Source organism: Colletotrichum gloeosporioides, assembly GCF_011800055.1.
Source record: "Colletotrichum gloeosporioides strain Lc1 chromosome Unknown consensus_1, whole genome shotgun sequence".
NCBI lineage: Eukaryota > Fungi > Ascomycota > Sordariomycetes > Glomerellales > Glomerellaceae > Colletotrichum > Colletotrichum gloeosporioides.
The window spans coordinates 288,807-344,396 of NW_025544646.1; the positions used below are offsets into that span (position 1 = coordinate 288,807).

The 55,590-nt window shown below is 51.3% G+C and overlaps 16 protein-coding genes across 16 annotated transcripts; 10 read left to right on the forward strand and 6 right to left on the reverse strand.

Moving 5' to 3' along the window:
• Nucleotides 1-4,753: 4,753 nt before the first annotated feature.
• On the forward strand, nt 4,754-5,988 carry GCG54_00009866 (putative peptidoglycan-N-acetylglucosamine deacetylase; the record flags this gene model as incomplete). The annotated part of the gene is made up of 2 exons (XM_045409803.1): nt 4,754-5,296; nt 5,347-5,988. The coding sequence occupies 2 exons, from the start codon at nt 4,754-4,756 to the stop codon at nt 5,986-5,988; spliced, it is 1,185 nt and encodes a 394-aa protein (XP_045271340.1).
• Nucleotides 5,989-11,833: 5,845 nt separating this feature from the next.
• Nucleotides 11,834-12,275, forward strand: GCG54_00009867 (uncharacterized protein; the record flags this gene model as incomplete). Its single annotated transcript, XM_045409804.1, has 2 exons — nt 11,834-11,968; nt 12,024-12,275. The coding sequence occupies 2 exons, from the start codon at nt 11,834-11,836 to the stop codon at nt 12,273-12,275; spliced, it is 387 nt and encodes a 128-aa protein (XP_045271341.1).
• Nucleotides 12,276-12,329: 54 nt separating this feature from the next.
• GCG54_00009868 (Heat shock 70 kDa protein cognate 2) lies at nt 12,330-13,802 on the forward strand (the record flags this gene model as incomplete). The annotated part of the gene is made up of 1 exon (XM_045409805.1): nt 12,330-13,802. One exon carries the CDS (start codon nt 12,330-12,332, stop codon nt 13,800-13,802), a length of 1,473 nt encoding a protein of 490 aa, XP_045271342.1.
• A 161-nt stretch (nt 13,803-13,963) lies between these two features.
• Nucleotides 13,964-15,915, reverse strand: GCG54_00009869 (putative quinate permease; the record flags this gene model as incomplete). The annotated part of the gene is made up of 5 exons (XM_045409806.1): nt 13,964-14,115; nt 14,181-14,397; nt 14,448-15,500; nt 15,545-15,750; nt 15,810-15,915. 5 exons carry the CDS (start codon nt 15,913-15,915, stop codon nt 13,964-13,966), a joined length of 1,734 nt encoding a protein of 577 aa, XP_045271343.1.
• A 749-nt stretch (nt 15,916-16,664) lies between these two features.
• Nucleotides 16,665-18,702, reverse strand: GCG54_00009870 (Pyrimidine pathway regulatory protein 1; the record flags this gene model as incomplete). The annotated part of the gene is made up of 2 exons (XM_045409807.1): nt 16,665-18,470; nt 18,535-18,702. The coding sequence occupies 2 exons, from the start codon at nt 18,700-18,702 to the stop codon at nt 16,665-16,667; spliced, it is 1,974 nt and encodes a 657-aa protein (XP_045271344.1).
• Nucleotides 18,703-19,093: 391 nt separating this feature from the next.
• GCG54_00009871 (uncharacterized protein) lies at nt 19,094-20,096 on the forward strand (the record flags this gene model as incomplete). Its single annotated transcript, XM_045409808.1, has 2 exons — nt 19,094-19,098; nt 19,145-20,096. 2 exons carry the CDS (start codon nt 19,094-19,096, stop codon nt 20,094-20,096), a joined length of 957 nt encoding a protein of 318 aa, XP_045271345.1.
• Nucleotides 20,097-20,426: 330 nt separating this feature from the next.
• Nucleotides 20,427-21,626, forward strand: GCG54_00009872 (3-methylitaconate isomerase; the record flags this gene model as incomplete). The annotated part of the gene is made up of 1 exon (XM_045409809.1): nt 20,427-21,626. The coding sequence occupies one exon, from the start codon at nt 20,427-20,429 to the stop codon at nt 21,624-21,626; it is 1,200 nt and encodes a 399-aa protein (XP_045271346.1).
• A 299-nt stretch (nt 21,627-21,925) lies between these two features.
• GCG54_00009873 (uncharacterized protein) lies at nt 21,926-25,119 on the forward strand (the record flags this gene model as incomplete). The annotated part of the gene is made up of 2 exons (XM_045409810.1): nt 21,926-22,456; nt 22,480-25,119. The coding sequence occupies 2 exons, from the start codon at nt 21,926-21,928 to the stop codon at nt 25,117-25,119; spliced, it is 3,171 nt and encodes a 1,056-aa protein (XP_045271347.1).
• Nucleotides 25,120-25,443: 324 nt separating this feature from the next.
• GCG54_00009874 (Aconitate hydratase) lies at nt 25,444-29,384 on the reverse strand (the record flags this gene model as incomplete). The annotated part of the gene is made up of 7 exons (XM_045409811.1): nt 25,444-26,418; nt 26,474-27,123; nt 27,178-27,740; nt 27,790-27,889; nt 28,350-28,809; nt 28,872-29,327; nt 29,382-29,384. 7 exons carry the CDS (start codon nt 29,382-29,384, stop codon nt 25,444-25,446), a joined length of 3,207 nt encoding a protein of 1,068 aa, XP_045271348.1.
• A 2,158-nt stretch (nt 29,385-31,542) lies between these two features.
• Nucleotides 31,543-36,249, forward strand: GCG54_00009875 (ZEB2-regulated ABC transporter 1; the record flags this gene model as incomplete). The annotated part of the gene is made up of 5 exons (XM_045409812.1): nt 31,543-32,586; nt 32,655-34,196; nt 34,256-35,206; nt 35,274-35,737; nt 35,796-36,249. 5 exons carry the CDS (start codon nt 31,543-31,545, stop codon nt 36,247-36,249), a joined length of 4,455 nt encoding a protein of 1,484 aa, XP_045271349.1.
• Nucleotides 36,250-36,694: 445 nt separating this feature from the next.
• Nucleotides 36,695-37,929, forward strand: GCG54_00009876 (Citrate/oxoglutarate carrier protein; the record flags this gene model as incomplete). The annotated part of the gene is made up of 6 exons (XM_045409813.1): nt 36,695-36,803; nt 36,877-36,917; nt 36,988-37,083; nt 37,144-37,294; nt 37,348-37,664; nt 37,717-37,929. 6 exons carry the CDS (start codon nt 36,695-36,697, stop codon nt 37,927-37,929), a joined length of 927 nt encoding a protein of 308 aa, XP_045271350.1.
• Nucleotides 37,930-38,123: 194 nt separating this feature from the next.
• Nucleotides 38,124-38,810, reverse strand: GCG54_00009877 (uncharacterized protein; the record flags this gene model as incomplete). The annotated part of the gene is made up of 1 exon (XM_045409814.1): nt 38,124-38,810. The coding sequence occupies one exon, from the start codon at nt 38,808-38,810 to the stop codon at nt 38,124-38,126; it is 687 nt and encodes a 228-aa protein (XP_045271351.1).
• A 3,950-nt stretch (nt 38,811-42,760) lies between these two features.
• GCG54_00009878 (putative aryl-alcohol dehydrogenase AAD14) lies at nt 42,761-43,921 on the forward strand (the record flags this gene model as incomplete). Its single annotated transcript, XM_045409815.1, has 1 exon — nt 42,761-43,921. The coding sequence occupies one exon, from the start codon at nt 42,761-42,763 to the stop codon at nt 43,919-43,921; it is 1,161 nt and encodes a 386-aa protein (XP_045271352.1).
• Nucleotides 43,922-44,134: 213 nt separating this feature from the next.
• On the reverse strand, nt 44,135-45,585 carry GCG54_00009879 (uncharacterized protein; the record flags this gene model as incomplete). Its single annotated transcript, XM_045409816.1, has 5 exons — nt 44,135-44,490; nt 44,545-44,615; nt 44,670-44,814; nt 44,874-45,240; nt 45,292-45,585. 5 exons carry the CDS (start codon nt 45,583-45,585, stop codon nt 44,135-44,137), a joined length of 1,233 nt encoding a protein of 410 aa, XP_045271353.1.
• A 3,951-nt stretch (nt 45,586-49,536) lies between these two features.
• On the forward strand, nt 49,537-49,899 carry GCG54_00009880 (uncharacterized protein; the record flags this gene model as incomplete). The annotated part of the gene is made up of 1 exon (XM_045409817.1): nt 49,537-49,899. The coding sequence occupies one exon, from the start codon at nt 49,537-49,539 to the stop codon at nt 49,897-49,899; it is 363 nt and encodes a 120-aa protein (XP_045271354.1).
• Nucleotides 49,900-51,144: 1,245 nt separating this feature from the next.
• On the reverse strand, nt 51,145-53,051 carry GCG54_00009881 (Cytochrome P450; the record flags this gene model as incomplete). Its single annotated transcript, XM_045409818.1, has 4 exons — nt 51,145-51,219; nt 51,285-51,730; nt 51,788-52,717; nt 52,805-53,051. The coding sequence occupies 4 exons, from the start codon at nt 53,049-53,051 to the stop codon at nt 51,145-51,147; spliced, it is 1,698 nt and encodes a 565-aa protein (XP_045271355.1).
• Nucleotides 53,052-55,590: the final 2,539 nt, after the last annotated feature.

Consider the following 55,590-nt stretch of genomic DNA (forward strand, 5'->3'; position numbering starts at 1 on the left):
GGGAATGATACAGAGCGGGGGGAAGTTGTCGCCAAGCACAGGTTTAGTTCGAGTCGCCAGCGTTCGGAGCTGAGAGCATGCGCCAGGGCTTTGCACGGCTCTTCCCCACGATGGGTACCGGCGAATATCCACGACTGTGACTTTTCTGCAACATCACTGCCAGAGACTTGGCCTGCGAGCGTGTCTCTGCAATGATCTATTCAGTTGGGCGGCGGTCCTAAAGGATCTAGACAAACATCGAGACCGAAAGGCATTATTGCCAAGCTACAGTATCGGACATTGATCAAAGAATAGAACGATTGATATCAAAACGGATTGGTCCACATGATATTGAGGAGAAGATGGAATTGAGCGAAGGATCGCAAGGTAGGATTTCTCGGGACTGCCAAGATCGGGCCGTTGTTCCAGCGACCGTGACACAGCACCGGGCCAGACAATCCAGTCGGTGCGTAATTAAGAGCGCATAGCGACCTCTTCTCAGTCGCTTCGTAGTGACTCTTGGCAGCTGCAAGCCGTCAGAAATACCTCCAGCAATAATCCGGAGGATCGTGCAAGTTGACTGGAAACCTTACGATAGCAGGGCGTCGGGCCTATGGGGTTATGCCGGCAGAAGAAATATCTTGGTCCGGCCCCCAGCTGAAAACCGTGCCTTGCTTGGCTCTTTTCAGGGCATGATGCAGTGCGAGGTTCGGAACCGTAGTGTGGTAATATGTTGCGCAGCTGCGAGGAGAAGAAAAGCACAGCTGCCTGTGATAATATTGCATGATGAGTCGGCAAGTGGTACAAGACGGAGGCGTAGGCTCTTGACTGAGATTGAACTATCAAACGGCCCGGGGGCGGTCCGGAGGCCGCCGCCTCGTCCGGACAAGATGCGCCGATGGGCTTGTTGAGGCCCGCCTCCGACCGACATGTGAGACCGTGGCGACAAACCCAACGGAATGAAAACAGAGGGATACTGACGATCAAAAGCCCTTGCCGCAAGCACTCTATCGCCGGCGAACAGTCTTAGAGTGTCTCTGGATGATGGGCAGAGCAGACAGGTTGGCGCGTGGGAGGTTAGTCACTGTCAGTCAAGCTTTGATGGAACGCGCAGGTACCCGTTAGTGGTTCAGTTGCGCAAGCGTGTGGTTGCTTCTTCTAGAGTCGATAATACAATTCGAGATGTCTAACCGGCGGCAGTGGAAAATGGCAGGTGAGACTCTGACTTTGCCGCCAACACGTCTGGATCATGACGCGATAGCCGGCAGTCGTGAGTCTCGCTCTCTCTGGCCGGTACTCGGTGATGCAGGTACAATGCGGGCGAGCAGCACCAACGGACGGTCGATTATGATCGGCAATGGGATGCAGGGCTTGAGCCTTGTGAACCTGGACAAGGTGAGCGCGAGCGAATGGTCCGACGCGCGAGGCAGGCCGGTCTTGGCATTGACCGGGGCTTGTCAAATCGTAAAAGTTGTCCGTTCATCAGGTAGGCGATCCTTGGGGACCCCGGAGGAGCTGGCGAGTGCAGGTGCGGGCACGTCAGAGAACGCCAAAACGTCAGTAATTGACTTCTTGGACGGGGAGAGTGTGAAGCAGCCTGAATGGCAAATGAGATGATCGGCGAGGGACAGTATTGACAGACGCGACTGGGTGGAAGGCGCAAAGGTGAGACTGAGAACAGACATCTCAAACGGCACGAGAAGCCGTATCCGTGCCGGTGCCTGATTCTTGATCAGATTGGCGTGCCGTGGCTGGCGGCCGTCGAAAGAAGGCGCCGCACTGGATTCGTAGGTCGATCGGGCGGAAGCCAAAAATAAGACTTGAAATCAGACAGGAATAAGAAACGGCGTGCTTGGCTGCCTGGTTGGGATGGTGTTGGGATGGTGTCGGGATGAGTTGGACAATATCCCCATGTTCCTGAATGGCTTCATCTGGTGTTCAAACAATGGGTGACAGCCAGCTGGAGCCTTCAGCCCGAAACCATGCTTGTGTGCCTGCATGCCAAGTGTCTTGGTCATTTAGCAGTGGGTGCTAAGACGGTGTAAGGCTCGCAAACCATCTTGGCGAGGCCAAAGGGCGGTAAATTCAGCAACGTGTTTGCTTGGCCTTTCAGGTTGTGGTTTATTTTGTGAAGACTGTGTCGCTGGGTTAAGTGGCAGTATTGGTGGCCAGTGAACACGGCAGAAGAAGCATAAAATAAGTATCCCGACCTTGCCAGAAACGGAAACACTCAGATCGCCCACGTGCCTGCCTTTGCGTCGACGGTTCCCCCAGGAAAGAGGCTGGTCAGGAAGGAGCAAAAGAGTACCTGGGCAGGAACAGAAAGCATCGAGGGGAAGGACCACCTGTCCCTGCCCTGCCCCCGTAAGCAGCCAGCCAGTCAGCAATCAAGCTGTGAGGTGGCAGGCGCGACACCGAATTGGCGGCAGTTGCAGCCAGCAATGAAAGAGGAAACTGCGACGGCAGCGCGCTTTCCGCGGGCTGCACAAAGTTGGAAAGCACAACGGATGAACGACGTTGTTTCCTTTCCATCACAATAATAATCGTAAGGCTGATGAAACCAATCACACCCACGGCAATGCAACCCTCCCAACCAAAAATCTAGTCAGGCAGTGACCACCTACCTACAGCAAGGTAAGGTACCTTCGGCGTCGGAAGAAGGTACGGCTACTGCTCCCATTGTAGGTCGTCCATCCATCGCGATGCCCTGAGCTGCACTGCGAAAACTTCAATTGGATATCCAATGCAACATCCACCTCTCCCCGCTGGTCGCATTCGCGGGGCCCCAAATACGAGCGCAATCCACGAATTCATACTTTTTGCAATCAATCTGACGTAGGACAAGACTCGACAAGAAGTCTGTCAGCCCGAAGCGGAGCACAACATCCCTAAACCTGGAAGCCAACTCATCCACTCCTTCTCCCCACACACGAGACACTGATGGACATGGACAAAAACGAAGCGACCGGGGCTTTCTCGCGGGCGGTGGCACAGCAATCAGTCACTCAATCAGTACTTGCGACTCACGATTCGCGACGCAGCCTGCAGTGGCATACACCTCGCCGCTCAACTGTGCCAGTGCTGCTGCCTGCCCTTTTTCTGCCTTGCAGGAATCTCAGACCCTCGGAGATGATCAAAATGCGACACATCGGCCTGGACAATCAAGGGCTTGCGCAAGTCGGACGACAGCCGGTGGCATCAACACCAACAGAAGCGAGCGAGAAAGACGGCCTACCATGACAAAAACAATCCACGAAAAGAAGCAATGGAAGACGCTAATCCATCGTTCGTCTCAAACACTTCCCCAAGCTAAGATGAACGGCGCATCGACACCACGGACAATACCAGCCACGCCATCGCCGCACCGTGCTCACTGCCCACTCCTGCGCTTTCGCCCCCAGTCATCTCACGCTGCAGGTACTGACTGCAGTCTTCTCTCAAGGGCCTCAAGGACGCGACCACACCAGACCATCTCCCTTCTTTTCCCCGAATAGCGCCAAATCCCCTGCACGCTCGGGAAACACACCGCTGCCACGGGATCAGCTTTCCAATCCTCACAGGCACACTCGCATTCAATTGCAGATGCAAATGGGTTGGTCCCCATCTCACCATGTGCGACAGCGAGGATGCTTGATGCTGACACCCAATCACAGCAACCGCGTCCCTTGCGTCAGTCCCTTTTCATACGACTCTCATGCGCCAAGTCCTGCACCGTCACACACCCTTCTTTCCCACGAGGTTGCCGGATGACATCGCCCAGCTGGGGGGACCCTAATACGACGCCCGAAGGAAAAGTACCGCACCTCGTCAAAGCCTCCAAGCCTCAACAACATCCAACCAACTCCCTCTGCTGCTGGCCCGGCGCCGCTCCCGCCGCCTTCCCTTCCGCACAAAGCCGTTGCCGATGATCTCTTTGTCATTGTCCCCTTTATGTTGCTCTGCCTGGCTGCCTATCGCGTTGCTCGCCATCTTCCCTAAACGGTACAAGCTCATGAGTAAAAAAAGTATCCCGGGTCTCTAGCGCCAAGTACTTCGGGCGCACACCGTCGGGACTGCAATTTTGACGTCCAGTCACTTGGGTTGCCAATGCTCGTATTGTCTCCTCAACTTACTACTCCAGTCAGGGGCAGCACGCGAGCTCGTCGGCATCTCAGCACCGCAGGCTCTCCAACAAAGACCGACACGGTCTTCTTGGCCCTCATTTCTTCTTCGTCCAAGTCTCTGAAGACGATCCCACCAGAGTCCCCGCAGAGGGGCCTGCCCGGTGGAGGTTCCACGATGGCGCCGGCGCTGGCGCATCGACACTTTGGCCTTGTTTTCTTCCGCCCGTCTCTCGCACGACATCAAGCCATAGCAAAGCCCATAGCTCCCTCACGGATAGCAGTGCCTGCAAGTTGCAACACACCTTATTCGTACGGACATCCCCCTTGCGTGCGATCCTCCGCTTCTGGGGTAGTCAAGACGAGAGCCATGTACCCTGTCGCCCCATCTCGCCCGAGGACTCGGCCGCCGTTGGGCGTTGCCCACGGACTCGACGGTTACCTTCTACCCAGCCTTCTCTTCTCTACGCCAACCGGCAGGTTTGTCTAGCACTTCATTTCCCATTATCCCCGGGGCTTGTCATGCATTCATAAGGCGTGGGTGGGCACATCCCTTGGCGTGGAAGGTTTAGATATAAGCGTATCTCGTTCCCCCCTAGAAGGCGAGGCTGCTTCTGCGATACCTTGTCCATCATCACCTCAGTCATTCGCTTTTACCGCCTTAAACCGCAACGATGCTTGTTAGAGTACACTCACTTTCGCTCCTGGCGGCCATTGTCGCCTCAGGAGATTTGGCCACGGCCATTCCCTTCGAGTCATCGTCTGCTCTCTCCACCAGAGACATCCCGCGTCCCCGTTTTGGAAGTGTCCCATATGGAGTCGATCTTACCCAGTGCACCGTGAAGGGCAAGGTCGCCCTCTCCTTCGATGATGGCCCAGGAGAATATACCGAGCAGGTTCTCGACACCCTGGAGAAGAACGGAAACATCAAGGCTACCTTTTTCTTGGTCGGCACAAACGGCAACAACGGCATCTCCAACGCTGCCTACACCCCGGTTCTGAAGCGCATGTTCAATGCTGGCCACCAGCTCGGAAGTCACTCATGGAGCCACAAGGACTTCGACACCATCTCTCATGATGAGAAGGTTGAGGAGCTTGTCAAGAACGAAGAGGTTTTCTCCAAGACTCTTGGTGTCATCCCCACCTACTTCCGTCCTCCATACACCCACTGCGGCAGCGCTTGCATTTCCACGCTGAATGACCTTTCTTACCACGTGGTGGGTAACAAACTTTACCATTTCGATTTAATGTTACTAACCGCAATCAGATGGACTACAACTTGGATACCAAGGATTGGGTCGACAACGGCGTCAACTCCAAGCAGGCCTACTCCGGCGCCGTCAACGCTGGAAACCCCGCGAGCGATTCCTTCATTTCCCTGGCCCACGACATCCACACCTTCACCGTCAACGGCTTCGTCCAGTACATGATCGACGTCGCAAAGGCCAAGGGCTTCGAGTTCACCACCATTGGCGAATGTCTCGGTGACCCGGCCTCCAACTGGTACCGTGACCCCAAGACTGGCGAGCCTTGGGGTGGCGTCAAGGAGGAGCCCAAGCCCAGCACAACATCTAAGCCTGCTGCTCCTAGCACGACCTCTGCTGCCGAGACCAAGACCTCCGCGGTCGAGTCTGCTACTGCCAAGGCCACCCCCACCAAGAGCGCCTCCGACGACGACCGCGAGACCGATGGCCCCAGTGGCGCCACCACCGTCAAGCCCCCAGGTGCCTCCGCTACCATCAACGGTGGTGCTAATGTCGGTCTCGGTCCCATCAGCCCGACCGGAACCGCCGGCGCCGCCGCACCCACCAACACGCCGACTCACGTGGAGGTGAACGCCGCCGGTCGTGCTGTCTTCTCCATCGGTGGCGCTCTCGCTGGTGTCTTGGCGTGGGCCTTGATGATCTAGTTTGCGTATATGCCTGCCTCACCATCCGGCGGGAGAAAACATATATTCGTGTAATATTTTGGATAATCCTTAATCAGGCCGTCGCTAGGTCGATGCGCCCTGGGGTCTGGCTTTACCGATGGAGATGATGTATGATACCATGCCTTTGTATGCAATGCGTACCGGATATAGATGTGAAAAGTAGCAGTCATTTGATTTGAATCCTGATTCTTGATATGAATTCTCGCCTGGTCGTGGAATTGATGTCTGATGATGTGTCCGCAAGTGGAGAAAGAACCTGCCTTTTGGGAAGTTGTGACTGAGAGACACTATCACAACAGATATTCATAAACGAACAGCATATTCTCTCCATCATAGTCATCGAGAACCCTCTACAAGGTGCTCTCTCTATCTTCTAGTAGCATAAATAGCTGCGAGCGGCCATGATGACTTATCGTGTGGCCAATCCTGGGCAGCCACGTTCTGCCAACTCCTCAGACGCAGACATTTGTCGTCGTCGCGGTAATTGTGGTGTTACAGTGCCGGTATGGTCGGAGGTGAACGGGAGAAGTATCGGCATGCCCCCTTCGCCTCCATACAGCATGACGCCTCCATGCAGCATGAATAGATGTTGAATACCCGGCAAGCCCTAGGGACGGAAGGTGGTGATGGCGTGGCATATGAACGACCTTATGGTATTCGCGAAGGTATTGATGTGTTTTGGACACTTCGCGGCCTTCTTACGATGAGATCAAGTAACAAACATCGGCACCGCTTCTATTGCTTGCAGGAGAAATCGGTCAACGGAATAGCTTCAGGGCCTTTAAGTAGTCCGCAGTCTGTCGAGGTGGTGAGCTTTGAGACACTACGTGAGGTTGAGGACGGGGGGAGCAGCTTCTTGAGTAGGGGTATTCACTACCTTTAGGGTCGGAAAACGCCTGGAATGCTGCAGGTGGACAAGGGATAGGGTGTGTGGGAACAGTAGGGGTTGAGCCTGAGAAGGCGGCGACGGAAATGTGGTGCTATGGCTTCATTCAAGCTATCCTGCTTGGACGGGAGTTCTACCTTTGTCATTAACCGTCAAGCCCAAGCCAAGATTGGTTTGTGGCATGAGACTAAGGGTTCCCCAAGGACGTTAAATATCTCTCGCTCGAGGCCTTCGGGAGAGGGTTCGACTGCGTGTGGATACTTGTATGCCTTGCCTTCGGAAGATGCTTGGCGTTCGGCGAGTGATGCCTTCGTCCTGAGATTGGGAGCGCATATTTGTGCCTTCTACTTTTATATATGTGTGTTTCTTGTCATCGCCTACCATTCTCCATAGACACCAATGAAGTCGTTGTGATATGGCGTGGCGCTGGTGACGGCTCGGTTCCAAGCCCCTACGATTCGAATGTCGGAATCCAGACACTGGTTCCATTGGTAACCACGTGTTGCGAACGTGGTGTTCTATAGTCGGTTCTCTCTCCGAGAGTTTTCCACGCAAGGAGTACATGATACACCAGCCTTGCACACACAATGACTGTAGACTGCGAGGTCAGGCTCCCTTCTGAGATATGCACCGGTCTTGACAGCCGCAGGACTACGTGCCAGCATGAAAAACAACAGTCACAAGTGTTTGCAGCGGCCCATTTGTTCACCTGCTGAAGTAGAATGCAGCTGAGTTCATTAATATCTGGGAAGTAATCCATTTATTCTCACGCCATGGTTGTGACACGATCAGACGCGATGTCATATTTGTCGTATAAATGATCTCTGGCGTTGAAGTCAGTTGTGGTCACAATGATGAGTTTGCATGCGTGATCACATTGGGCTTTTCTTTCCGGCCTTTCGTAAACATGTTGAGTTACATGCTGGTCCAAGTAGATATTTATCAACCAGAACGCGGAACATTTATCTTTATTGTGCCAATAATCGTTGAGAGACGAACAGAGACGATAGTCATGCAAGTGTTGCGATTTTGTAGGCTAGAATGCGAGGGCAGCTAACACTCTATGAACACTTAGTGGCATCAAAAGCTACTGCCGGCTCAGTGAAGTTTCAAGGAAGCAGATCACATTGCTGTGTAAAGGGAAGCCAATAGGCATGGGCTCTAATATACCGCACCTTCCAGTACTTAGTATTCTGCAATGTAGGAAAAGGAAAGCAAAAGGGGTCCTACTCTTAACACCCTTTTTATGTATAAGCTGTTACCGGTAGCAATCGCAGGTGTTGGTCGGCAAACAATAGACGAAGGCAGCGAATGGCGTGAAATCGATCTGCAATCTTCGAGAGGGCGGCCTTCAAGCTCGACGGCCCGTGAAGAGACCCCTCAAGTCTGTGGATGAGATGGAATTATTTCTCTGCTTCGTCTCTGGACTGAACCCTAGCAATAGTCTATTGTGAATAGTTTCAAAGTGCCACCGGATGGAGATGACGCGTAGAGATAGTCATGGTTGGAACAGCTCAAGGCCTTTGATCCACTCTGCTGCGCGTCATGGGGATGGAGACTTCTAAGAAGGAGAGGTACTAGCACGCAGTGTCTTTATGTCTACATCCCAACAGAGCTAAGCGCTAATGGGTTGGCTTAGATGGAAAGGGGCACTTGATCTGGCAAGATATAATTCTTTATCCGATTGGCGTCATGGATAGGAGGTCTTATTGTTGTGTAGATTTAATGTGAATAAACAAATATTTGATACAAAGGTAGGCCGTCGTGAAGGGACATATCATCGGCAATCCGGAATTTGGATGCACGACCTCTTCCTTGCTAGAACATACCCCACAATCGTGAGAATGGAGCCCGTTCCATCAGCGAGTCTTTAGTTAAGAACAGGCACCTACTATAGCACTAGACTGTCACCTGCAGCCTATTGGTTTCTGCGTATACAAGCTGGTACACTTGAAGAACTTCCACGAAGGACAGCGACACGGGAGGCTTGTAGACGTTCGTAATCGGGGAGCATGCATCTGGAAGAAAGAGGCACTTCCAGAGTGTGAAGAATATTGCTACATCACTACCCCCACTCCTATGTTTGTTCATCTTGTTGTGTCTGAAACGCTGGTGAGTCAAGTTTGTTGTTTATAAACCACCCACTGGGATCGCGTGGAAGAACCTCCGGAAATCTATCATGAGCCGGGAGTGAATTCCTCATGGTGACAAATCTTTGATAAAGTATAAATCATGACTTTAAAGCAGCTACGAAGCCCAAAAGATCGTCCGGTCCTGCTCGGTATCCATCGAATCGAGAGTTTTCTGTCGTTGGGAGACTCCAAAATGCAAGACGCGACTTTGCGATGACGAAAAATGACAATGAATCTAGAGACCCTAGTGACGGACTTACTGTTGCAACTATTGTGTATTCTGGAGAGAATAATTGCAGGAAGATGAAAGAAAATGTATTAGACTCGACGGCTGTGGAAATCACTGGGATACAGCGGCTTCTAGAGAACAGTCGAGGTGTGGGAAAAGAGATGCTAGGGTGTCTTACATTGTAAACCAGACGATAAATTCAAGATTCCACCAAGACGAACGAATGTTCCGGTTTGGAGCTATTGGCCCTCGCGGAAAAGCCACTCCTTATAACACAAGCACGTATCGTCGAGGACATGAAAGGCGTTCCTAAGAAAGGCAGTGAAAATTACCGTTGACGACACAGTATATATGTCCCAAACGGGGACGAGCAGTAAATCCGCGAAAAGAAATAAATCCGACAATCTTGGCGCGGGGAGGCAATGCTTTGGTTGGTTTATCTGTGTGCATCCAAGGGGTCACCACCAACAATGAGTTGGGCTGCGATCTGTCTAGGTGGGTGTGGACGTTTTGCCTTTCTAACATAGCGGTGCCGTAGAACGGAACAACCGAAGACACTGAAGAGGGTGAAGAGCAACAGAGAAGTCTCATATCATTCGGGGGAACGATCGGTCATAAATGGCCAACATTTCACTTTCAGGGCTTATCTAGTTTCGCCGGCGGCTGGAGGCCGTTGGGACAGGGTGATCACAAGCCCCATACGATCTCATAATCGCATAATACTATAGATGCCCTTGAGACGAAAATCGAAGATGCAATGGCACTGGCATTGAGCATATCTCTTAACCCATATTACAAAATGACAATGTTGAATTTTCCAAAGGGCGTGCTTTTGACTGCTACCGCCGCAGATGTCGCCATATTTTGTAATGCCCAAAGGCGCATCATCCTTTGACAGCTCAAGTACCGTCGTTGTGCTGCCACAGCCGGCGTAATGGCACCTCGATTTACCACAGCAAAACAGCGTGAAGTAGGACAGCCATGCGTCCAGTGTTCTTCGAAGTCATGGACCAGAAGTTCGGTGTTTGATATTTCATTTGCTGGTTTAACGTCTGGGTTCATCGTCTTTCATGGCTCTCTGCAAGCATGAAAGATCCCTCGAGTTACAAAGCAGCAAGTGAGAAAATGACTGGCTGGGCCGCCAAGATCGTCGCCCACTTGTGGCACCGGAGGAGCCCAGGTTTGCCAAGTCAACAAAGCACTTGACGGTACGATGTCCCCCTTGCTTAAGACATCATGATCTTCTGATGGGTTGTGGCACAGTCACGAGCAAATGTTCGGCCTTTCTGATTCTTTCCAATGACATAATTGACACTGCCTGAAGAGTTTCCTGAAAGATAAAACCTGTAAATCCTCATTCGTCTCGGTCCAGCCAGACAAGCTCCCTTCGCAATTTTCCAGCACACTGTTCAAAATTTCCCTCTCATTCTAGCACCGATGATGTTGCCAAGATACTTCTTCATAACCTTGCTCTTCACGTACGGAGCCTTCGGCAAATGCCTCCGAGACGCGTACCTACCAGGCTCGTATAGCTGGCGGAATAGAAACGTCAACATAGATTCTGTGTGCGCAGAATTTGCAGGCAATTTCTCCCCGGACCAATCCAAGTCGAAGTGCGTTGAGGACAAAAGCGGCAGGAGATGGGACTTTGAATTGAAGGTTCGCTCACACCCGATGTGTCTATGTACTTTTGACTTAGCATCCATTGCCATCTATCGCGATGCAATGACACCATTGATGCCTTGATTATTTCCACCAAGAAGACCCGTTGCTGACCTTATCCCTCATCACAGTTCATTGGCACCGGTCAAAAAAGTCGTCACATCGGCGAAAAAGAGTGCATGGGCGGCATGGAGTCCGAAGCCATAAAGTGCCGCAACGGTGGACACACGAAATACACTAATTGGGAATACAAGTGAGTTTCAAGCTGAACATATTCGTGAGCAAAAGAAAGGCTTCTGACGGCATTTGGTAGGGTTGTGCCGGGGCAACGTTGGCCGGAGAAGGAGGTTGGCTGCAAGGGGTAACTGAGGTGGCAGCGCCCTGAGCTCTGTTTGGCTCAAGCAGAAGTCTGAAGAAAGATTTAACGGCCTGTACGCTGAATCAAATCATTTTATCCCATGTAACATCTGAAAGATTATTCCTTGATTCTTAGGAAAATGACACGCGGCATTCACTGAGGTTGGTGGCTATCAGTGCACTTCAAGCGGAGTTGGTTCGGGCTGCAGCAAGTGGGATCATTCCTGCAGCGCCTCGTGTTCGTTCCGCTGCTGCCTGAACGTCCCAGCTCACAAGAGACAGAAAAAGCATCGCTCAACGCCTTCGCACGGGCCATTTCTTAAGCGATGAGTGAGCGCCCTTGCCCGAAATAGTACCTACTTCGAAAAGGAGGACAAGTCTGTTGCACATGAGAAATCTGGCTTCACCACGACTGCCTGATAGATGTTGACACCGTAAGCACATGGAGTCTTCATATATGCTTGACTCCAGGTCCATTCGCAGATAAATACTTGTAGCCAGCAACGTTACTGCCAGATTTTAAACACCACCCACCTTTATTTTCAATTAGCGGTCATTATGAAGCCCAACCGCCACTCTGGTCGTGGTCTCGGCGTACTTGCGACGCTAATCGTTCTTTTTTCAACCATACACTCTGCCACCGCGGTAGAATGTTGGGGTGGCCTGTCAGAGTATCCTAACGTGTTTGTCATTGTGAGTCACTTTCAATGTTGAAGTTGGGAGATTTTGGCTCAACCTGAATCAACAGAATATCGGCCGCTCGCATTCGACTGTTGGAGCTGCGTGGCCTGGTCTCAGAAGGATACCGGACGGAAACACAAGTTTGTGTCATGCGATGGAGAACTCGGGAATGCAAGCGCTAATTCATTACCAGAGTGGACGTCCTTCCCAGACGACACAACTTTACCTGATTTCTTTCTATCTGGACAGGAACCAAGTTTACGGAGTGCTCTATTTGATTCAAGGTACTGTTTGTCCCGAGAAGCGGTTCAGATATTGAAGGCTTATCATAAATAGCCACATGATTTGCCATAAAGAAGAGCCGGAATTCTTCATGGCCAGAACGTTTGAAAACCCACTGCCGGATGCGAAGAACTTTGGCGAGAATTTGTTGTCAAACGAAACCCTCCTGGCTGTCCTACAGAAATCCAAAACGACAGCAGAAAGCTGGCTTGGAGAATCGTCAAAAACGACTGTTATTGCCGTCCCAGAGGCTTTGATATCTGATCCAATACGTGCACTTCTGAAGCAACTCGGCGAAGAGGTTGGACTTGACGTACTTCGAGTTTCTAGCGCTCTGACATCTGCAGCCAGAGGCCACAAGTTGGATGTCGGACTCTACGACGAAGAACCCTTCCTGATTTTCAATATGGGTAGAGATAACTTTGAAGTCTCGGTTATCAACATTGACCAGGGAGTCGTCGAAGTTTTTTCCTCGTCGATGAACAACCACTTGAGCCAAGCCTTCGGACCCTTTGCGTATGAGCTCGATGGTCAAGCCAGAGAAACTTCTGCCAAAGAAGTCGCCAATCTCGTTGAGCATGTAATTGAGAAGGCTGATCTCAACAAGAAGGACGTTCCACGGGTCATCATGACTGGTGAATTTACACAACATCCGGCCATCCGTGCTATGCTGGAGGAGTTCTTCAACTACAACTCTTCAGTCGAGTACTTCGTCCACAGCGAGTGGCCCGAGGCAGTCACTCTGGGAACTGCCATGATTTCCAGGATCCTCACGGGAAGGGAATGCGCAGAGGTTCAATACATGTCTATGGTTCTTCCCCGCTCCATCGGAGTCGGGATTGCCGGCGGTGTTACCAGCCAGATGGTTCAACGAAACACGCCCATCCCAACAGCGAAGATACTTAACTTCACAACCACTCTCGACAACCAGACAGTCGTCATAATCCCAATCGTACTAGGTGGTTTTGTCGCCACTGCGAAGAACCAGAGGATCGCCACCCTGAGACTGGAAGGCATTCCTCCTGCTCCCCGAGGCGAGCCGGTCATCAATGTCCGCATTGCCATCTCAGAGGACGAAACCCAAGACGCAGCTGTACTCTTGTCGGCAAATGCAACTTTGATTGACTCTCAAGGGGATATCTCGATCAATCACCATATGATTCTAGACGACTGGATTAGCTGGAATGATGACGAACTATACCACCTCATCCTGAAAGAGGAGGCAGAGAATGGTTATCACGACGATATATGCCGAAGAGGTCCTTACCTCGACTTCGATGAAAGCACCCAAGTTTCGACTAAAGACTTTGATAATCTAGATGACTGGTGGGTGACGGATAGACTGAGAGCGAAGGCAGATGTGCAGAATGGACACGCTGCTCGTGCACTTTGCTTCTATGAGAAAGCATTGCCTTACTTTCCTATCGGACATTCAGAGCTTCATAAAGAGATCAAGGCTCTATGGAAACAAGTACCAGAGCGGATGGACCACAGTGCATTTAACGGGGCAGAAAATGCATTCCGGAGTCGGTTGATAAGCGATTGCTACGGTCAGTATCCATGAAAGCAGGTTCGCCCTCTTAGTTGTGGAGATGATTTGTCTTCCGTATTTAGTTGTAACTCAAGATAACAGAAACTGCTGGACAATCTGATAGCAACACTCCGACCTCACACCAGGCTTCACTCATCCCACTGAGCCCACGTGCATACACTAGATAAGTCAAATCACCTTTTCTCAATTTCCTCAACCTCGAGGTCTTTAACATCTGCCTCGGGCTCCACTCTCTCCGTATGAAAGGGTTTCCGCCGCAGTTGAGCCCAAACAATTTTGTGAGTAGGCTTCATGAATAAAGCGTCCATGTCCTCAAGCGAAATTCCTGGAAATTGGAACGATTAGCGAATAATTTCCTCAGATGTGTGCGATGTCTGAAAGAGGCTATACCTTTAGTTTCAGGGACGAACGCAAATGCCCAGATACCCATGCCGACCAGGATAGCACTAAAGAAGAAGTACGCTCCATAGCCCAGGTCAGAAATCATGTACGGTGTTGTTCGTGCAATTATGAACGATCCGACCCATGTGTCTGCTGTAGTGAGAGCTACGCACAGCATGCGGATGTCCAAGGGAAATATCTCGGAGCAGACCGTCCAAGTAATTCCCTATGGCTCAATTAGTGAGTAGCCTTCCTTAAGTTAGGTGCTTTACATACCTGCCATGTCGCTGTGATGATGAATCCATGAATGTAAACGCACGTGATGGCGAGGTATGCCCAGCCGTCTTTAGCAACGGGTCTTCCAGCGGCCGCTGCTTCGATGGGGTTGGCTTTCATGACGTATGATCCAATGTAAAACATCGGGATACATCCCAAGGCCGAACCCCATATCATACCTTTTCGTCGCCCAACCTTCTCAATTACGAGGATCGTGAAGGTGATCATACCGAGAGTCTTTGCAACTCCATAAAACCCGGTGGAGAAGAGCTTAGTGGAGGTCCCTGTAACGCCGAGTGTTTCGAAAATCCGAGGAGAATCTAGTAAAAGCGTAAACCCGTTAGCGTGATACCATGACACACCAAGGACGAGACGAGTACTTCCACCGCCTCCAGGGGAGCTCCAATGAAGAATCGACTCACAATACATAAGAATGTTGACCCCAGTGAAGCTTTGTAGGAACATCAAGGCCAGCCCGATTCCCAGACGGTTTCGGACACCTTTCTGGAATAGTTTCTTCGCCTTGGCGGTCTTGCTCATTTTCGTCGTGCTTCGTTGCTCAATCTGAGTGCGTATCTCGCCCATCTCGTGTCTGATGTATGAATGATCATTTGAAAGTCCTCGGATCATAGTCAACACGCCTTCCGCTGACTCGTAGTTATCTCCTTTAGCCAGCCATCGGGGGCTTTCTGGGCAGAACATCATGCCGACGAACAAGAGAACCCCAGGGACCAATTGGAAAGCTAGAGGAACTATCCACTGTGTCTTGGCGTCGTTGGCGACAATCTGATCGGTTGCGTAGTTGATCCAGAAACCGAGCATCCCCCCTCCTTGGGAAGCAATTTCGAATATCCCGATCAGACGGCCCCGGATGGATGGTGGAGCTGTTTCAGCGATGTAAACTGGGACGACGAGGGCACAGGCTCCGATGCCCAAGCCAGCGACAGCGCGACCGCCAATGATCATGTTCATGTTGCCATTAGATGCCGTCATTACTGTACCACCAAGAAGGAAGACGCAGGACGCGATGAGGATGGCTCGTTTGCGGCCTAGCTTTTCAGCAATTGGGAAAGTCAACAGCGAGCCGAAAAAGCAACCAGCCTAAAACCCATGAGGTTAGTTCCATATTCAATCTCAAAGAAAGCAACATTGGAAAGACTGGATAGGCGACTTGCATAAAATGTAGAGACGATGTTGCTTTGGACTTCATCTCTCTTGGACTGCGTGGCATCGAGGAGTCCAAAGTCCCTGACGAAGGAGTCGAGAGCCATCGTACCGCCGATAACGGCACTGTCGTAACCCACTGCATAGGTCAGAAGGAAATATTCAATTCACATCATTGAGGATGAAATGCAGTCTTACATGCTAAAGCTGACATGGAAGCCACAAGTGCAATGAAGTGGATACGCCAGTTTCGCACTTCCGGGGGGTCGTTTGTCCCCGAAGCATGGGTGTTGAAGCACCCCATGCTCAAATGATACAACTGGAGATCTGATCTTCGGCAAAAGTTTGGATAGCGTTCTGAGATTTTGAGAGACAGTCAAAAGGTTTGAAGCGATATGTCTGCCGTGCCTGAGCCAGAGGAATATCTCTCATAACTCACCCTGGCGTCCTTAAATACACTGAGGCGGCTCTCAAATGTGCACCCCGTTGGGATACACCCTCACGCTCGTGATCCTTGGCATCATTCTTGAATGGTATGTTTGCTAGGTTCCCCGCGTGGTTGAGAAAACCTGGGGAACCAAGCAACCTATGAACGTGGTAGGTTATGGGCTTACGAGGTGTCCATGGCGCCAGAACTGAGTCCGGGGAAGCGTCAGGTGGGGAAGGAGCGGCGTGCTTGGTAGATCGAAACTGTATCAACCTTATCTCCACATGGCAAATGTCAAGCGAATGTGCCCAAGTTCTCAAGAACCAGAAAAACCCGCCAGGGTTGCGGGCTCGTCCCGCCACCGAGTCCACCTATCAACGAGATCGTCCCAGCATGCCAAGAGCAAGGAGATACTCCTTCGTTCCTAGAAAGGACGTTGCCATCGGATCAGTTCCGATAAACGCTTGGCATTGAATCGGACGACATGTCTCGCAGGGTAGAAGCATTGGTTTCGTAGTTTATGATCACTGAAGATTGGAAAGCATGTAATTGCGGAGTGAAAGTCGAATTGATGTGACTGTCGGAAAGAGCTATTACTGATCATTAAAAGAAGTTAATACTGCATGCTATATTAATACATCTCCGCAGTAGATATTTCCAAGATCAAACCCATGTTCGAACAAATCGTTCCAAGGAATATCAGCGCTTGGCGTCGGCTGAGCCGAACTATGACCTGTTGGATGGTGACCTTTCAGACCAAACCAAGACATGAACTCCGTGTCAACCTGGTTATCAGCAGGGTCAAGATTGCTCTCGAAGAAGGGCAAAGTGGCCCTTCCTAGTCTTTGAATAATCCCCACGCTTCTCTCTACGACGGCTCCTCCATGGGAGATATCCCGAAGGAGTGTCGTACACGACCTGATGTTGGACTCCACTACGTCGCGCGTGAGCTCTTGTCTCAAGGCGGCGCTGGCTCTGAGTGAGTACAACATGGTCACGCCCGCCATAAATAGTGACGTAAGGGCCACGAATGTGTACGTGACTTTGTTTTTGGCGTAGAGCGCCGCATAACAGCTGATGAGGCTAATTGATGAGTCCGCACAATGACGCAGGGCTTCGATGGTGCTGACAGGCGATGCATGTGATGGCCTGTAGAGGTTCATGATTGCTTGATGATATGCTATCTGGAACCATTCAGGTGTTTGGTGCATGGATGTCGGAACCAAGTAACGAGGGGCCGAGACGAGCCATTGGTTCAGTCTGGTGTGGTGTTGAACTCGGATAACGTCGATGTTACTCCCTGCAAGGTTCGTGTCTCCTGCGGAGTGCAGTGATTTGTAGATATCAGCATTGATGCGGCGGAGCTCGATGATGTGAAGGAATGTTGACAAATCATTTACATCAGGGCCGAAGCTCAATGGTGTTTCTTGAGATGGGTTGGCGAGAACGTCATCGGAAAGAGATAAGGGTAGTGGCATAGTGATATCTGCATCTTGGATCCCGAGAGGAAGGCCGAGAGACATTGAGATGCCCCGGTCCATGGTGTAGACACACCAAAAAAGCCTCTTGCACATTTCTGCTTCAAGAGCTTCTTTGGAGGCGATTGTTTCGACGCGATGCAGGTTCATGCCGACAGCAAGCCGCAGGGCTAAGCCTATCGCGTACCACAAGTTGACCGACTGGGGCTCATTGTTGCCGTAAATACAGAGCAGCAAGAGACACTGGACGCTGTCAAAGTCATCAGTTGCTAGCGCACCTCCCAGACTGGCGGTAGCCGACTGGAAGAAGTCATCTTGCAATTGTCGATGTCGCTCATCTGTGCGGGCCCTTTCCGATGCTGCGATAGCCAGGACGATGTTAACTTGGAATAGGGACAAGTCATCGACTGCCTCGCCTTGGGAGAAAGGCAAATAGTGTTTCTCAAGAAATGTGGGTTTGTGTAGGGCAGGAAATTGAGGCCATCGACGACTAAAAAAGCCCTCGATCAAGTAGTTGTTGTCCTGCAAGCTTGGATGTATCAGAGATACGGGACCCTCCGGGGTTCTTCCTGTTGAAACACCATCCCACAGACGGGACGGGCTGTTTAGGAGACTCTCTTCTCCAGTCCTCGATGTTGCTGCTCCTGAAAATGTAGGACGCAGGAGACGATCGGTGTGTATTCTTTCCAAAGCGTGCCCTCGCTGAGACGCATGCTGGCCGGTACCTGTGTCCAGGCTATTCGCAGTTGGGGGGTGTAATGAGTCCGTTGCAACATCTCCGTTGGCAACCGCAGCCATCAACGCCTCCAGCTGCGCAGTGAGATTCTCCACTTGACTTCGGAGCCGGTCACATTCGCAGTCAACGTTGGCTACACGGACAAGGAAGCGCTCCGAAGGCACGCATGGCGTGCCTGCCGCCGAGCATTGCCCGCATATCGGAAGTTGTCCGTCGCACTTTGCATGAGCCCCTGTCAGTTGCTAGACATCTTCGGGGTGGTGAAGTCAGAGCCCTTCTTACCTTTTGTTTTCTTCTCCGACACCTCTCGCACGCTGCGACTCCACGTTTGAGCCCCCGCCGATGGGTTGTTGAGCGTGTCCGGGTATTGGAGTTAGGCGTCGGGATGTTGTCGGCCTGAGCCGGTGATGAAGATGGAGAGGCCGTGTCGGCGGTCGTGTCTTCGGCCATGGATGATAAAGACTCTAATGCTCTCACTTCAATTCAATTTTAGTCTCTCCCATCGATGAGAAGTTCGTCGCGATCGCATTCCGGGGCATACTGTCTTCGGTCTGAGAAGGACATGAGCCTGTGAAAGAATTCGGCGTCACTCCGTCGGATCGATCCGAAGACCCCGTGCAGAGAGTGGGGCTCACTGCTTTCGGGGTAAGGCCGTCGATGACGGGCTTTACCCGTTCGCCCCCTCACTAATTGGTGCCAAACCTCACTGAGTGAAATGCACCAGCGCGTCATGTTGACTACTGCGTCTGCTCAGAAGAATCACAGAACAGCAACTGCTTTATCAGGTATCCTTTGTAGGCGGAAAACAAGCTTGGGTAGGGCATTTACTAGTAAGGCCACAATGAAGTAAGTTATCGGATTCTACACGGAGCTGGTTCCTAACTCTCTTAAGCCCACCCAAGCCAAAATCGGCCCCGCCATGTCTCTCGGCCGATTGCTGGGACACGCACGTCCATGTCTTTGACTCAACAATCGGACCCTTTGCAGCATCCCGGGCTTACACCCCGGCCCAAGCAACCCTTCAGCAACTTTTGAACTTCAGCTCAAGTTTGACAGAAGAGAAAGCGCTCAACATTGTGTTGGTTCAACCTTCGCCATATGGCAGCGATAACACTGTTTTATTACATCTGCTCCGAAAACTTCGCGACGATGGGGCCCAGTCTCCCCGAGGTATTGCGGTGGTCGACATTGCAAGCACCAACGACGAAGAACTTTGGTCAATGCACAGTCTAGGCGTTCGAGGTCTCAGGATCAATATGCAAGCCGATGGAAAGAGTACCGACGTTGAAGCTCTCCGCAGAGTGGTGATCGAAACAGCCGCAAGGGTCAAGGCCCTCCCTAACTGGAAGATTCAACTCTTCTGCGCTGCATCAATATGGAATGATCTTTTTGATACGATATCAAAGCTTCCAGTCGAGGTCATTGCCGACCATGTAGGCGGACTGCGGGGCTCCTCTAAACTAGAGCCAGCCAGTGGAACGCGGGCGATCGATCCGACCGAACAGCCCGGGTTCGGGTCTCTGGTCAGACTGGCTGAAGCTTCAAAAGTGATCATCAAAATCTCAGGACTGTATCGACTCTCAAGCCGTGCAGGGTCCGGATACGACGACATGGAGCCGGTTATCAAGGCCCTGGCTGAGAGAGTACCTGATCAGTTAATTTGGGGCAGTGACTGGCCACACACCGGCGAGGGCAAGGATCGCTTGAAAAGAGGCAAACATGCCATCGAGGAGTTCCGAGTAATCGATAATGAACTCATTGTAAGAAATCTCAGGGATTGGATCGGAAGCGATGAGACATGGGGAAAGGTCACGGCGAGAAACCCGAAGAAGTTTTATCAGTAGCGAAACACCCCTGTTCCAACCGCGATCTCGTCGAGATTATGTGTTTCGCCAACAAGATCATCACTTCATTCAGGAATGCAACGAGCAGCAAGTTGTTCATAAGTGAAGTTGGAAATACTACACCGATGATCGCAGCAATCATTGAAGGCGCCTACACGCAAAGCCGGCATTGAGGTATCGGATGTAACCGAAGAGCCAACCTCGGAGACCGGAAACACGGGCTAAACCCGTCTCGGTTACTGCGTTGCACTCCATCCGGATTTCGTCCCCTTAATGCTCAGTGAGTGCCTTCTGGTGAATCAATTTTTGACAACTAATTTCACTGGCAAAATGGCTTCAATCAGAGCTTTCAGCGGCCGAGGCGCCCGCCCGCTGGCACAATTCACCACATCATCAGGTCGCTTCTCTTCAGCGGCGTCGATATCCACCAAGCTCCAAATTCGCGCCCAAAGCAGTTTGCCAGCAGCCTACTACCGCGGCGGCACATCCCGCGCCATCTTCTTCCGCCATGAGGACCTTCCGGCCGACCGCTCCGAGTGGGACCGCATTTTCCTCGGCAGCATCGGCAGCCCGGATCCATACGGCCGGCAACTCGACGGTCTCGGCGGCGGCATATCCAGTCTTTCCAAGGTCTGTGTCATCAGAAAGAGCGACCGGTCCGATGCAGATGTCGACTACACATTTGTCTCTCTCGGCATCAAGAATACGAATGTCGACTACTCCAGCAACTGCGGCAACATGAGCGCTGCAGTGGGCCCCTACGCGGTGGACTCCGGTCTCGTTGAGGTTCTCGACGGAGCGACTGAGGCGACCGTGCGGGTCTTCAACACCAACACAGGCAAAGTTATTGAGTCCATCTTCCCGCTTGACGGGAAGGAGGCCGCTGCTCATGGAGACTTTTCTATTGACGGCGTGGCGGGCACGGCGGCAAGGGTGCAGCTCAAGTTTCTCAACCCGGCTGGGTCTCGAACTGGGAAGCTATTTCCGACAGAGGCCAAGGTAGATGAGATTGAGGGCATGAAGGTTACTTGCATCGATGCTGGCAATCCTTGTGTCTTCGTCCAGGCTGCGACGCTTGGTGTCGAGGGAACCATCACTCCTCAGGGGATTGAGGATCACCCAACACTTTTGCAGACATTGGACAAGATTCGCCGGACCGCAGGCGTAAGAATGGGTCTAGCCAAGACCAATGACGAGGTACCTGGAAGTGTCCCGAAGATCGCCATCGTGTCGCCACCCAAGGACGGGAAGACCAACACCCTCGTTGCGCGGGCGATGTCGGTCGACCAACCTCACAAGGCTATTCCTGTTACTGTTGCGCTGGCTGCGGCTGCAGCTGCCACCGCAGAGGGCACAATTGTATCTGAGTGTGTTAAAACAAACAGTGATGCCGGTGGTGATGTGAGAATATTTCACGCAAGTGGGACTCTGGATGTAGCGGCGGATTATGGGAAGGACGGATCTCTTGATTCTGCGACTGTGTACCGAACCGCACGCAGGCTCATGGAAGGAAGGGTGTTCTGGAAGTGAGTGCTAACGGGTTCGGGGGGGAGTCGGCAAGTTGGGGCCAGCGTTGTGAACCAGTCATCATTGCATGCAAATGCGACATGGATGATATTTCGTTGATTGGTTCTTACCCCAACAAAGTCTGCTTCTCAGAATAATCATCACATGATCTCGCTAACGTGTCATCAGTGTGTGTGATTCTGCGTCAGTCTTATGAAACCCTGGAGCCTGGCTTGTGTCCAAACCCCTCTTTCCATCTTCTTTTCCACCCTCATAGCCCTTTGCCTCTACGAAGCCAGGGGTATCACCAAAAATGCCGCAAAATGTGGCTCATTAATATTACGGACACAAAAGCACTCCATCTCGAACCATTTCTTGGGGACCCTCCTGCTCAATATGCCATTTTATCCCACACTTGGGGCGACGACGAGGTCACGTTTGACAAATTCAATGCTTTGACATTGTATTCAGATTCGGACTTTGACCGCAGGGAATTCGGCACCAACACAGACATCCGAAACTCAGCTGGCTTTGTCAAAATACTCAATGCAGCTCTGTTGGCAAGAAGACATGGTTTTGTCTACCTTTGGGTTGATACATGCTGTATCGACAAAGCTAGTAGTGCAGAGCTTTCTGAGTCTATCAACTCGATGTATCTCTGGTACTTGAAAGCTACCGTTTGTTATGCATACTTGTCTGATGTTCATGCGGATGGGATCCGCAGCATGGGGCAAAGGGAATCTCAATTCAGAACCAGCCGCTGGTTTACGAGAGGTTGGACGCTCCAAGAGCTGATCGCGCCACGCGTTGTAGAGTTCTACGCCTCTGACTGGTCTCTCATGGACACCAAAAAGGTATGATAAACCCTTCTCGTAAGCCATCAGGCATTGACACATTGAAGGCTGGCAATGAATCTTTCTGCCAAGTTCTGTCAGAGATTACCGGCATCTATCCCGATATTCTTGCCGGCACAATGTTGTTGAGTGATGTTAGCGTGGCTGATAAGATGCGCTGGGCTTCTGCACGGGAGACAAAACGAGCGGAAGATATCGCATACTGTCTAATTGGCTTATTCGATGTCAACATGCCTCTTCTTTATGGAGAGGGGTCTAAAGCCTTCATACGACTTCAAGAAGAGATACTGAAGGAAACTGGGGACCAATCCTTGTTTTTATGGGCACTTGGCTCCATGAAGTCTCAAGAGTCCTCCGGCGTTCAAGCTCTCCATGGATTGCTCGCGGATTCGCCGGGTGCTTTCTCCGGACTCGGAATACACCACATTCGACCACTTCAACCTCTGGACTCTGAACACAGCGAGCCAGCTAGTATGACGAGCAAGGGCCTCAGAACGAACATGTTGCTCTTCCCCATAGATAGCTCCGACTATTTTGCTGTGTTGGATTGCACAGTCTTCAGGTCTCAGTCGCCACTCTTAAGAGAAGATGTTTGCATTTTGTTGAAGCGCCTATGGGGCAATCAATTTGCCAGAATAGATAGAGGGGTCACATCCGGAGTACAGTTCTTCCAAGATGGCGTTCCAGACATGAAGGGTAAAGGAGCAACAACCATGGTTTATATCAAGCAAAAGCCCTCTTACGCCTTGCCAGAAGTAACGATCAACCCCTATATGTTTAAGAGCGCGCATGACATCCTACCACCACCACCATCATCATCATCATCATCATCATCATCATCATCATCATCATCATCATCATCATCATCATCATCATCATCATCATCATCATCATCATCATCATCATTCTCGGTCATGGAGGCATTTCCTCCCGAGAGATTCAGCATGACAACGTCCGTGGTGCCAATCAGAGAGCCACAGTCGGGCCTAACGATAGTCACTCTAAGATTTGGCTACAGATATGAGCAGGACTGGTACCCCCTGGTTGACATCTCTGTGGGATTACAAAGCCAATTTTCGGAGTGGAATCTCTGTTACGAAATGCATCCATTCGACGGTAGCAATCTCCAGGGCGTGTACGAAAGCAACCGATGGCTCAATCTGTCCTCCGAAGCAGCGTTCAGCAGCGATATCCGATTCTTTGGGCATGCTCTAGCTCATGTAACGAACCACAAACATCGAGGGAGACGATTTCTTCAATTATCGGTCTTCATGCCGAAGGTCAATTCTGCTTTCCTGAGAAGCGAAGATCCTCAGCCGGCAGATGCAATACCCGCTCTCCCTCGTGATGTCATGCACCGAATTCAGGACGTTACTCGGCAATGCTGCTACCAGGATAGACTGGAGTACATTTTTTCTGGTGACGCATTGCTATCGCCTGACGGCGTTAGAATAGGCGTCGAGGGCATAGAAAGTATCGCCAAAGAGTTCGAAGACATCGTTGTCCCCAAACGTGGGTGGCAGACGGATATGATTCAAGCAGTCCGCAACTCAGATTTCAGTTCAATTTATTCCTTAACTTCAAACGAGAAAGGTCTGATCGAATGCCAAACGCCTGAGTTTGACAGATTCCGCCCTGTACATTGGGCCGCTACAAAGCCATACCCGGTACTAATGAAAACACTGCTCGGCCTCAAAGCAGATTTGACAAGTCAGACGCAGAGTGGATGGATGGCGGTTCACATTGCTATTTTGTCACAAGCCTATCCAACGGCGGAATTTCTGTTGGATAAGACCAAAAGGTTCTATGGTCAGGCGGGCCTCACGACCAACACTGGGGAGACTTTGTCACATCTGCTTGCAGCTTATGCAAAAGACAGCAATATTGGCGCGCGGGAGTTGAACCAGGGCATGTCCTCAGCCCTCAAAGTTGTCAGGGGGAAAATAAAACCGGAGTATCACACCAACTGCCGCGGCGAGCTTCCAGTTCATAGAGCCGCAGCTAACGGAAATACTGTCACTAGCTTTTTTCCCGGCAGAAAAAAGGGTTTTCCACCGCAGATCAATGAGACTGATCTTGGAGGCCGCTCAGTCTTATTTCACGCAGCATGTGGCGGGAATGAAACAAACATTCAGGAACTTGTCCGAATGGGTGCCTCGTTGGAATTGGTGGATCACGAAGGCAGAGGCCCGCTGCATGCTGCAGTCATGGCCAACCGACCCCGTGCCGTGAGGCTTCTCCTAGAGCTAGGGGCATATCCATACACCGTCACTAAGTCCTTTGGCTTGACTCCTCTCCACTTTGCTTGTATTTATGGATCTCATGAATGCATAAAACCGCTCTTGGATTCGCTCTACGAGGGCAATGACCTCATTACCGCCAACAGGAATAAATGGTCAGTTGGGGGCCCAAATTTCCAGCCTATTCACCTGGCCGTCTCAAACGGGCATGTAGAGTGTACAAGGGAGCTTCTTTCTGCCGGGTCTGACAGCAACAAGCTTTGCAATAACTATGTGCGCGTAAAGAAACCCCGTCGAGGACCACTAGACGAGACTGAGGTGGTAGTACTGCCAAGCCCCATGTCGCCTTTTGAGCTCGCAGTGTTTGTAGGCAACAGCACGATAGCGTCCATGATTTCTTCACACTCAACAAATTGGATTTAGGTTTCAACTACCCCTGTGATTAAAGTTTTGTCCATATTTTCAATAAGATCTGTTTAGAATAGTGATTGACTGCGGATCTGTTTTTGAGATTATAAAATCCGACTGTGTTTGCCTCTTGGGAACTCACAGACCTTTCGTGGTTTACTTGCTTTTCCCTTCTCTCTTCTGAGCTTGACTGCTCCAACCTTCAAAGTAAATTACTTCAGCAGAAGTCCACTCCGAAACCTACAAAAAGTCAGTCAAGTGCAGAATGCTGATTTCGCTTTTCATGCTGATATTTTATATGAGCTGCCTTCTATCCTGTTCGCATCTTGTTCATGCTATTCAACTCTTCTGTTGCTTCCTCTTCGCCATTAGGTTCAATGCACTTCCTTCTCTGAAATACTCAATCTGCTCGCCTGTCAATGTGTGACTCAGCTCGATGGTGAAGCTTTCTCGACCTGCTGTTGTCGGCGTAATCCTGACCTCAACGTTCTTCCCCGGTTGCAAATCCTTGATACCCACAATACTGATCCTGTCAGAAGAACTGATCCGTTCATAATCGCCTTCCTTCACAAACTTCAGCGCCAGCAGTCCTTGCTTCTTCAGGTTCGTCTCGTGGATTCTCGCAAAGCTCTTAGCCATAATAGCCACGCATCCAAGGTAGCGCGGCTGTAACGCCGCATGCTCACGGGATGAGCCTTCTCCATAGTTATGATCCCCGATCACGACCCAGGGCTGCGAGGCTTCTTTATAAGCCCGGGCGGTACCAGGAACATCGCCCTCTTCACCGGTCAACCAGTTCTTCACTTGATTGACCTTTCCCGTTTCGGCATTCACAGCCCCAATCAGGGTGTTGTTTGAGATGTTCCCGAGGTGGCCACGGTAAGCGAACCACGGGCCAGCGGGCGTGATATGATCCGTTGTGCACTTGCCCTGAACCTTGATCAGGATAGCACAATTTTCAAAGTCTTTTCCATGCCAAGGTTCGAACGGGGCTAGTCTTTGGAGTCGCTTCGACGTCTCGGCGATCTGGACTTCGACTTCGTTGCGGCCTGTCGATGGTGGGGGGCTGTACACGTAGTCCGTGTTTGCGTACCCATCAGACGGCAGAGCCTCTCCACCTGGAGGCTTGAAGCGGAAGTCAGAGCCTGAGGGGGTAACAATAGAGTCCGAAGTGGGGTTGAAACTGAGGTCGTCTGAGAATATCTTCGCCATGACCATTTCTGGTGAGGCTAGGAAGATGTGAGTGGCCGGGTTTCCGTCAAGACGGCCAGTGAAGTTGCGGTTGTAGGATGTGAGAATAGAGTTCTTGACGCCCTGATTTCGGAGTTAGCATATGCGCTTGATCTCCAACCAACATCGAGCAGCTTACCTTCTCCATATCTTGACGATCCCAAGAACCACAACACGGGCCACAAGCATTCGTCAATAGCTTGCTTCCGAGCTCCTCAAACACCTGAAGTACCCCATTCTCCTGCAGTGTCTTCCTCGTTTGCTCACTTCCGGGAGACACAAAGAGTGGCATCTTCGGCTGAAGCCCGGCATCCACCGCCTGTTTCGCCAACTCAGCGGCCCTTGACATATCTTGAAATGAGGAATTGGTACAAGAACCAATGAGTCCTGCAGTCAAGTCCTTTGGCCATCCTTCCTTGTCAACGGCGTCCGAAAGCTTCGAAATTGGCGTTGACAGGTCGGGTGTGAATGGTCCGTTGATGATGGGCTCTAGCTCGGAAAGGTTGATGTCGATGATTCTATCATACTGGGCGTCTTCATCCGCTCGCAACTCTGAAGATGCAAAGCGCACTGCATCGGCGACATCGTGGCGATGTGTCGCTTGCAAATACGATCTCATCGCCTCGGAGTATGGGAAAATCGAAGTTGTGGCTCCCGTCTCAGCACCCATGTTGCAAATCGTCGCCATGCCAGTTGCGGAAAGAGACTCAGTGCCCGGGCCAAAGAACTCGATAATGGCTCCAGTTCCCCCTTTGACAGTAAGTATACCCGCCAACTTGTTGATGACATCTAAACATTGGGTCAGATCCGACGTCGCTATCGCTTAGAATCATGCTTGCTCACCTTTGGGCGTAGCCCATCCCGACAGCTGGCCCGTCAATCTCACGCCAATGATATGCGGTGCAGTTAATTCGAAAGGCAGCCCAGCCATCACGTCAACCGCGTCGGCCCCGCCCACGCCAATTGCAATCATCCCCATTCCGCCCGCATTAGGAGTGTGTGAGTCTGTGCCGACCATCATGCCTCCCGGAAAAGCATAGTTCTCGAGAACAGTTTGATGGATGATTCCAGCGCCAGGTTTCCAGAAGCCCATACCGTATCTCTTACATGCGCTTGACAAAAAGTCGTAAACCTCCTTATGCGTGCTCAGAGCTTGGGGAAGGTCTTCGTCCTGGCCTGTCCTGCCGACGATAAGATGGTCGCAGTGAACAGTCGTAGGCACGGCAGTGGAGTCAAGACCAGCGGACATGAACTGGATGATTGCCATCTGAGCTGTCGCATCTTGGCATGCGATTCGCCGAGGACGTAATTTGAGCTGGGTCTTGCCGCGGTGTAGGGGCTCATCGCCAATATTATCGGCATGGGCGAAGAGGACCTTTTCTGAATAGGTCAGGGGTCTCCCAAGACTGTGGTGACTGTCAGTGTCATGTTCAAGAATGCGGGATGTGGACTCACATCTTTCGACTTGACTCAATCCGACGCGTGAGGTCGGCATAGTCAATTGTATGATCGGTCTCGAAGCGACTCAGTCTCGCCTTAGAGCTGGCTGAGCTCACTGATGCCAGGCCTCTTCTGAGACCAACATGTCGCATGTGGGGGGAGCCTCTTGATAGGCGCGCCAAGGGTCTGGATGCGTGGAGGTACATCTTGAACTCGGCATTGACTGACTAATACCGCAAGTTGTATTCGCCAATCGTGGGACAGGTAATTCTTTTCAAACAATTCATCTTTGGATGTTTTTGAGCGTTGCAGGGGGCGAATATAACTGCGAGGGCTGTTGATCGGAGCGTTCCGACGCTTCTCGAGTAGACCGAGGACCGTCGGCTCGAGCCGAAGGAGTCCCAACGGCTCTGCACTCTAGCTACGCAACGATTACGAGGCGACGATACTTTCACTGAGTAAATAATCCAACAAAATCACTGATATTTTAGGCGTGTATTCATTGAATGTGAAGCCACTCCTTGATCTAAGTGATTGTCCAACCTAATCACCAGCGACGCCGGTAACACGCTCACGGACTTCTGCGTTGATCTTCTTCATCACCCTCACCAAAGGTGCAAAATCGCACTCCTCCTGGGCTGCTGTCTCAATACTCTGGGCTACACGGTCTAGCAAGTCCAAGTCAGCAGTCGCATCGTCGAGGTCTGGAGAGTTGACCATGTTGCTTGCGATATGGGCATATGCAATGTGAGCCCGGTAAGCGCCCAAGATGTACGAGATGGCCTCAGCTGCAGGGAACCTCCAGACATGCAGCATGAGGTATGTCAGCTCCAGGATGCGACGTGATATCCTGGTCGACAGGTGTGTCTTTGGTATGTTATCATCTGAGGAGATGGGGTTAGGTGAGTTGGTCTTGAGAAGCGTCGCCTTCCGGAGCATGAAAATGATGCAAGTGTAGCCGTTGAGCAGCAGATCTCCCAAAATCCACAGGTTGATCATGTCATTTTCGTGCGCAGATCGCTGAACCCAATCCTCCTGCGTATTGTTAGCGATCCCCAAGCACTCCGTGACATCTTTGGGACAAGGTCATAACTCACAATCCTCCATTCTTCGAGCAGTGATTCGATCTCGTGACAAAGAGGCTCGATAGCATTCACGGCTTCAGACTCGTTATCAAGCGTTTTGATCATTTGAAAGAAGTGGATCAGAACGAAGGTGAGTCGGCTGCGGACGAGAAATGCAATGGTTGGCACTGGCGCATCGTTGTTCGGAGTCGAGTCGAGCGAGAGCCACGGCAAGTTGACCTGCCAGCTGTCAAGACTTCGGAACAGTTTTGCCGGCTTGTTGTAAATCAAGTGGTAGAATAGATCTGTTTGAATAAGCTCCCACATGCCTCTGCGGTCGTCATCTGTTCTTGTGGAACCAGGCTCGGTCACTGCGAAATAATCGTTGCCATCAAGACTGTGCAGGTGAAGGCCTTTGGCATAGTCGCAGGCTAGCTGATGCATCTCCAAACTTGAGTCGAAGTCGAACATTTCCGTCGCAACTCCAGTCTAGATGCAAGTCAGTTCGTGGTCAAATTTTTGCAGTAATTGGCTTTGGCTCACCATGAAGATGGCAGCAATGAAGTCTGTTATTGAACCAGTTGCTTCTTGCTGCCATGCTGGGATGGCACGCAAACAACATAGGTATAGCTGTCGTGCATACTTCCGATCGGGGCTATGGAAGGATCTTGTGTTAAGGATGTAGCATCCACGCCAAAGGATGACATAGTATACGATCAGAATACAAGGGTCGAGAGTGACATGCTTCATGGTCAGCATGTCGGGTATCATTTCAATCATCTTCCTGTCAACAAGACTGAGGAACGTTTCCGTGGGCGTGTAAGTGAAGTAGTCTGGGCCAAGGAATCACTCATTAGTAAGAAATAACCATGCCTGTGGCTGCGGCAGAGTCTCACTGTGGATCCAAGTCCTTGCAAGTTCCGGTGGGATGAGAACACCCTCTGTGGTGATTGCTTGCAGCCCAACAGTGCGCTTCAACCTCAGATCTCGGACCCGATCGAAGGTGTCACTGAGAGTGGAGGCCACATCGAGTGGGGGAGATCCCGGAGAAATGCCCTCGGATGGCTTTGTTCTCAAATGCAAGAGCCCTATGCTGTCTTCGACAGAAGGAATTGGAGAAGGATCCCCAGACGGACTCGGAGTGGAATATGGTGTCTCGGAGACATCATCGGTAGCACTGCAAGTAGACTTTTGTCGTTGCGACGAGGAGCCTGCAATAGGAGATGAAGGCTTGGGCGAGTATTTGCCCTCAATGCGTTGCAGCCGTTCGAGAATCAACGACAAGGTCTCACTCTCAGAACTTTTGCATGAATAGAAGCTGATAAGCTTTTCACATTGATAAATGAGGTGAGATGGAGCCAAACCTTTGATGTCGTGGTATCTCTTTCCTGATACTCTTTCTAGTCCGTCGCTGTGGATAATGGCACGAGAGACCTTGACTGTTGCATCGTTCGCATGTTGGGGTGTCTCGGCTGCACCTGACCTTAACTGGTATTAGTCAACTTGCTCATATGGAGTCTTGGATATGGAATCTTGTTGGTCAGCACATACCTTCTTGCTTCTGCAGTTTGTACACTGTTAAGTGATTCATCAGCTAAATTCCCGGCAATCCGTCGTCCGATCCCAGCATAACGTTATGTAGGTCTCGGTAACATTGCGTTGGATGCGGGACGAGATGGGTGTGAAATGGAAGCTTACCGACAGGCCATTCACCACAACAACCCCTGGCCGATCCATGGAGAGTCAAAAACTCGGAACATGCAGGCAGACTGCGAACGTCCGGGGTGGCAGCCAATGCGAGGGGGCAGCAGATGATTCAGGGATCGGGAGAACGGTTGGTGAGTACTGCGGGATGAAAGCGGTCGATATTGAGAGATGGAAAAGATGGAAAGTCCCAAGAAGACGCCAACCTGACGCTGATGGATCACGTCGTTTGTCCAGTCCAAGCTGGCGAGGGCACAGCATTCTCCACAAAGAGATCTGGGTTCAGAGTCATTCTCGCCGATTGACGAATGAGAAGCTTCTCATCCGCAGCTAGTGGCCCACGTTCCCGAGACTTGGACAACACGGATCGTTAGCTGCTCCCAGCTTACATCCGCCATTACCCCATTGGGGAGTTCCATCTGCAAGCCGCACCTCTCGGCGGGGTGGTTTGCTCAATTCCCATTGATCGAAAGTTGCGAATGCCAGAAAGCCCCCACTTGTCCGGCACTTCGCACTCTCCGAAAGTGCGGCTTGCCCACCCGTCCCGCTGTTTCTCCATCCCGGGGGCGACGCCGGATCGGCCAGCCAAGGAACTTCGCACTTTCCGGGAAAACTTCATCATGTAGGGATTCATTTCGAAACTTTGACTTTGAGGCCTTCGAAAGAGTCATTCACACGCGGTGAAGCTGACCGCTGGAAGATTCGAGCCCCGTCGCCAAGGACATCTCGTATTAGATGGAATACTTGAAGGCTTCTTGGTCTGCTTAGTTCCTCCTATAGTCGGGCATAGAGGTTTCGGTTTTCAATGACCCTTTGAGTTGGAAAGACTTGCATTTCGTATCATTTCATCGCCTGCTGATACACCCTTTCGGTCGATCTTATCTCATCTTTCCTCACTCTTAGTTGTCTCTTATTAGCCTGATTATCTCGCGGCCTCCCCCAATCAGCTATCGCATAAGCACGGTTCAACCACACAGGCGCCCGAAGGCTTGTTTTCGCAATGCCATCAACGGGCCTCTTTGAACATGACGTTCACAAGACCGGTGGTCACCAATACAACTTGGATGCCGACGTCACCCCGTCTGGCCAGTCAGATGCCGAGATTTTGGTCGGCGAGGAGATCAACGAACTAGCTAGGCGCTTGACAAGCGCATCTCACCCTGGTGGTCAGGGTCACTCCTTATTTCCTGAGCCTTCCGACAAGACACTCAACCCCAACAGCGACGAGTTCGACGCTCGAAAATGGGCCGCGGAGTTCTACAGAATCCAGACTCAAGCACTGCTTGGCAACGCGCCAAATACAGCGGGTCTGGCCTTCAAAGATCTTCAAGTGTATGGCTTGGGCACCACGATGGACTACCAGAAGACCGTTGGCAACTTCGTTCTCGAAGCAGCATCGCTATTCTCGCCGTCGAAGAGACAACAGCGTATCGATATCCTTCACGGCTTGGAAGGCGTTGTCCAAAGCGGTGAGATGCTCGCTGTGCTAGGGCCCCCCGGATCTGGCTGCACCACGCTTCTCAAGACCATTGCTGGCGACACCCATGGCTTTTATATCGCCGATGGGGCGACTCTCAACTACCAAGGCATCTCGCCGGAGGACATGCGGACGAGCTTTCGGGGAGAAGCCATCTACACGGCCGAATTTGACTACCACTTTCCCTATCTCACAGTCGGAGAGACCCTTTACTTCGCTGCCAGGGCACGATGCCCCCAGAACATGGACCTTCCTGATGGCATCTCCAAGCACCAGTACGCGGAGCACCTGCGGGATGTTGTGATGGCAATGCTTGGTATCTCTCACACCAAAAACACCAGAGTTGGAGATGACTTCGTGAGAGGCGTCAGTGGTGGTGAACGCAAGCGAGTGTCTATCGCTGAGGCAGTCTTGAGCTATGCCCCACTTCAGTGCTGGGACAACAGCACAAGAGGACTTGATTCCGCGAACGCTATCGAGTTTTGCCGAACTCTCCGCATGCAGGCAGACATTTTCCGCTGCAGTTCATGCGTGGCTATCTATCAGGCGCCTCAGGAGGCCTACGATGTGAGTTGAATCCAGACCTCCAAAAGACCTGTATCAGAGTTATTTCCATGTGCTAACTGTGGATGCAGCTTTTCGACAAGGTCGTGGTCCTTTACGAGGGTCGACAGATCTATTTTGGGAAGGCGACAGAGGCAAAAGCCTACTTCGAAGGCCTCGGATTTCAGTGCCCTGAGCAGAAGACAACTGCCGATTTCCTGACCTCCATGACCAGTGCTGCGGAGAGAGTGATACACCCGGACTGGAGTGGCAAGCCGCCGCCACGGAGCCCTGATGAGTTTGCGCAGGCTTGGAAGGAGAGTCGAGATCGCCAGCTGCTCCTCAATGAGATCGACCGTTTTGAATGCGAATTTCCCCTGGGTGGCGACACTCATGCCAAGTTTTTGGCTACACGACGAGCGCACCAATCCAAGCAGACCCGCCCTTCTTCGCCATTCACCCTGTCGTTCTTCCAGCAGGTCAACCTCAATCTCTGGCGCAGTTTCAAACTCTTGATCAGCGAGCCTTGGATGACGATCACCATGCTTTCGACCAATTTCTTCGAATCGCTCATTATTTCCAGCATCTTTTACAACTTGAAACCCGACTCGTCGACTCTGTACAACCGCATGCTCCTCATCTTCTACACCATCCTCATCAACGCGATGGGTAGCATCCTGGAAATCCTGACCCTCTACGGCAAGCGCAAGATCATCGAGAAGCATGCGCGATACGCCCTCTATCACCCGAGCAGCGAAGCAGTAGCTGCCATGCTTGTTGATCTACCCTACAAGCTGCTAAACTCGCTCTTTATCAACATCCCGATCTACTTCATGACCAACCTCCGACGCGAAGATGCGGGTCCCTTCTTTTTCTTTCTGCTGTTCTCCTTCAGCATCACGGTTTCCATGTCCATGATCTTCCGCTTCCTCGGTTCAGTCACCAAGACGATCGCGCAAGCATTGGCACCCTCATCCATCATTCTGCTGGCCCTGATGCTCTTCAGCGGCTTTGCCATTCCTCAAGGCTACCTTCACGATTGGATTGGTTGGCTACGTTGGGTCAACCCAGTGTTCTACGCTCAAGAAAGTCTTGCACTGAATGAGTTTGTCGGGCGCAACTTCAGCTGCGCGCAGTTCGTTCCCTCAGGCGCGGGCTACACTGGTTCTTCAATGCAGCCCAACGAGCGAGTGTGTGACATCGGCGGTGCCGCCCCGGGTGCCAGCTTCGTCAGCGGCGAGGAGCATCTTCGCGTCGTGTACGACTTCGACCCGAGCCACAGATGGAGGAACTTTGGCATTTTGATGGCCCTCACCATCTTCTTCATGGTGATGTACCTTTTTGCCGTTGAGTGGGTTTCCTCTGAGAGATCCAAGGGCGAGGTTCTTGTTTTCACTCGCAAGGCCTTGAAGAAGGTGAAGCGAGCAACGACGGATGTGGAGAACACCGACATTAGCCACGCATCGTCGACAACTCAGAACCAGAGTGACAGCGACAGTCCGGACATAGCGAAGCAGACTTCGGTGTTCCATTGGCAGGATGTGTGTTACGAGGTGCAGGTCAAGAGCGAGACTCGAAAGATTTTGCAGCACGTCGATGGATGGGTCAAGCCAGGCACTTTGACTGCTCTGATGGTAAGTTGCGAACCCACCCTTCCTTTGCCTCAGGTCAATGCTAACGTTTCGATTGACAGGGTGTTTCGGGTGCTGGTAAGACCAGTCTTCTTGACGTGCTCGCCAGCCGCGTGACCATGGGAATCGTGAGCGGTCAGATGCTCGTTGACGGTCATCTACGAGATTCCTCGTTTCAGCGCAAGACGGGCTATGTGACCCAGCAGGATCTTCACCTCCACACCGCAACCGTGCGAGAAGCCCTGAGCTTCAGCGCTGTTCTACGACAACCTCAGCAGTATAGTCGTGAGGAGAGACTAGCCTATGTCGACACCGTCATCGATCTTTTGGGAATGCAGGAATATGCCGACGCCGTGATCGGCGACCTAGGCGAAGGCCTCAACGTCGAGCAGCGCAAACGCCTAACCATAGGCGTCGAACTAGCCGCGCGTCCTCAATTGCTTCTCTTCCTCGATGAACCCACGTCCGGCTTGGATAGTCAGACATCTTGGTCGATTTGTGATTTGATGGAAAAACTGACGAAAAACGGACAAGCTATTCTATGCACGATTCATCAGCCATCGGCGTCCCTTTTTCAGAGATTCGATCGATTGCTATTGCTAGCCAAAGGAGGGCGCACAGTCTATTTCGGCGACATCGGCCGCAATTCTCATGTCTTGATTGACTACTTCAGCCGTCACGGTGCCCCAGCCTACAAGCCTGGATCTAACCCAGCTGAGTACATGCTCGAGGTGATTGGGGCTGCTCCGAAGGCCCATACAGACATCGACTGGCCGACTGTGTGGCGCGAGAGTCAGGAGTTCCAGTCGGTGCAGATGGAACTTGCGAGGCTTTCGGGTAGCCAAGACGAGAAAAGTACTCAGGCGAACGCCGAGGTCCATGATTCTTCAGCGTATGCTGAGTTTGCGGCGGATTTCCGAACACAAGTGCGAGAGGTGACGACAAGGGTCTTCCAGCAGTACTGGAGAAGCCCATCTTACATCTTCTCGAAATCGGTCGTCACGTTTGGCTCGGTAAGTTCGGATTCCCCAAGCTCTTTCCTGCCGCAAATCATAATACTGACCATGCAATTCTTAACAGGCACTGTTCATTGGCCTTACTCTCCTGGGTAACGAAAACACCGAGCGTGGTCTCAAGAACCAGATGTTCGGCGTCTACATCTTCCTCTTCCTGTTCAACCAACTGGTTCAACAAATAATGCCCGCCTTTGTTCATCAACGAACGGTGTACGAGGCTCGTGAGAGGCCAGCGAAAGCGTATTCATGGAAAGCCTTCATCTTGGCGAATATCATCGTTGAGATGGCTTGGAACTCGCTCATGGCCGTGTTCTCCTTCCTGTTTTGGTACTTCCCCATGCGCCTCGACCGCAACGCAGAGTGGACGGACTCGGTGCATTCACGTGCGCTCACACTGTTCTTGATCTGCTGGGTCTTCTTCTTGTTCTCAAGCACCTTCGCTCACCTCCTCATTTCTGGCCTGGGAAGCGCAGAAGTCGCCGGCGGCATTCTCAACCTAATCTTCATTCTCATGTTCGCGTTTTGCGGGTATGTTCATCACCTTACTTCCTATTCCAGTATCGATGCTGACATCTCGTGTTTTCAGTGTTCTCGCAGGGCCTACCGAGCTCCCAGGCTTCTGGATATTCATGTACCGAGTCAACCCTCTGACCTACGTCGTCGAAGGCTTTCTCAGCGTGAGTCTCGCAGACGCGCCAGTCACCTGCAGCTCCAACGAACTGCTGGGTTTCAGTGCTCCAGGTGGTAGTACATGTGGCGACTACATGGCGTCGTACATCCAGAGCAACGGCGGCTATGTCGTCGATGGGAATGCGACTTCTTGCCAGTATTGCGGTATGGCCGGTACGAACGACTTTTTGTCCAGCATGAACATGAGCATCGACAATCGGTGGCGCGACTTTGGGTTCATCTGGGCGTATTGTGTTTTCAATATTGCTGCTGCAGCGGGATTGTACTGGCTTGCGAGGGTACCCAAGAATGACTTCAAGAAAAGAAGTCAGAATTTCATGATTACGAAGAGAATTGAGCGTTCGGGATAGAAGAGATATGGTTTGTATTACTAGATTGGATTCGGTTTAGAGTCTCGATTAAAATTGGAAACTAGATAATAGAGCACCAAAAGTGCAAGAACCCAATCAGCAACACCTCCGTGAGATTGAAGTAAAATCAGACGGACTCATAATTTCCAAGCCTACGGGAGCTTCAATAGCTGCAGTATCCATGGGTGCGTGGGATCGAAGCTCTGTTGTTGGGCGCTGTGTACCGACTCTATCGGAAGTGTCCGATGTCTCAACATTAATAGCCATCGGCCCTATCCGACAGCACTCATGACACTGCTGTATCCCATCTACCTGATAGAGGGTCTCGAGGTCACCAATCAATACTCTAACCCATCATAACTACAATTGAATCTCTTCATTTCTCTTAGCCAGCAATCTTCCAGCTGACTTCTATTCCGTGATATTGCCAACCAGATATCGCAAGATGGCAACTTCAGCGTCAGCGACATATGCACCAACATTCGGGGCGGTCGAGAAACGCAAGACCCCATGGCGTAATCTAATGGTCGGCGCATGTATGAACGTTATCCAAGGTATGTTAGCTGTTATTTCATGAACCTGCGTCTTCCACGCCTGTCCAATCACATGTCCTAACATCAACTGCAGTCACCACTCTGGGGCAGCCCATGGAAGTCATCAAGACCCACGTAAGGCAATGCAAGCCAAGCTCACTATGAGGACTACATACTTACCATACTACCTCGTTTCTTTGTTCAGGCCAGTGCCAACAGAACCGATACTCTTGGTGACGCTGTACGCAAAACCTGGGCTCGTGCTGGGGTTCGAGGATTCTATCAGGGTCTCATACCATGGGTTAGTGAATCATCGGAGATGGTCTTTCTCTCAGGCTTATCGTATTGACGTTTACTGCAGGCTTGGTTAGAAGCCTCAACGAAAGGCGCAATCTTGGTCCTAACATCTACAGAGGTTGAGTACTACGCTAAGAGATCCGGCCTGGGTACCGAGATCGCTGGTGTGTTGGGCGGCGTTGTTGGTGGTGCATCTCAAGCATACCTTACCATGGGTACGAACACTACCAGATCATGCTCCAACTTTACAGCTGACAGGACAAACAAGGTGTTACAACATGTATGAAGACCGTCGAGGTCACAAGGCAAAAGACTCCAAAGACAGCCGGCAGAACGCCAGGGACCATGGAGGTATTTCTCCAGATCCTGCGCACCAAGGGTATCCGAGGTGTGAATCGAGGTGTCAACGCAGTAGCTCTTCGTCAAATCACGGGCTGGTCTTCAAGAATCGGCATTTCGAGAGTAGCGGAGGGCCAAATCAAGTCGTTCAGGGGCAAGTCGCCAGAAGAGAAGCTAGCTCCACCAGAGAAAATTGTTGCATCCATCATCGGAGGTGCGCTTAGCTGCTGGAATCAGCCATTTGAGGTAATATCTTCCCATTTCCAGTGTCGATGTTGATCCTGATCATTGTTCATAGGTTGTGCGGGTTGAGATGCAGTCGCTGAAGGCGGACCCCTCCCGTCCACAACAGCTCACGATGGCTTCTACTGCGAAGCATATTTGGGCAACGAATGGATTCACTGGTTTCTTCAGGGGTGTCGTACCTCGAATTGGAGTGGCTGCCTGGGCGACAGTGTGCATGGTCGGATTCGGCGATATGGTGAAGGAAGCCGTCGGTTCGAAGGCTTAAACCAGGTATGACCATAGAACGGGGTCGGTCGCGGCACGGCGAGGCGGCAACGGAGAATTGGGATTAAAGGCTTTAAATCGAATTCATGCAGGCCGTAGTACATTACATACATCGCAGACTCATCAAAAGAAAACACCGGTTATGGCCGCCATACAATAGAATAATACACCCATCACGATACAAACGCCGTGCATCTAATCCTGCCATCCGGCCATGGAGCTTGTCATCTCCCAGTCACCGCTGGCGCATTGTCTCCAGCTCGTCGACACAGTCGCTTCCTCTGATTCGAGCGTGCCGTCATCGGCCTGACGGAATAGTGTGATGTCATAGCAGATGGCCATCGACATCAGTCCGATCTCAACAACGTGCGGCTTGTGCATCTTGTAGCTCAGGTACCGGTCGCTCTCCTTTAGCACCTCCTTCAACGTCGGCTCCGAGCTCTCGGTGTACACCTCGGGATCGCCAAACAGCAGCGGGTTGCACATGATGGCGCCCTTGCCAATGTACTTCAGTGCGCTCTTGGGCTTGTGGCAGAGGGCGCCCCAAAGGAGCGTCTCCATCTCAATGGCTTTGGCGTGGTTGCGCTTCGCGATGGTGTTGAGGGGTCCCTCGTCCTCCGACTCGTCGTCGGTATCATACTCGCGGCGCGGCTTCGGCTTGGGCTTCTCCTTCTTCTCCTTCTTTTCTTTCTTCTTCTTCTTCTCCTCGCCGTTCTCACGCGGAGGGGATTGAGAGGCCGACTCCTTGCGCGGGCGGCGGGCTAGTTGCTTGCCTTCGGTTTCCTGGCCGTCCGCGAGCTGGGGCTTCTTCTTCTTTTGATGCTCCTCCGCACCAGGGCCGTGGGGGGAGGGGTCTGTGGTGAGACCGAGGACGGAAGGCATGTTGGCGTTGTTTCTAAATGTTCTCGGTTGCTATATTGTAGTGTGGGAATCAAGTTCAAATCGCTTGTTCGTCGATGAATGCGTTCGCTATGTTGTAGATGGAGCAAGTGGTACCAAAAAAGAACAGGCTCGCATCTCCGGGTGCAACGACAGAGGGGGCACCAGCTACTTCAAATGGGGGGCAGAAAGGCAACGGGCAGACGTTACGTGGTATGATGTCTCCCGTCACGCGGCCCCAGCGCCCGTTGACGTCCTTTCTCTCTACATTCGCCGGCCGAATGAAAGAATTTCTTGCTTTCCCGACCGAGGTGACGTCAGTTGTCGCGACTGGAAGCTGCTATCGAGCAGGGTTTCGTTGGGGAAAGCTGCGTCGATTGGCGCCCCGCACTGCGCGGAGCATGACATCAGTCTTGCTGGCGGGATGTCACTGTGCGGCGGCCTGCAGGAGGTCCAGAACGCTGAGTCATCACGAAAAGACAGGGATTGATCCCTGTTTCTGAACATGGAACAGGCGCGTTCTCGCATTCTGAAGATGAGATGTTCGAAGTGATGAGGGCCCGGGAGAAGCTCGTAGATAGAAAGACGTGGTGTTTTCCCCACAGATTGCCGCATTGCCGCTAACAGTTGAGCCACAGCCGGGGCTTGAAGCCATCGTTTCGTCGTGCTTCCCGCTAAGCTGTTCTGGTCTCTAGAGTTGTCGGCTTGCTGATGGCTGACCACGATGCATGAGAGGCTACTGCTGAGTGGAAGCGTTTCCCCGCACTGGCTGCTAAATGGCTGCACGTGTCTGAGAGCGCCGTTGACAAGTTCTAGCCGTTTCGCTCGTCTTTGTGGAATGTCAAGGTCATGATAAGCTTCTTCCAAAATTTATTTGGCTGTCCTGGTATCTCTTCCCGTCGCTGGTATTGTCTACATGGTATCCTTTTACTTGCAAAATTATTCGCGAGGAGAGAAAAGTTTGAAAGGAGAATAAAACTTGAAAACAGTAGGTCGTTTCTGCCACCCGCAGTAATTGTTACCGATTGCGCACCTCGAAGACGTATCACCGGCAGCCATTAAAAGAAGTCCAGGCGCTATTCTTGTACAATGATCCTACTTCGTCACTCTGTCATTCTTCGTTTCCATTGATGTACCTAAATTCATCTAAGCCTTCCATGTTGTCGGTGCACACTAATTGGGGAGGGCATCCACCAAGTCCTTGAAGCTTGTTTGTTCCGTGTCTATTACTCTTTATTGAAACTTTTGCGTCGCCACACGATTCATCCAACCTCGATATATGTGCAATTCTTGAGACGTATGGCTCTGATGCGTTGAGCCAGCAATTCCTGGATGACACGCTTATCACTCTCATGGTCGCGAGGGCTCACGCGTGGCCGCAGCGAAATTGTGATGTTCTCCACCCTATCAAGCTCCTCTAAGATCTCAACAAGCAACCGAGTCGGCATCCCCAAACTTTCATCGTTTTCAAGATCCCATTCCAGATGAATTCGATTGACTTTTGAACCAAGAGCGGACGGCATGCAAAACCCCTTGCCGGCCACATCTTTAATAGTAGTTATTGCATGGTCGAAAGCCCATGTAAACGGGAGGAGTGCGATTCCGCACCTCGTAGACAGTCCAAACTCTGGTATGACTGTCCTCAAGGACGGTTCAATCGCTAGATCTGCTTTGAATCTTGCGGTAACATCAAATTCCAACATCCAATTGAAGGCTCCTGCTCCCTCCTCTCGGCACTGTTGATTTCGGGCCTCAAATAGTCTGTACAGCCTTCCAAGGACGCTCAAATTCGCTCGGCGATTGACGTATGTAAGTGGACAGGCTTTGGATATCTTATTGCAGATGATGCGGCGGGGATCAGACACCTCTCTCTCTTCCAAAAGGTAAATTTCGTTTCCCCAGCAGGGGTAGTATCCTAAACGCCAGAGGTATATCGCTGGAAAACAACCTGTGGAAGAGATGAATAGCAGTGAAGTTGCTAGTTCAAAGATGATATCTTGAATCTCGAGGGGCAGGTCCGTAAATTCTTTCTTGCGATGTCTTTGATTCTGTTTCACCTTCAGATCCTTTCCTTTCTTGGTAACGGATAGAAGATGTTTTGCCAAGGATGGTGCGGATTGGGGTTCATTCTCTTTTTCGAAACACATACTGCAATTGATGAAGTGGAAGTCATGCCCATCGATGCCATCAGTATAACTCACAGGATGATTTTCGGCTTGCTTCCGCCACCACAATTCTTGCTTGTCAAAAAATACGGAAGGCTAAGGAACCTCTATCTTCTTTGCGAGGTTCCTTGGTTGCTGGAGAATGATACAAGGGGGCTTCTCGCTTGGAGCTCCTAAAGATATTCGGTATTTGCACTTTTGCCTTCTGTCGCTGACGGGGTAGTGTCGTGGTTGATATTGAGTCGCGCCCGATCGTGAGTCGTGTTGCCGTTGCTGGTTGCAGCAGGAATTTGTCCAAAGCCATGCATGCGGATGATTTGTGAAAACGAAATGTATTGAGAAGCTAGTAGTCTTTATATCTAGGAAATACGTTACCTTTGGGCCTCTCTCATCCGGGTTTCACGATTGAAATGGACCTTCATCCTGTAAACTATACATTACCTTGATCGTGTCCTTAGAATTCTAACTTCTAAGGTAGAATTGGTTTAAGTCTCGGAGTTCGATGATTTTGTCTCTAACGATTCTGGTCGTAATATTTGTTACTTGTCGTAGTCTTTGGTGTTTGCACTGGCGAAGAAGATCGAAGCAAACCACCGTAGTCGAAAGCTGATTTAAATACTGCGAAGCATCACTCTATAGTTTCTCATCACTACCGTCCCCTCATTATTGACTTGATATATTGTTACGAATTCCATCAAAAAGAATGTCGAGATACCTTCAGCCGACGTTCCACGGTATTCCAATACCGGCACATCATGTACACCAGAACCGAAAGCTCGAGGCATCTCTCCACTACAGGCAGTTCCTATGACAGGATGTTCAAGACCCACCAAGCATGGGCATTAATATCTCCTCGAATAGCTATTTAGAATATCTTGAATGTGACGCAGGAAAACGGATGCAAAGTTAATACCGTTGTTAAGTCCGATGTTGCTCCCTTGCCATGAACGACGGGCATCCCCATCCTACTTCGCGAACTCCGCAACTCCACCAGGATTGCCCATGATGGCTCTAATAAAGCGTTTGAAACTCCGCGAACCCATCACTAGACTTGTAGACCATTCTTTTGGTGACTGCTCCAGACACATAGGATGTCCTGCAAATTTAATTGGCATTCGAAAGGGAGGGCAATCAAGGGGAGAGTCTGCGAAATGAAATGACAGCTTCTTTTCTCCTAACATGTCGGGATCACTCAACCCTGGTCTCAGAAGGTATACTCCAAAATCTCAAATCCGACGACGTCAGCGATCCTCTCATTGCGACCTCGAGTAGGCCAAGGATTTCCTGGTAACAATTGAGATCCACGCACCATTCTGCGGATAGATCCCGAGTCCACGTCCCCTATCCGCCAGAGCCGCGGACGGATCTTGGCATCCACAATTTGCCCTTTTGAGGCATTCTGATATCAGAGATACTCAAGTCACATGGAGCTTTTAGCATGGGTAAACAGCTATGGTGCGCAGGCTCGGAAGTCGTGAGAAGCACAGGGCACAGACAGCCCCAGGTTTGACGGTGTCCCAGCGATTACCCTCCATGAAACCCTGCATGTGCTCTCGGACTTTACTATACGCCCGCGAATCTAAGGTTTATCATACTGCCCTCGATCAATCGATGAGTGGCATCATACGGTTAAGGTTGGTATAAAAGTGACGGTATCGAACGCGGACTGGCCGGTGTTCTGCCATCTCATCAGACCTCTCACTTCTCTCCTCGATTCGAGCGGCTCTTCTCAGTCTAGCGCCGCTTCCAAGTCTGCCCCAATAACCGCACATCGCACCAGTTCCCAACATGTCGGGCCTTCAAACTCTCTTCGCACCGGCTCCCGAGCCCAAAACAGAGCTCGGCCGCTATCGCGTGCTCTCCTCCACCGCCGGTGTCAGGGTCTCCCCACTCTGCCTGGGCGCCATGTCCATTGGCTCTGAGTGGTCCTCGTTCTTGGGTTCCATGGAGAAGGAGGACTCATTCAAGCTTCTGGATGCGTTCGTCGACGCCGGAGGTAACTTCATCGACACCGCCAACAACTACCAGAACGAGGAGTCGGAGAAGATCCTTGGCGAATGGATGACCGCTCGCAAGAACCGCGACATCATGTTCGTCGCGACCAAGTTCACCACCCAGTATCGCAAGCAAGAGCTCGGACCCGGCAAGTGTGTCAACTACTCGGGCAATCACAAGAAGTCGCTGCACCTCTCGGTCCGCGACTCTCTCAAGAAGCTGCAGACCGACTACATTGACCTGCTCTACATCCATTGGTGGGACTGGACCACTTCTATTGAGGAACTGATGGATTCCCTCCACATCCTTGTTGAGCAGGGTAAGGTCCTGTACCTTGGTGCTTCTGATACACCCGCTTGGGTTGTTTCCGCCGCGAACACCTACGCCAGAGCTCATGGCAAGACCCCGTTCTCCGTTTACCAGGGTCGCTGGAATGTCTTGATCCGCGACCTTGAACGGGAAATCATCCCCATGTGCCGCCAGTTTGGTATGGCGATCGCACCATGGGACGTCCTTGGAGGAGGTAAGCTGCAAACCAAGAAGCAGCTCGAGGAACGCGAAAAGGCCGGCGAGGGTCTTCGTGCCATGTTTGGCCAGGGTCAGTCCGAAGAGCACCGCAAGGCCAGCGAAGTTCTCGAAGAGGTCGCAAAAGAGCAGGGTACAGACAGTATCCAGCAGATTGCTCTCGCATATGTAATGCAAAAGGCGCGATACGTTTTCCCCATCGTTGGCGGTCGCAAAGTCGAGCACCTGCACGACAACATCAAGGCTCTCAGCATTCACCTGACGGAGGACCAAATCAAGAAGATTGAGGGTTACAAGGAATTCGAAATCGGGTTCCCTATGAATTTCATCTTGGATGATCCCCGAGAGGGGGGTCCGACACCTACTCTGGTGGCCGCGTCTGCACCGATGGCGTGGCAGCGAAGCGGTAAGCCGATTGGCCATGAGTGAGTGCGGCACTTAAAAGAGGGTTTGCGGGACGAGGAACTCATGTCGCGATTGGTGCAACAAATTCAAATCAATTGTTGTTTTATTATCATTAAACATCTGGTCTTTTGCATTCGTGAAGGTTTCGTGTCATCAATCGTGATGGATCTCAGCGTCAAGCCGATGATCTGCGCTGTCATGTCTCTAATAGTACATATTCCTACACAGCAGAACTCCTCATATCATATTCGGAAGCTTTGGAACTGGATATTCCTTGGGCTTTCCGATCAAGGTTTTCTGCGAATCTGCAGATCTCGAAGACCCGCCAGAGGTTGATGAAGACGCCCCCGCCGTTGACATGGAAGCTCCCGAAGACGCGAGATGCATCTTGTCTTCTGGGACCTCCACAGATCTGCGCGAAACTCTTTCTGAGCGTCTTGTCGACTTTCTGACCTTCATCTTGATGGCGTCAGGGAGATACCGAGTCTTCACCGCAGTGTCTCGGAGTAGAACCCGTAGCACGGGCAGAGTTGCCACCATGATGGTGATGGCGGTCTCCGCGGCAGCCCACACAGCCAACTGTGCACCACCATCTGAAAAGCTGTCAGCGGAGTTCGCTGTTTGGTCTGAAAATTTATGAAACTTACGAGAGAAGTCACCCGTTGTGTCGTTCACGGAGCGCATGTAAGACGCTTTCACAAACGCCGCGATTCCGGCGCTGGGTCGGATTAGTATCAGACTCCATAGTTGGTTGCGAAGAAAGTTTACTCACAGTACTCCCATACTAAGAGCAACAGATACACCGATTTTCTCCTTTTTGCTGAGAGTGAGTCCGGACGATTCTTCGGCTGGTGTCGGGCGCATGAGAATCATCCAAGGAATGGCAGCCAGGGCTAGATCGAGGAGGCCTGAGTATACTGCGAGAGAGTCAGTACGGTTTATCTAATATGAATCGAATATTTCGTAGGAAACTTACCACTGACAAAGATGCCAAACGATACCACCCACTTCAAGTCGTAACATGTTCCGTCGCCAAAGGGCTTCCACCTCTTCTCAAGAGGCACGCAGCCGATCCAGAATGATAGGGAGGCAAAGGCGAAGAGAATGTTCATCGATATAATAGAGAACCAAACAAATGCCTTCTTCCATCCTTCACACATACGCAAGAGTGATATGGCGAAGGCTGTTTTGCTCCAGACCTGACCGACGAAGGAGCATGTGATAGAAGACAAGCCTACGATGGCAAGCGTCGTGATGTTATCAATCGTAATGGGAAACCCTGGTCGTCCAAAGCGAGACTTGATGATGAACTCATTCAGTGTAGCGTCTCCAGCTAGAACAACCTGATTCCATGTTAGTGACTTTGATAACCTGGCGTGGTTTGTGGTACTTACCCAGGAAGCTATGAGAAGGCCATCCTCGAACCTGAACTTCGTATACGAATATGATATTTTGCAGTAGATCCTCAAGCCAAGGAAGACAGCCGAGAGAACAACGAGGATCCATAATACCGTCTGAATCCCTTCGGCAGTAGCGTCATCGTCAGCTCGAATATTGAGTGAGAGCGTCGTCGTGTCGAGGTCCGCCGTGGATAACTGCGTCGTGTTGATAGACAGTGCCAAGGAGCTCAACGCTTGCGCTCGGCTTCTTGGACAATCAGGACATCCGTGAGGAGGCACGACGGCCATCGTTGGTATCCGTGCTGGTTACCGATTGTTGAAGTGATAGCAGTAACCTCATCGCAGACACACCTAGCACATCTCTAACAACGATCGAGGTGGGTCGCAAGCCGTTGTTATAAGATCAACTGAATATGCGTAACGTCTATCAACGAGAATCCGATGTAACCGTCCTTCTTCACCTTCGATGGGACCGGCGAGCAGCGCCGTTTCATTATGTACCACGTGGAGACCGTGGACCACGCGAAGACTTGACAAGCATCTTGCCAGGATGTCCATGACCAGATTGCTCTGCTTCCCAACATGATTTCGCATCACGGCACTGAGGCGGACGTGGCAGCGTCCGATCGAGCACAGATCAAGTCTTTCGATATCCGCCGGTGGGCAGAAATGAAGGCCTGAAAGGCAAAGCGCGGGCTAGTGTTTGCGACTTTCTGGAATCCGTGCACAAGAGCGGGATACCCACAAGCCTGAATCTCATAGGATGGAGACCCCCCTTCGGCCACCTGGAGCGATGCCATGATTGCCAAGCGGCAGCCGACTCTTTGACCTCCTTCGTCTTGACTTGCCAGCATCGCCAGGCACAGAGTTGTGGAGACTATCTTGGTCTCCTCGCTTTCTCTATCCACACGATCCCCGTACGGCTGATCCAGGAACCTATCGAACACTTCCTTTTGAGTTATCACCACTGTCACAGCCGTGTCGCGTCTGGGGATAGATCCCAGTGTGCACGGTCTGGCGGTGGTTTCTACGGCCTTGTCTTCGAAAAGCTTACTTCTTCAACGGATGGGTGGCATGGGTTAGTCAGGGTATTCCCGGATTCCCGTCCAGCCCTCCATGGGCGGCAACTCCTGAGCTTGTGCTCCGCCTCACGGGCAAATGTCCTGGCGGTATCGGATTCTGGGTCGTCTGTTATCCTTAATCCGGAATGCCGCACTTCCGCTGCACATTTTCTGCACGATTTTCTCCCATCTTTAGGGCCAACGATTTCTCGATTTCGCGGCAATGGTGGAAAGGTAAGGAAACGACAGCACTAGTGCAGGAACAGCCCTATGACTTGCGCATCGTGCTTGGAGCTAGGCGAAGCTACTGTTCCCGTGCGGGGGAACCAGCTTCTCGTCAAGGGTAGTACCCAGTATGCGCCTTATTCAGTCGTTGTATGATCACCGTAAGAGGCAGGTGAACGTGTATAAGACAGTTCACTATGACGAACCATCAGCTTAGCTACTGTAGGATACCTTACCTCGCCCTGTCATCACGATTCAGCTTCTTCTCCACCCGCGCGTTTCCGTGTTGCGGCGGGCTTTCCCACACGGTTTGCGGCTCTGCCCCAGGCTACCTTACCTGCACAACATTGCCGCAGGGCGAGTCGCTCTTCTGCTTGATGGGATGAAGGACCGCCGACACAAGCGGCAAAGTACGCTTTCCCTCATGAAACCCTGCGGTTTTCTGTCCGCTCTTGAGTCCGTCCACTAGGCCGCTGCGCGCCCCCTCCACCTGCGACAAATCGGGAATTATTTGTGCCGGTGATGGGATCATCTAAAGAATAGAGTCCTCTGTAAGCGCCTTCAACTGTCGACGATGTGAGTCCAGAACACAGCTTCGCATGGGCTGGTTCGTCGTTGAGAAACCCAGATCTTCGAGCCGAGTGTGTCATCGAAACATCAGAAGTTTCCACGGGAAAAACGGCCACCACGGCGCCATCGAGGAAAGAGCACGGTCTTAATTGAAGCTGCACAGACATATTTTACGGGAGATATTATATGGCCAAGTCGTCTCCCGCGTTATAGATGCACGGCATTTTTAGCTCCTCGCTATCCATGCACCTCAACTTTGCGTCCGATGACTCAGATATTATACACCTCTGCATATCTGAAAGGTTCGTCGTTCATACACCGAGCTTGAGCTGCAGCTTGCAGACTTGGCTTGGTCCTTGCAGTGTCAATCTCTCGGTTTCTCATGTCAGCTCTGAGAGAGCTGAAACCCCGGCAGGGTATCCATAGCTCGGCTCGCTGTGCTCATAGTAGGAAGCTTTCCCTTCCTCTTCGCCAGCTACCCGTAGGATAAGCATATTTGACCTCCACGGCAGGAGCCTTGCAGCTATTAGCGCCGATGATCGTGCATATTTGACGCGTCTTGGCTATAACAGCTCATCCCTGAGAGCCTGAAGTGCCGCAGGGAAGCAAGCAGTAATAATTTGCCCACCTGTCGGCTACAGCTGTGCCATCGGGATATGAACCGCGGGCTTTGAACTTAAAGACCAACTAGATCACCTGGTGGCAGCAGCGCCGACTTGACATCTCCCGCCGGCCGCTTTCCAAGACCCGTGTTGCTGAAGAATCACAACCCCCGTGTCCTCGTAGCGAGGGCTTTCCGTCGATATAGTTGCCAAGTTGATAGTCATGTTTCTGATAATGTCGATCAAGTCAAAGACTCTTCGAAGTGAGTAAAATGTAATCAGGGAGGAATTCTTCGCCGAGGTGGTGTGTCCAGAGCTCTGAGAGCGAGAAAAGGTCCGAGCAATGAGGGGAACTCATGAACATCACGATGAAAACGTCAATGATTCAAAGTCATAGATCAGTTTAAAGCGACTTTGGACGATATTCGACCCTATTCTCGGCCGGTGCTAGCTCAAAATCGTGAATGCGATGCAGTCGTGAACTAGGTGATCGCAAACACCGGCCGCGTCGACGAGGAGCTAAGACGAACAATACCGTTGCTGGTTGGGCATCACCCGAGGCATCTGACCAGACGTAATCGAACCAGACGAACTCAACTGAACATGTGGAATGAGACTGGCATCTGAGGGCCAATCTGTGGAGGACAGCCAACCATAACTCCTTCGACGCGCTGCGGGCAAGACGCGCCTCTACGAAATTAGAAACTGATACATGCAGGTCATAGCCTTAAGTGGTGCCGTTATCCATCCACATCGGATTTTTTGGTCTCGCTGTGAGGGGGAAGCTTGTACGTCGCCAAGAAGCGAATGATCTGCTGCGGCCGCCCAAGAGATTCGCCTGCTTAGCACAATTTGACGAGATCTGTAGAAAATTTGGTACGTGTGCTCGTTTAATTGGCAGCGTACTCGCGGTGTCAAAACACGCGGCGTACTGAAATATTCTAGAATGGCCCGGGTCGTAGCATCGTACTTGAAGTGTCAAACAAGTCAGAAGTAAGCTCAGCCCCGTTTTTGATTAGGTTTAAAAGCTTTCTACTGCGTCTTGACCTTCCAGATCGCTCTGTGCCGTGACATCGTGTAAGCTGGCCGAAATATCTGATACATTTGGCAACGGTGATGAGGCCATCGTGTAGCACGTGGTTGGACTGTCAACATTTGACAGATTGGTCGGCCGAAAGTGAGCGCTTGACAGCCGTCTTATCCGCGCCAGCTGCTGTGCGTGTCATGGCGCTGACAGAAACGTCGGTGGCTTATCAACTCGCAGTCAAGTTTGGAGCTAGGCATCTTGCATGCCGCTAAACGGGGCTTAACCAGTATGGATTCTGTCCCAGATCCCTTAAGATCTGCAATGATTTCATCCTACACAGCCCTAGGCGATTTAGTGGCAACACGAATTGCATTGGATCAAGCGATTAACTTGACTGACTTTTGGTGTTTGATGTGTTGGTGCACCGCAGACTCTCCAAAAGAACAAAAATGGGGCGGCCAGGTCTAACAGCAAATGGCCTATCACGTCGTTGCTACTAAGTCTCATGATTTCGAAGTTGCGGCGCAGCAGCTGAACAGAATTCCAACGTGATTCGGTTAGGCTGCCGTTTTCATGGTAGCTCCATTTCGATTTCGAGTATTTAACAGCGTGGCATAATTCCAGACGGGCAATCTAGAAGAAAGCAGATCGCCAAACAAAGTCCGATTTGAACAGCAAGTAGGTATTTGACATCTAAGTAAGAATGTAATGCAGTGCTGATATTGGCCAGGATCACAAGGTAGCATTCATCAAAATGGTTTTCTGGAAGTCATCAGCTAAGGAGGGTGGCGACGAGGACACCCCCAAAAAGTCTCTCTACCAACGCTATGAAGACAAGAAGAACGGCCGCGACAAGGTCATTTCAGACGAGGACCTCCTGAAGTACACCGGCAAGACGAGAGAAGAGATAAACGCGTGGGCCAAAGATCGACCGGGCGTCGCAGGAAATCAGGCCGCGGGCACACTTGCTGCCGGCCCTGCAACGGGGTTTGGTGGCATGGCGACAGCCGATGGCTTCGGCGGATGGGGGACTGATGCGGGGTCGGAACCGAAATATCCGCCGCAGCAGAAGACGACTCGGGCGGAGGGTGGTAGTGGTGTCGAGTCGTCGAAGTAAGTGTCACGATGGTTGCGAAAACGACGACGATAACAACGGCAGGGTTATTATTAGAAATGGTCACGGCAGATAACGTTCAGACGTGTGGGCCCGTTCATCGCGTGGTATCCTGGGATGCGGGCGGTGGAGCTTGGAAACACTCGTTCGTCCGGAATAGTTTTATCTACTGTCTCATAAGATGATATGATAATGTCTGCGCCCTATGCATAGCAATTATTGAGGAACTTCTTTAGTGTGCCCTCAATCGTTTCTGGTCACCGTCGGTGCACGACAGCTGCAATCCAAAGTGATGATGCATATATCAGATGGGCTGTTGTCACTTTGGTCTGCCAAGAACGTGCCGAAAGTAGTTACAAAGTATCTTTAACAAACGGAAACATTGTAGTCAAGTAAGCTTATTGCCCAGCATTGCCAAGGGAATGAGAGTAGATCATCATGGATTCGTGAGATCATTGGGAAATGGCGCTTCAGTGATAGGTGTTGCCGCCTAAGTGACTCCATTGGCGGCGAACAAGGTTGGAGATGCTTTTAATGCGCAGGAAATGTTCTCGTTCTTTCAGCCCTACAATTATTGGTGACTCGAATATGTTCTGTGATGTTCGTGATAGCCGCGCTCTGATTAGTTGGAGCTTGTTATAACCGAGGACGAACCCCGGATCCGAAGAGTATAGTAGCCTGCCAGATAACTTCGTTTTGGCACCCCCATGTTGTTTCTAGCATTATGCCATCATATGTGTAGAACAGAGTTCGCCATACCATATTATTCACATCCATGAGTTGACCTGAGTCAGTTCCTCAAGCTTCGAGTACAAGCAAGCTGAAAGGGAGACTGATATTTCAGGCTACTCACTGCTCTTAGTCAAAGCCAGCTTGGAGGCGAAGGTTGATGAGATTCTGCAGAGACAGATAGTCATGCATGTACTTATCAACTATTACCTATCCATGTGTCGTTCTTTTGCTTTGGCACAGGCCTAGATCACCAAAGTCAATCTACGTCACGTTTTGCTAGCAACACACCATTTCATAGTCATGTACTCTTTCTCATTAAGCTCATTCTGATAGCTGACCAGAACATATGTACCGTAAGATAATACTATCTAGATGACGTTACGATCATTCAGTCGAATCGTACAACTCTGCGCGCGTGAAGACGGACGTCGGTCAAACGCCTTCTCGAGCAAAGCTATTTTCATTTAGTTCTCTACGGGACGGTTCCTCTGCCGTTTCCCCATGCCTGGCATCATTTTAAGCCTTGGGCTTGTTCTTGAGCTCGACTCTCAAGTGCATGCCGTCAACAGGCTTCGAAGTAACCAGATCGGTCTATCACATTGCAAGTCAGTAGGAGCACGTTGTGAAGCGGCGTTCATAATCAGTGCGGTACTTACAGAGAACAGGGTTCCCTTGGTCTTGTAGTATCCTCTGTCATCGAGTTGAGGCTTTCCATCTTCCGTGAGATCCAGCTCGCCCAAGCCAACCTTGACAAACTCGAAATGTCTCGCGATAATCGCCAGCACAACCTTGGACTCCAGGTTTGCAAGCTCGGATCCGGTGCAACGTCTGGGGCCTCTCTCATACGGTCTGAAGGAGCTGTCGGGGATGTTGGCGGCGTCGGGGCCGAGCCAGCGCTCGGGCCTGAACTCGTCCTTGGTCTCTCCGAAGATCTTGGGGTCTCTCTGGATGATGTAGGCTCGCGGGCTCAAGCAGAGACCGTCGACAACAAGGGGCTGGCCATTGGGCAGGGTGATGGTGTAGTTGGCACCCTTGGGCGCGACACGAGCGGTGGTTCCGGGCGGGTGGAGACGCAGGGCCTCCTTGATGATGGCGTCGGTGTCTAAGTGGATTAAATGTCAGCATTTTCAATGCCGCGTCAATGATGAGTGACACTTACAAGGGAGTCGGGCCAAGAGCTTTCCGGCCTGGGGACCAGAGAGCTGCTCGATGACGGACTTGGGGCTGGGGTCGGGACCGAAAACCTCGTCGAGTTCCTCCTTCAGATCCTTGGCAGACTGCGGACGTCTGTGAAGCTCGTAGAAGCACCACTGGAGCAAAATACTGGTCGTGTCGTGGCCGGCAAACAGGAATCCTCGGCAAGTGTCGCTGGTCTGTTGGAGAACCTCGGGGGTCAATACGTCGATGTCGTGAAGACTCAGCGCTGCTACACTGCGGGATGCAGTCGCGAGGCCGGCCTTGAAGTCCTTGTGCTGTCTGATGATCTCTTCCTTGAGGATAGCGTCGAGTTCCTTGTCGAGACGTCTGATCTTGCGCTCGTTCTCCGAGAAGTATCTCCGAAGCCAGTGCTTGCCTAGCTCGCGCTTGATGTAAGCGTGAGACAGCGCGCGGTATGTCGTCAAGACCTTGCTCTGCTTGCCCTCAACCTGAGCGTTGAGGTCCATATCGAAAGTTACGATTCCAATGACGTCGAAAGCCAGGTTCGTGGTGTACTCATCAATGTTGAAGGCCTCTCCAGAAGCAGCTTTCTCCTCCATAAGATTAATGAAAAGCTCCGTCTTGTCCAGAATGACCTTGACCAGGGAAAGCAGATGCTGAGGTTGCATGCCGGGCAGAATTCTCTTGCGAAGGCCCTTCCATTCCTCGCCGTCAGTGGTAACAAGAGATCGCGCTCCGACCAAAGGAGCAAGATCCTGCATGGCTGGGTGCTTGGGGACACTGGTGCTGTACTGCTTCGTGGGCTTGGTGACCTGCTCTGCGACATCGTTATTGAGAATGAAGAGAATCATGAAAGACTCCATCGGGCGCCAGTCAACCAGGAGAACGGGAGGGAAGCCAAGCTTCTGAGCTTGTTCGTAGAGGAGTTCATCTACAAAATCATTCATGTTAGCGACTCTCGAAGATGCTTCAGTGTTCGCCATTCGCTAGCAATCGGCGATGGCTGCGCGCAACGTACCGAAAGACCTTCGAGGGTCGCCCAGCGCAGCGGCCTTCTCGATCCATGGCCAATGTCCTCTGTTCGGGTCGGCCTCCTCAGGTTGCGGGAAATGTGAAAACAGCTTAATGTCGAGGGAGTCAGCCTTCGACCTCCTAAGGTAGAAGACCACGGCGAGCGGGATCGCCGCCAAGATGAGAAGCTTCCATTGCAGGAGGGGAGCTAGAGAAGCCGCGTCGAGCTTATTGAAGACGCTGAGCAAAGCCATCTTTCAATCTGGGGGAGCTGCACCGACAGCTCGACTTGCCCGCGAATGAATGAGAAACGGTGGCTCAGGATGGAATGCCCAAACTATCCAAAATTTCTGGCTGCGCCATTTTTGGAGGGGTACAGCAGGTATATATTGGCCGATAAAAAAATAAACCACCCATGTAACTGTGTGCTTATGACGAGCGTCGCACCGGGCTCCGACGATCGTCCATCGTCGGTAATGCCACCCTAGTCGATGTGCCTTGACGAGGGTTCTTCAACAGCAACCCATGCGAAATGGTGCTGTACGTACTGGACAACAGGTACAAACAGTTCTCCGGCTGCGAGTCCACCATTTGCCCAGACAAAATTTCCTGATTGGAAAGAAGCGTCAGCATCCCCTCCTCATTGAGCAGCTTGCCCGCACGCCGAGTACATCTGGCAGTTGACGGGAAACGCCGCCCATTGCCGTGGCTGGGGGAAATGAACAGCCCACTACCCGTTGAGGGGTTCATCCATCCCGCTTTCCAGTTAAATTGCGGTTAAACCGACGTAATGCCAAGCCCCGGTGTGGATGGACCTGTGGGTGGAAAATTCTTCAATGGCGAGACTCTGCGATGCAGCTCCTCGAATCAGATGCATCTCATCTAATCTGATGGCATCTTATCTGATCCGATGTACCCTCCGATGTTACCTTCCTCATACAAAAGCGGGTCATTAGCGGGAATCCGAACCCTCAATGCGCCGACCACGGCATCCCGGAGACATCCGCATGCAGCTGTCCTCAAAAGGGCTGATGGCGCCGTCTCTGTCCCGGTCGCAAAATTTTGTGTGCTTCATGTGCCTCTGTGGTTCGAAAATGGTTGCCCTGATCAGATAGCATCGATGATAGCCTGGCAAACCGTCTGAACCTTAACCAAATGTGGGTGTCTGTACATCGAGAGCGGAGTCAAGCTTGTGAAGAACATACGAGCTGTGCTCCAGTCCAATCAAATCTATGGAATGGCAACTTGTGCGGAGAAATCTGGGTCAACTTCCTGACGCCATCTACGCTAGCGGCCGGCGGGATGCCTAAACACGAAAGGGTGTGAACCTGATTATTCGCGTCTCAAGTCTAGGTATTGAAGCAATTCAACCAGGCCGTTGCAAAGGTACTTTTGAGAGCTGTCTTCAGACTTTTGCCTTCTAAAGATATAGGAATGTATTTCTGCTTACCTGCGGAAAAGCCAAGCCCGGTTTTGGGACATTGATAGTGGCATCAACCACACATCTTGTCCATAACTACCCTGACAAAGCTAGCTCCCACGTGTCAACGTACAGTTTCGCGAGTGCAGATCAATTACCTTTTCATCCTCAAAGAACTAACTGAATTCTCTTCGGGGAGACCTGTTAACTTGTTACATAGGTCTTCACTGTTTAGAAGTAGGCCTTGTTCGTTCAAGCCTCAAGATCTTCGAGACTCCGATCATTGACTGCCCGGATTGACGATATTGAGCTTTTGCGTCACGAACATCTGCTTAGTAAAGGACGAGCCTCATACGCCTCCCGAACATTCGGGTCGTTGGGCCTCCGCCATCCTTGTCATACAGTTGCCAAGCGGGGTTTCTCCAAGAACCCGTCGGCGATCCCACATCGGATAGCACTTCACATAGGGCCATGCTCTTATCAGTCAGAAAGGATTTCTGATCAAGGCATTTGATGTTCAGCTATGGACAGATAGAAGTACATGTTTTCTTCGAAAGCTCCTAGTATGGTAATTGCACCCATGCAGCATGCAGTCGCAGAATTGACAGTGAACTAAATTCATAGAGGATGAGTGATTTTTCAGTTGCACGCTTTGTTTAGAGGGCGAGTGTAGTGGCCAAGCTCATAACATAGATATAGATATGGATGACTGTGTCGCTTGTAGCGAAGCACAGCCAGCTGATGTGAAATCGTTCTATCACGGCCTTGTTTTGCATGCAGATTGAAAGATATTGCTGTTTTGGTGTAAGGCTCTATGGCTAATCTTGTTTCGTTGGTCGCGTTGGGGGGCTCTCAGCTATGTTGGTCGGCGCTGCATGTTGGTGTGGCTAGGTAGATAACTCGGTGGCCTACCCAACATAGTCTAGGCAGCATTCAAAGTCGAGGTCAGGAGTTTCCTTCAATCGTTTTCTATGAAACTTCTGGGCTTGGTAGGTATATTCAATACGGAGAGACTTTTCTGACTTCTCTCGTAAACTTCGCTACCCCTCTTTGACTTCTTATGGTCAAAAATATTCAGTTGAAATAGACGACCTCAAAGGACCGTCGATGAGAAACATTGAAGGCTTGTTTCCCCCAAAGACAGAGGTATACAGAGACATTTCATATACAATCAACGTTCCCCTTTGATTAGAGTGGCCTGAAACGATGAGCCTTAAGACTTTCTCCAGCACGACTTACTCCATGAACTGTTCCATGTTGCTACCGATACACAACCTCCATACACTATCACGAACCTACACGATGGCTACGGAGTAAGAGACACCAAAGTTCTTGACGAGCTTTCCGTGTGGACAAATCCGACTCTAACGCAG